The sequence below is a fragment of the Triticum aestivum genome, chromosome 6A (assembly GCF_018294505.1).
Source record: "Triticum aestivum cultivar Chinese Spring chromosome 6A, IWGSC CS RefSeq v2.1, whole genome shotgun sequence".
Classification (NCBI taxonomy): Eukaryota; Viridiplantae; Streptophyta; class Magnoliopsida; order Poales; family Poaceae; genus Triticum; species Triticum aestivum.
Genome location: NC_057809.1, coordinates 31762470 through 31834558, shown reverse-complemented (window position 1 = coordinate 31834558; position 72089 = coordinate 31762470). Strand labels below are relative to the sequence as shown.

The following is a 72089-nucleotide window of genomic DNA, read 5'->3' as shown; positions in this document are numbered from 1 at the left end:
TATTTTGTTTACTCCATGCATGGTATGTCTAATCGATGAGTTATGCATGACTGTGCATGTAACGTGTCCGCAGGTTCCACTGGATTCTGCTAAATATTGAACTTCACACCTCCACAGTTCTAATCATGGACTCTAAGGATTCGGATCCAAAGCGTTGGGCCGACATGAGAAAAATGCTGCAAAAGTAATTATTTTCAATCATTTGAGCTCTATATCGATCGGTCTCTTCATTTCCTAATATCAACTAACTAATAAATCCCTTATTCATTTAATTTTCTTTGCCCTGTAGGGTTTGGAGACGGTTCTCAGAAGAAACTGTCGGTGAATTCAAACATGAGCTAGATTTCAGAAAGTTAGTTAATGTGGATAAGCAGCCATCGGGGACCGATCTATGTGGATACTATGTTTGTGAGAACATCCGGAGACAAACCACTGAGCGGAAGGCATCAGCTAGCGTGCGGAACGCGACGGATAACTTGCGGAGGAGGCTTAGTCCAGAAGCTCGCTTCCGACCAATTCAAGAAGAATTAGCAGGATTTTTCATGAGGGAAGTCATCAATCCTAAAGGACAACACTATACCGAGGACGAAGAAATTTATATGCATACCCGAGATTGGAACTTGTTCGAAGTTGTATATGGTCATCCATCCTAATTGTGTATGGAAACTTGTTCGAAGTTGTATATGGTCACCCGAGATTGAATATATATTATATATTCCTCTTGAATTCTTCTTGTTTGAAATTTCATATGCATGTATATAGAAGCGTAGAATATGTGTACTGAAACTTCATCAAAAATAAAATAAAACACAAAATAAAATATAAAACAAATAAAACACTACAAATTAAAAAGAAACCAGGTTTAGGGGGGCTAAAACCCTAAACCTGCAGAGGAGGCCTTTAGTCCCGGTTGGCCACGAGAGCCGGGACTAAAGGTCCTCGGCCCCGACGGACCACGGGCGCCCACGTGGCGGGCCTTTGGTCCCGGTCAGCCACAAGAACCGGGACTAAAGACTTTTGTCGCGGTCCGTAAGAGCCGCGGCTAAAAGGGGGGTCTTTAGTCGCGCTTATTTAGTCCCGGTTGCACAGCCGGGACTAAAGGCTGTTGCGAACCGGGACTAAAGGGCTTTTTTCTACAAGTGGCCGTGTACCAACAGGAGCAGCTGCATTTTGAGGTTACAATTGGTTCGTTGTAATGTCAGGTCTGATTGCCAAGTGGTGACACAGATGCCGCCACTAATCCGCATGGCCATTCAGTCACTAGTGTCTAATGGAGGAGTGAGTAAGGTTACCGTTTGATTACATTCGTCAGGACTCCGTGGCCCAATGGATAAGGCGCTGGTCTACGAAACCAGAGATTCTGGGTTCGATCCCCAGCGGAGTCGACTTTGTGGAAACCTTCTCTTTTTTGAAGAGCTATTTTTTGGGTTCACCAAAACACGCCGTCCACTGCCCGATATAATACTCGCCTGACCCATAGTTATCCTTATCCTCTATCGCAACCACTCATTCGCTTTGCCTTCTTCATTATCAACCAGGACTATTCTTTCTAAACTTTTTTTCCCACACTAGGCGCCGACCGTTATTGCCAACTCCTACAGTCTTGAGTTAAGTCTGAAATAAACCTTATGATTGTAGAGCTCGACAAAAATAAACCCTCACGTCTAAATCTCTGAAATCTATACCCTAACCTTGCATATCCCGGTCATTTTGAACCTTTTGGCGTTTCTAGGAGAGGATTTGGTGACGTGGCACTCAGGGGCTGGGATTGTTGACTCTGACTAAATTAATGACTGCCACGTTGGCTTGCTCACCTGCGAGTTCTCTTTCTTCAAGAGCTATTTTTGGGGTTAAAATAAGAAATTGTTCTCTCTCAACTTTTTGCCTTCTCACTCTCAGATAAGAAAAGTTTGGTTAAGATAGGTGCAGCGAAGTAGCTTTGCCTTATCAAATATAATCATTTACTAAATATATATGTATGGTGGGTTTGTATTCCTTTTTCATCAGATTGTTGTCAACAAGTGTTCATATGAAGTATGCACTGGAGCGATGGTAACTTGCGTGACACACTTTCAGATAGCAGCATTGATTCACCCATATTGACATTTTTTTTATAAGTTCATTTTCCATACATATCTTCTTTTTTTTTCTTTGGTCTTGTGATGTTGTTGATGTTTAGCCGGAAGGAGTCTGCAAATGTTATTTTAATTATCATGATGATGGAAATGTATTAGTCTTAGTGTGTGGTCTTTCCGTCTTTGTAACTATTTTTTGCACTATTGACTATTAATCATTTATATATTGTGGGCTCCATGGCATGCAAATTGAATTGAGAACTTTATGGTATATTGTTTAAGGGGGGGGGGGGTCTTGTGCCATGCTTATTGGGCTAGGGATATTGTGTTTTTTTCTTTTGTTGCAACACATGAACAATTACCTAGTACAAATAAAATCAGGGGGGCTGACAGCCACACATGACACATGGCACCCCAAAGTAAGGGTAGCACAAGCTTTGAACAATCAGAGCATGCTAGTTGGCCCACCAAATCGCACCGTCCACCACCCGATATAATACTCGTCGGACCCCTAGTTACCATTATCCTCTACCGCAACCACTCATTCGCTTTGCTTTGTCTAAAAATACTCATTCGATTTGCCTTGTCTCAAAAAAAACATTCGCTTTGCCTTCTTCGTCGTCAGCCATGACTATTCTTTCCAAAAAAAATCCCCACACTAGGTGCCGACCTCTGTTGCCAACTCCTATAGTCTCCTACCCCGTTGCAACAAGCCGGCTAGTGCCATCTTGCATGCCCTACAGCCTCTCGAAGCTATTGCAATTCCACGTGAGGAGACGATGTCTGCTGCAAACTCGGGAGACAAGCCACCACATGGGGCGGTGTTGCAAGTTGCAAGATAGCCGGCACACATGGAATAGTGTTGCAAGTAGTAGTGGGTGGGCTGCGAAGCTGGCCGCCCACGAATCAATGCTACAAGCGTTGAGCGCGGATGCTGCAAAGGTGGACGATGATGTGCCAAGGGAAATGGATTGCGCTCCAGCGTCCATGCTATAATGGGCAGGACGAGGTGTTGCAAAGACATCGTACGAGGGTGGCAGGATGCCTGTTGCTCTAAGCGGTGAAGCAAGCAATTGTGGAGATGGTTGGAGACCCAAAAGAGCAGGCAATTACTTACAAAGTCCTAGTACAACAAATCAAAGAAAACAAAGGATCTCCAAGTGAGTACTTCATAAGAAGGTTCACATTGTGCGTTATTAGTCGCCTACTATGTCTAACTATAAAATCATAAGTCAGTTGAGATTACATGAACGTTATGTTGGACGAAAATGATATAAATAATATAATATGGGCAACCATGATACTTGATCCCTCATTGAGAGCTCAAAGCAATACAAGATCAATAAAGAAACAAATTTTGTTGGTAACCTCACTCTCTTAGAGGGAATACATAATGACTAATTATTTCTATGTGGATAAAGTTAAACACAGTATAGACATAGATTACTCTCCTCGTCAAAAGCCTTTGATTTGGTACTGGGACAAGGAGAAAGTGGCAAAGAGGGAGAAGGCCCACTTTGCAGAGGGAGATGTATGTAAATGATTTGCTACATGTCCACTGCCACAGAATTGAGTTTTACTTTGTTTACTACAACATACTAACCATTCATCTCATGAGTGATGTGGATTATGTACTACACAGAGCTGTCCATGCCATCAATGGAGTACGCACAATCTGAAGCCTATTTATTGCATTTTCATACTACAAAACTTATTCTAACTATATTCATCCTTCTATATGCACGGCCGCATATTGCAAAAAAAATACAACTATGCAAGTAATAGAACATAAAATCACTCAAAAATACATGGACGAACATAAGTACTTCAAGCCACTTGTTGATGGTTTAGCTGACATTGAACTCAATACAAACCTGACCAACAGAACACTACTCCGTGTTGTCAAGTGAACAAAGGTAAATTCATATTCACAAATACACAGTTTATCTTGCACATTTGTGTGTGAAATAAAGCACCCCTTATTTCCAATGCAGGATAAAAGGTTCGTTCTGCCCGACATACCAGATTAAGAATTTCAAGTTCTTTAAAAGATATTCTGCTTATCTACTAGTGTGGCTCAACGCATGTTAACCACTCATTCTCCTTTATGTAGAAGCTTTTGTAAGAAAGGTGACAAGTGCACATGACACAAGGGAGCACACGAAAGACATGATGAAGACGAAGGGGAATCTACCAAACATGGCAGTGACACACCTGCCAAGCGACAGTGAGGTCTTCAAGCACTAAATCGTCATCTGCAGAAGAAGATACAACACATATAGATGAGGATGAAACATTAATGCCAATGGGACACTGCGTCGGTCAATCACAAAATAAACCTCTTTATTCATTAAGGAAGATGGGTATTCCTACTATGACCATGGAAAGAGTCACCTTCGTGGTATGTCACACACATCTTTCTATAGTTTGTCAAATGGATAAATCCACATGCTAAGTGCGGGTCTGAAAGAAACACTAGAATGGGTAAACAACCAAGATGATAAAATGCCTTAGGTTAATTTTTCAAACATGCACTTACTATGTGGATTTATCCATGTTAAAAGTATAAAAATAGCAATGCTATATAACTGGATGATAGACAACGATGTGTGCAACATACCACAAGTTGTCTCTTTTCATGATCATAGCAGGAATACTCATCTTCCTTCTTGACAAGTGTTAAGAGTACGGCGCCCTCCTTCTAGCAGCCACATAACAATAAGAGAGATTGATTTCCTGTCTGAGCGGCGCAACGTCCCATAGGCATTAATGTTTGTGGTATCCTCATCAGCTAGATGTGTTGTATCTCTTCTGCATATGGCGAATTAATTTCTGAAGGCCCTCGTGTTGGGGAACGTAGTAATTTCGAAAATTTTCCTACGCACACGCAAGATCATGGTGATGCATAGCAACGAGGGGGAGAGTCTGATCTACGTACCCTTGTAGATCGCAACGGAAGCGTTGACACAACGTAGAGGAAGTAGTCGTACGTCTTCTTCCCGATCCGACCGATCCAGGCACCGTTACTCCGGCACCTCCGAGTTCTTAGCACACGTTCAGCTCGATGACGATCCTCGGGCTCCGATCCAGCAAAGCATCGAGGAAGAGTTCCGTCAGCACGATGGCGTGGTGACGATCTTGATGTACTACCGACGCAGGGCTTCGCCTAAGCTCTACAACGATATGACCGAGGTGGAATTTGGTGGCAGGGGGCACCGCACACGGCTAAGGAACGATCAACAATGATCCACTTGTGTGTCTATGGGGTGCCCCCTGCCCCTGTATATAAAGGATGAAGGAGGAGGAAGCCGGCCAAGGCATAAGGTGCGGCCAGGATGGGAGTCCTACTAGGACTCCAAGTCCTAGTAGGAGTCCATCAAGAGGGGAGGAAGGGAGAAGGAATAGGAGGAGAAGGAGAGGTGGCCGGCCCCCTTTTCCCTAGTCCAATTCGGACCAAAGGGGAGGGGGGGGCGCAGCAGCCTTTTCCTCTTCCCACTAAAGCCCATCAAGGCCCATTACTTCTCCCGTAACTACCCCGGTACCTCCGAAAATACCCGAATCACTCGGAACCTTTCCGATGTCCGAATATAGTCATCCAATATATCGATCTTTACGTCTTGACCATTTCGAGACTCCTCGTCATGTCCCCGATCTCATCCGGGACTCCGAACTCCTTCGATACATCAAAACTCATAAACTCATAATACAACTGTCATCGAAACCTTAAGCGTGCGGACCCTACGGTTCGAGAACAATGTAGACATGACCGAGACACGTCTCCGGTCAATAACCAATAGCGGGACCTGGATGCCCATATTGGCTCCTACATATTCTACGAAGATCTTTATCGGTCAGACCGCATAACAACATACGTTGTTCCCTTTGTCATCGGTATGTTACTTGCCCGAGATTCGATCGTCGGTATCCAATACCTAGTTCAATCTCGTTACTGGCAAGTCTCTTTACTCGTTCCGTAATACATCATCCGCAACTAACATCATTAGTTGCAATGCTTGCAAGGCTTAAGTGATGTGCATTACCGAGAGGGCCCAGAGATACCTCTCCGACAATCGGAGTGACAAATCCTAATCTCGAAATACGCCAACCCAACATCTACCTTTGGAGACACCTATAGTACTCCTTTATAATCACCCAGTTACGTTGTGACGTTTGGTAGCACCCAAAGTGTTCCTCCGGCAAACGGGAGTTGCATAATCTCATAGTCATAGGAACATGTATAAGTCATGAAGAAAGCAATAGCAACATACTAAATGATCGTGTGCTAAGCTAATGGAATGGGTCATGTCAATCAGATCATTCAACTAATGATGTGACCTCGTTAATCAAATAACAATTCTTTTGTCCATGGTTAGGAAACATAACCATCTTTGATTAACGAGCTAGTCAAGTAGAGGCATACTAGTGACACTCTGTTTGTCTATGTATTCACACATGTATTATGTTTCCGGTTAATACAATTCTAGCATGAATAATAAACATTTATCATGATATAAGGAAATAAATAATAACTTTATTATTGCCTCTAGGGCATATTTCCTTCACCTCGTTGCCGCTTGGCAGGTGTTGTTATCATGTTCGCTAGATTCTCTTCCTCTTCATCATGTCTTCTGTGTGGTCCCTTGTGACATGTACACTTGTCACGCTTCCTAGAAAAAGGCTTGTACGTAAAAAAGAACGAGTGTTTAACTTGCAGTGAGCCGCACTAATAGATAAGTAAAGTATCTTTTAAGTAACCTAAAATTTCTTCATATGGTATGTTGCATCTATTATCATGCATGGGAAATAAGGGTGTTCTCTTTCACACAACAATTTGCAAGATAAATTTGTGCATTTGTAAATATGGCTTTACCTCTAAACAAAGTAGAGTTATGTTGGTCAGATTTGTATTGAGTTTAATGTCAGTTAAACCATCAACAAGTGGCTTGAAGTACTTATGTTTGTCCGTGTATTCTTTTTGGGTGATTTTATGCTCTATTAATTGCATAGTTGTACGAATTTATTGTAATACGCGGCCCTACAGAAGGATGAATACAGTTAATACGTGCAATAACTACTTCATTGCTGGCACGCAAAGATATGTGTAGTATATTCTCCACATCACTCATTAGCTGCTCAATAATCTACTTCAAAAAATATAAGATGAATGGTTAATATGTCATAGTAAAGAAATTAAATCTCAATTTTGTGGCAGTGGATATGTAGCAAATCATTTACATACATCTCCCTCCGGAAAGCGAGCCTTCTCCCTCTTTGCCACCTTCTCCTTGTCCTAGAACTAAATCAAAGGCTACTACAGAGGAGAGTAATCTATGTCTATATTGTGCAGAGTGAGGTTACCAATAAGATTTCTTGTTTATTGCTCTTGTAGTGCTTTATGCTCTCAACGAGGTTATAAGGGTCAGGTTTAGGTGGTGTTTGGTTCTCTAGTCCTAGGACTTTTTTTAGTCCCAACTAAAAAGTCCCTAGTCCCTAAAAAGTCCCTCCCTGTTTGTTTCCAGAGACTAAAAAGTCCCTAGTCCCTTTCTAGAGGCTATTAAATGACCATGTTGCCCCTAGTATATAGAAAAATAACAATCAAACAACACCATGGAGTGGCGGGCCAATGGATGCATGGAGGAGCATTGATGGAAAAGTCCCAAAAAATCTCAAAAAGACTCTTCTTGAGAGTCTTCTTCCTTTAGTCCCAAATGCCTAGTTTAGTCCCTAAAAAGTCCCTCATGTTTGGTAAAAAAGTCTCTATGAGAGACTTTTTCTAGTCCCTACACAAAAAAAGTCCCTAAAAACAAACACCCCCTTATCCAATTTATACAAATTATGGTTCATGCAATCTGAACCGACTTCTGACTTTGTAGTTGGGCATAGTACGTGACTAATTGTGCACAATGTGAACCTTCTCATGAAGTGTCCATCTGTAAGTAATTGCTCGCTCTTTTGTTGGAATTCCCCTACAAAATCGATCACATCAAATCACGATGAACACGCGCACGACAAAACTTTTGCCAAAGGCACGTGTCATGCCTCTCTTTTTTCTCTTTTTATTTTCTCCTTTTCTTCTCTGCGATGTTACATTGTACGTCTAGGCTGTGCATATATATATGCAGCAACCCAGACACCGGACTAGGCTAATAACCGACTCAAACAAAAACCCAATCCTACACGTATTTAAAATACTACCTAAACACGCTGGACACATATACTAGCCCTAACCGGACTCCTACTACTTGACGCACTATTAGCACACCAGGAAACCTAATCTAACTAGCCAGAACTACTACTAGCTCTCCTCAGGCGACTAGCTAGCTTAGGACCCAAACTTTTACATAAACCAGATGACTAATCAAGATTACTCTAACATTTTCTCCCTAATCTTGATTCTTTGTCTCTGTGCTTCTTTGATCTTGACTCGTTGACGATTCACCCCTTGTCGACTCCTCAATCTCGCACCACGACAAGTTAAATTGATAGGCTTCATTGATCGAAACGATCTCCCCTCCAATTTTGACTTGGCGAATTTACGGACCATCTCAAATATGCCTTGGACTACCCAGCCTCGCCAGTAACCTGTGGAAAACCCCACTCGATGAACTTGACATCCACCCTAGCGAGATACATGCCGACTCCTTGTGGATCACACCACCCCGTGCACTATACCATGCACTCTAGCCTCATGCAGAGACATGGCCTCATTAAAGAGACTCACCTTCACTGGTTTACCGCCCCCACATAGTTGAACTTGATCCTCTCGTCGAGACACAAAGACGACCTGGATGCGCTTCATCTTCAACGCCTCCTCACAGAGACGAGCACTTGGACATGACGACGATGATGACTGACACGACCGACCAACCGACCGACCATGCAAACCCGCACGACTCCTTGACTCATCTATCTCCCGCGGACGACGTGACGACTTTCCGGCACCGCACCATGGCACCACCGCTCCCGTCAACGATCTTCCACCGCCTTCCCGGCGATAGCCTGCCGTCTCGCTCCTTGTCGCTCCGCCGAACGACGATCGCCAGATCCCTCCTCGTCGTTGCATCACCCAGCAACATCATGGCACGCTCTTCATCGTCGCTGCATCACCCAGCGACCATATCACCCGCCCCGAGGCGCTAATCGGGTCGCGACCCCGGGGCAAGCGCGGCTTCAAATCGACCTAGCTCTTATACCAATTGTTGGAATTTGCCCACAGGATCGATCACATCAAATCACAATGAACACGCACACGATAAAACTTTTGCCAAAGGCACGTGTCATGCCTCTCTTTTTTCTCTTTTTATTTTCTCCTTTTCTTCTCTGCGATGTTACATTGTACGTCTAGGCTGTGCATATATATATGCAGCAACCCAGACACCGGACCAGGCTAATAACCGACTCAAACAGAAACCCAATCCTACACGTATTTAAAATACTACCTAAACACGCTGGACACATATACTAGCCCTAACCGGACTCCTACTACTTGATGCACTATTAGCACACCAGGAAACCTAATCTAACTAGCCAGAACTACTACTAGCTCTCCTCACGCGACTAGCTAGCTTAGGACCCAAACTTTTACATAAACCAGATGACTAATCAAAATTACTCTAACATCTTTCGGGTCATTGTATGCCGCGAACAGTTTGCCTTCTTTCTGTTTTCTTTCAGACTCAATTGTCTTGTGTGCATGCCTTCGTTTAATTTGATATTTACTACAAACTCTGTCTTTATCGTTAACTTTTTTTGTTTTCCTACCAAAATTTGTTTTCTGTTGACAACAAATACCTCAACTTCTGTATTGAAAGCTAGTTACTTTACTGAACGAATTCGAATATTGCATAGATGTAGTAATAACCCCTTAAGATTAGGTTTGCAATCTTTTCCCTCTTATTGCCGTCCAAGACTTCCCAAATAAGGTCATAAATAGCACCTTGATAGCAAACCATGTAGTGTGACAAGTTGTTTATAGCAAAATATATATCATAATAATTAGATAAATTGCAAAAAAGTAAACAAAGGCAAAATGTAGTGTGACAAGTTGTTATTACGTACATGTGGTATTTTTCAATAAAATAATACTCCCTGGAATATAAGTCTTTTTTATAAATTTCAATATGGACTACATACGGAGCAAAATGAGTGAATCTACACTCTAAAATACGTCTATATACATCCGCATGTAGTTCATATTGAAATCTCTAAAAAAAACTTATATTTTGGAACGGAGAGTGTATATACATATCTTCTCTCTAGCCGTTGGCCCTTTATTTACAAAAGCCATGACGGGTGATGCATCCTCACATTAGCGGATGATAGAAAAATTAGAAAGGTCATAACTTTTTTCTTTGGCAGTGAAATTCGATATTGTACTAAAAGAAAATTGGGCTTATATGTACCTATGCTTTCTGCGGCTTCGGTGTGGTAGGAGTGTGTGAATCAGTAATCCCACTTTTCTTCATCGAAGAATTCATGGCAGGTGATGCTTGCTGATAAGAGGCACACCACAACAGATATATGTCAATCATATGGGAAATTTTGAAGAAGAAAAAATATTCAAATCTATGTTCTTATTCCACCCTACATTGCCTAGCTTTAAGTAACGAAAGTTTCATTAATGACGATAATTGGAGACCAAAAAATGGAGTTGCATTGTTCCCTATACATGATACTCCCTCCTTTCCATTTCAAATTACGAAGAGTTTTGTAAACAACAATCAGGGCCGGCTCTATGTCTTTCAGGGCCCTAAGGCGGAGTCACGATATGGGCCTTTAAGACTATCTATAATGTATATAGATGTACATGCACATATGTATCTAATTTCATATGAAAAACTTGTGGTGCTTAAAAGATAAGTTTCATTGCGCATTTCCTGATGCAAAATCACGCGTATTCACGCCGCCATGCCACTGTGCCGTCTTCCTCAAGTGCAAACAGAGGTCGATGCCTGAAACATGAATGCTAATTACATAATGCTTTCAGCAATCAGAGCAAAAGAGATGTGCTAACATGCTAGTTAAAAAAAACTGAAACTACAGGTACGCAGCTTTACTTCAAACTGATACCGCAATAGAGCTTAGCTAGACATACTTCTTTCAGCACATAAAACAGCGACTTGACCATTGGGATGAATTACCACACAGCAGTGCTACAACGAACAGAACTAGTCTTTTCAAATAATGAGGACTAATTAGCAGCTACTACAAACTTAAGAACAGCAAGTACTAATCCATAGATGTTAGCCAAACGTGATTAGTGATTAGTCAGCTAGCAGTACAACCGATTCAGCAAGTCCTAAATCCTGAGTGACAAAAGCATCGCATAAATCGTAGGTCTGGTCTGACCTTGTGTCCCTACGACGGCTGCACTCGTGGTATGTGTAGCAGGATTGAAACGATGCAAACTGGCAAGGGCGATGCAAGGGTAGCAAAGACGCCAGGACGGCAACCGGCAGCCATCCTAGGCAGCGGCGCCGACGGGGAAGCATAGGGCTTGAACCTAGGCAGCGGCGGCGATTGGATATTCATGGGCGACGTCTCCTATCTATCGCGTGTCGACCAAATGCACACCTCTCTCCCTCGCCTAGGTGTTTGCAATGTCATACAAGATGGAGGTGACCACAACATGATCCATGTTGTAATGTGTGACCACAACATGGTCCGTGTTGTGATGATCCGACGGTTACATGGGACAGATTCAACGACTCGCGACCTTGCCAATTTTTGCCAAAGATCAGGCGGTCGACACGTAGCTCGAGCCAAATAATTTCTTCCTGGTGATGAGAAATAAGACTAGATCCTCGGTGGATTGCAAGACTTTCTCAAATAGATAGGAAAGCAAAAGACATGATTGGAATGACAAGCTGTGCTGAATTCTACACGACAAAACACAAGCGGCTGAGATAAAGCATTTGGACGCAAGATAGAAAGGAAAAAAGGGAGGATCTATCAATGTGATTTTCTGCAAGTGTAAAATTTGGACGCTACATGGAAAGTCAAGGCATTCATTAATTGTGAACGAAAATAGTTAAAGATAAAGCTAGAGGATGTAGTTAATATCTTGGGCATGCCTTTAAACAAGGGCACACAAACAAGAGAATTTAGTGTAAAGAAAAAAATAGGCCAAACTGTTAGCAACATATAAAGACCCAAAAGAGCGAGCAATTACTTACAAAAAGCTAGTGCAACAAATCAAAGAAAACAAAGGATCTACAGATGAGCACTTCATGACAAGGTTCACATTGTGTGCAATTAGTCGCCTACTATGTCAAACTATAAAGTCAAAGTCATGCTTTAAGCTCTCAACGAGGTGACAAGTGTTATGTTTGCTGGTTTATATCATCCTCATTCAACATAAAGTTCAGGTAATCTGAACTGACTTGTGACTTTGTAGTTGGACATAGTACGCGACTCATTGCGCACAATGCACTACCGGAATCGCCCCCTATGCCGACGGCCAGGGCCGTCGGCATAGGCCTGAGTCCCGTCGGGATAGGCCTATGCCGACGGCCCCCGTCGGCATAATATGCGTCGGCACAGCCAGGGTTGCCGTCGGCATAGAAAAGCCGTCGGCATATATGATACGCCGACGGGGGCCGTACATCTATGCCGACGGCCCTGGCGGTCGGCAACTATCACGCCTAACGGCGGCCGCCGTCAAGTTTGCCCAATGAATGGTCGCCACGTGGCACCACTATGCTGACGGCCAGGGCCGTCGGCTTAGTCTAAAAACTATGCCGACGGCCTGGCCGTCGACATGGTGGTGCCACGTGGCGACGAGCCGCTGCTCTAGGACCAGGGCTATGCCGACGGCCAGGCCGTCGGCATAGTCCTTCATACAGAGCTCCCAGTAGCTGACACGTGGGCGCCTATGCTGACGGCCAAGCCGTCGGCACAGTTTTAGGCTAAGCCGGCGGCTAGGCCGTCGGCATAGGTGCCACGTGTCAGCTACTGGGAGCTCACGCTAGCCCTATGCCGACGGCCTAGCCGTCGGCATAGTTTGCATTTGCTTTTTTTTCTTTTTTCTGTTTGTTTTCAAATCAATTCAATTCAAATAACAGCACATATCAGTACAGCAGATATATATGATGGGATAGACATATAAAACACAACGGGATATCATCTAGCACCATCACAACAATATATGCATAAGCATCATCACACACAAGTCTCTAAATGAACATCATCACAACCAACATAAGCATAAGCATATAGAGAAGCACACAAGTCATCTAAATGATCATCACCAAACACAAGTCATCTCCAGCATCATCACCACACACAAGGATCATCGAGCACCACGGAGGTCGTCACCGCCAAGACGGCCGAAGCCCAAGTCGTCACTGCTAGCGGCAGCGCTACCGCCAAGACCGCCTCCACCTTCGCCTCCGCCTCCGTGGATCGGAGTGGTCGGGCTCCGTGACTCGGGAGTGCTGTGAAGACCACCGCCAACGGTAGATCCACCTGTTCCCTGGATGTTGAAAAGACACATTAACGGGATATATGACTGTGTTGAAAGGCATGACATGCTTTGGTGAATAGATTGGGGATGAACTAACCGGCGAGGGGCCAGCGTTCTGTGCCACAAACTCCTCAAAGCTCATCAGCACTGGTTGTGCTGGAGGGCATTGTGCTGGAGGGAACTGAGGACACCTGCCGGCCGCCATATCCTGAAAAGCCTGCTGCATCTGGCTATCCCTCTGCACTTGGTGTTCATAAAGCTTCTGATGCAACGCCATGGTCTCCTGGCGTGTGTACTCCAGGTAGGCCTACGGTATGACATGATGGAACTCATAAAACTACTAAATGCGGAAAATAAAGTGAGCAATGAAGATAAGAGAGAAAATACTTACAGATTGTTGCTGCTGAAAGAGGGACTGTGTACTGGTCACTGGCTGGCTCGTGCGCTGGGTCAGGCTCGGGTCGATCCGACGAAGCTGTGTGTAGGAGATACTAGGAGTGATCACAGCATCGAGAACCGCCTCCCGACCGTGCTCCTTGGGCCCCATGCTCACCACCGCCATGTCGTCCAGAGGCGCCGCAATGGGGTCAGGTGTGTCAGGATGCAACTTCAGATACTCTTCGGAGTGGGCCTGCTTCTTCCCCGCGGTATGCTTGCCGTAGTACTGGGGCTCGCCAGGCTTGGAGTCCTTCCGCGTATGGGCGATCTCCCACGCCTGCATGTCTGAGAGCGGCCGCTTCAGTTTCTCCTCCTGCACCACCAAACAGAGGTTAGTCATACATAAGAAAGCGATGGTAAATAGAAGAAGAAGAATGTTTAATGGGGTTAGTCATACATTAACTGCCTTGTGGAGATAGTGGTTTCGGTTTCCCTGAGCATGTACTCCCTCCTTCCCTCGGTTAGCCTTATTTTTGGTTCTCATAGCCACCCAGGCTCCAGCCTCATCACACCAATGATCCACCAATGCTGCCCAGGACTCGTCTTTTCCATAACACCAATTTGGACACACCTACATACATGTAGGTGTGTCCAAATTGGTGTTATGGAAGCATAAAGCATAAAGCATAAAGCACCACAAGGTAATGAAAGCATAATGAAAGCATAATATATGAAAGCATAATGAAAAATCTTTTATACTTACCGCCAAGAACTCGGGCCTCTCCAAGGTAATGCCCATCCTCCGCGCTTCTTCCTTGGTCATCTTCACACCAAGATAGTCGTGGTAGTATGTGGAGATGGCCACATAGCGCACCTCGTACTGCATCTAGCGGGCCTTCTTCTTGCATTGGCGCAGCACGATCTGGTCCGCTCTAGCCCTGTGCTCCGAAAGAACTCGATAGAATTTCTACAATCATGCATGAAAACAAGAATGGAAGAAACCATGAGTTAAATCATTTTCATGAAACTAGAATGGACTTGTTCTTCTAAAGAGAACTCACCCAGAAAGTAGTGATCACGGCCTTGGCATGGGTCTCATGGTCCGCGTGGCGGGCCGCTTCCCAGTGGTCCCAGCTTGTGGCCAAAACCCGACGAGCCGGCTGCCTGACTGGATCCGGACAGTACAACCCCGGCCAGTATAACTTCAGCAAGATGGTGATGAGGCCATTGGGAATATGGACCCCTTTAGAATATATCCAGTTGCTGCAAAAGAATGAACTATTAGCATGTGACAAGCAAAATAAATAACAACCGAAATAAGCATGTGACAAGCAAAATAATGAACCACTTACTCTTTTCCCGTGGGCTCAATGAGCCACTTCTGCTCCTCAGTAGCCGGAACCTGCTTTGGTAGCTTTGCGTTACCACGCAGCCACCCCTTCTTGTCAACCCCCTTCCCGTCACCACCATCATCCCCGCCACCACCCTCCTCCTCGCCTGCCTCCCCCTCCCCAACCTCCTCCCCAACCTCCTCCTCCTCCTCCTCCACCTCCTCCTCCTCCTCCTCCTCCTCCTCCCTAGAGTGTACCTCACTAGAGGAGGGTACCTCACTAGAGGAGGGCCTCGAAGACAACACCCCTAAGTCGGTGAGGGTGCGCTCTTTCTGGCCGCGACCCCCTGTAGTGGCTCTCCCCCCAGCACCTCGTCCTCTAGAGGCTCTCCCCCCGCCCCCTCCTCCTCTAGGGGCACCTCTCCCTCGACTTCCCTGTGAGGAGTCATCGTCAAGTAGCCGAGGGGGAGGATTACATGCTTGACCACTCCGACTAGGCAGGCCGACGACCTTGCGTAGGAAACCCACGCCGTCGGCCTTCCCCTTGCCCATGTTCCACGAACCTGCATTGAAAAGAGAAAAGCAATTAGTAAATTAATGAAATGAAGGAAAAGGCATGATAATAAACACATTAATAAAAATGCATAAAAAGGCATATTCCTAAACTATAGAAAAAAATACTTGAAACGTACATCTGCTAGAACCCATATGAATCATCACTGTTGTAACCTCTTTCTCAGTCCATCTCATCATCACTATCAATCATATCATCTTCGTTGTCCGACGGAGGTGGAGGCTCTTCCTCGTTGTCAGCGTCTTCGTTTAACTTTTCTAGCATAAGTATGTCATTTTCATTGACAATGGTCTCACCATCATTCCGTGCATCGTCGACGTTTGGGTCCACATCATCATCACCCAATGGTCTAGCGTCATCGTTTCTAACCACATTATCATCATCATCATCAGGTTGCTCTTGATAGAACACTCCCTTGTATGTCATGGGGTTAATGTTGTAGTAATCGTCTTCATTCGGGTCTGGTAGCTTACCATGTGGCGACACCTTGAACACAACTTCCCAACCCTTTAGATACACTTTTTGGCATGGGTAAGGCAGATAATATACTTGTGTAGCTTGGGTAGCCGTAGTGAAGAGATCGGCTCCGGCATAGACGATTGATGGTTTAACTTTCACCAAACCAATGGAAGGCGTATGTTTTACCCCCTCCCGCGGATCGAACCATCGGCATTTGAACACAGGCAGACTTAGGGTCTCACGCCCCTGGCGGAATTTAACCTCATATATATTTTGTACCCTTCCGTAGTAGTCTACTGAATTTTGACCGGGGGTGTACACTCCAGTATTTATAGTTTTCGGATCGGGGCGGCTGTTTTGGTGCTCCTCTGTATGGAAGCGATACCCATTCACATCATATTTTTTACATGTCATGACGGCAGGGTCAAAACCCATGGAAACCCATCTCAATTCATCATCCATAGATATGTTCGGATCTTTTCCCTACAAGTAATGAATTGTTGCGTGCATTAGTTCGGTTAACTAATAAATGTTGAAGTAGGTATTTAATAGGGGAGTGTGGAAAATTACTTTCTCCATGAACCAAGCAACAAAATTTTACGTCCAGGGTTTCCATGACGGAGAAGAGTAAGTGCCTCCGCCTCAGTAGGAGGATTCACTCCCGTCCATTCCTCTTGAACGAAATCACTAAAAAAAGATAAGCGGTGTTAGACCGGGACTAAGTGAACATGAAACATGATGATGTGGAAGACATAAAGGAATGGTGTAGTGGTATTACCTCATCCACACTTCCTCAACTTCCTTGATGTTGTGCAAGATATAGAACATGAGGTCCTCCCACTCTTGTCGTGGCATGTTATAAGATTTCGAGGCCCCAGCCCTCCCACCTTGCGCGTTGAATAGATCGAGCCTGGGTTGATACTTGGGCTCTTCTATATTGTATCGAGGCACCTTGTTATGCAGATGGGGAACGTGGTCTGGATAGTATGATGTCCTGAGGTCTGACACCTCCTCTAGGATAACTGCCTCAGCTATGGAAGCTTCAATCTTAGCTTTGTTTCCACATTTCCGTCGGAGATGCTTGTTCTGCCTCTCAGGGCCGTACTGCCAGCGATTTTGCACAGGGCCCCCCAACAATACCTCGTTCGCGAGGTGCAGAATGAGATGTGTCATCGGAGTAAAGAAGCCTGGCGGAAAGATCTTCTCTAGCTTGACTATCAACTCCGGTGCCTTCTTATGCAATTTTTCAATCACCTCTTTACTTACTTCTTTAGCACAGAGCGTGCGGAAGAAATGGCTAAGCTCGGCAAGCACTCGCCAGACATGCTCGGGGACATAGCCTCGAACCATCACCGGCATTATCCGCTCAATCCATACATGGTAGTCATGACTCTTCAGGCCGGTCACTTTGCCCGTTGAAAGATTGACTCCCTTACTTATATTCGATGCATAACCATCGGTGAACTTCAAAATTTGTTTCAGCCAGATAAGTACTTCTTTTTTTCTGGCGGTTTAAGGACAAAGTCAGCATCTGGCTTGAACCAGTTTTTTCGACCGCCTGTGGGAGGCTTCATGTTCAGGCGTGGTCTATCACAAATTCTCTGTTGATCGGCTCTAGCTTTTACGTTATCCTTCGTCTTATCAGGAATGTTGAGGATCGTGTGGAAAAGGGACTCTGCCACATTCTTTTCGGTGTGCATCACATCAATATTGTAAGGAAGTTTGAGGTCCTTGAAATAGGGAAGCTGCGAGAAGGGGGTAATGTGCGTCCAGTTGTGCGTCTCACCATATCCCTCGAAGCCTTTGGCTTTGGCTTTGCCTTTGCCTTTGACTTTAGGCTTGAGAGCTTTTAGCTGAGCAAGAACATCTGCCCCCGAAAATGTTGGAATCTCGGTTACTTCATGAACAACCCGGCCTTTCATGAAGTTCTTCTTGTCTTCCCTGTCTGGATGGTCTGGAGGGAGGAACTGTCGATGCAGGTCAAAGGCTACATACTTGCCACCCTTACTCAGCCAAATCATTCGCAGAGCCTGCATGCACACTGGGCATGGCATCTTACCACTTGTACACCATCCGCAGAATAGAGCATAGCCGGGAAAGTCATGCATGCAATAGTGCAACCAAACTTTCATCAAGAAATTTCTCTGCAGATCCCGGTCGTATGTCAACCTCGGAAAGTACCAAGAATGGTGCAAAGCATCCACAAGCGGCTGCATAAACACACCCAATTGCTTCCCCGGGTAGTCAGGCCCCGGAATGATGAGCGACAAGAACATGGTCTTCCGTTGCATTAGGGCACCGGGAGGAAGATTGAGCGGAATTACAAACACAGGCCAGCAGCTGTATGGATTGGACGACATACCATATGGATTCAACCCATCACCTGATATGGCTATTCTGACATTCCCAGCCTCGGCTGCTTCCTCGGGGTATTCTTCATCGAATGACTTACATGCTTCCCCTCCCGATGGATGTACGATTTTTTTGGATTGTACCTTATACCTTCCTTGTGCCACTTCATCATTTTGGCAGACTCCTTCGTAATGAAAAGGCGCTGCAGTCTTTTTATAAAATCGAGATACCGAAGAACCTTAACGGGGATGGTTAGCTGCTTTTTCTCACCATCCTCACCGACCACCTCAATGTACCGAGATGAACCGCACTTCCTACAGTACTTGTCATCCGCATACTCGTGCCTAAACAAAAGGCAATTCTTCGGGCAAACATCTATTTTCTCATAATCCATAGAGAGTGCCGTCATGATTTTCTTTGTATCGTACATGCTTTTCGGCAGTTCATGACCCTCAGGGAGGCTGTTAGCCCATACTCCCAGGAATCCTTCGAAGCATTTCTGGCTACAGCCGTACTTAGCCTTGACTGCAATCAGTTGCGAGATGGCATCCAGCTGAGATATTTTCGCACCCGCATAAAGAGGTTTCTTCGACGAGGCCAAGACCTCCAAGAAGGCCTTTGCGGTTGCCTCCGGCTCCTCCGGTTCATTCGCTGAAGGTGTCGCATTTGCCGTTTCTGCAACAATGACATCATCTAGCATGTCCCTGACCCCGTCGTCCTCATATCCATCGATGCGTTGTCGCATCACCTCCTCTCTACCACGGTCCTGCTCGGCTATGTTTATCGGCGGCATGTCAAAGTTTGGCATATATCCGTGCGTGCGAAGGTGCTCACTCATGTCCGTCTGATTTCTACGGTGACGTCTGGCACATCTCGCACAGGGGCATGGTGGGATAATTCTCATTGGACGACGGAATATCTCCTTCAAATACACATCGGTTTTCGCGATCCACTCTGATGTTACTCGATTCCGACGGATAAAACCACTGTACATCCACTGATTATCTGCCATCCTCTGCTTTTTTGCAACCCACACAACATAATTAAGGATTCACTTAAATTAATCACATCAAATTTTCATTTTCTACCACGTTTAATCCACCTACATCTCTAATAGGTAAAGATGGGTCCTAATCCCACCCGAGGATGTGTAGATTGAGTACGTTCTCCATTCTACCCCGTTCCGAGACAAAATTTCGGCAGCACCTCCCCGCTGTTCTCTAGATACACGTCTCGGCAAATAGCCGAGAGAATGTGCTCCGGAGAACAATGGGGAGGCGCCACCGAAATCCTGTCTCAGAATGGGGTAGAACATGGAGAACATACCCAATCTACACATCCTCGGGCTGTCCATGGAAAACGCTGGACAATCCGAAAGAGCTGCGGTGATAAATATGCAATTGAATGCATATTTATCGATGCAACCCTTTCGGACAGGAGACGCCTAGGTTACGTCAGTTGACTTGAGAATGAAATCTAGTGATATGAAAAATTGGAGGAGATGGACTTGTAGCTCACCCTCGGCTGTAGAGGAAGTAGTCGAACAGCAGAGGGATGCTCAGGGGGACCAACGCGCCGGACAACGGTCACTGTTGGAAATATGCCCTAGAGGCAATAATAAATTGGTTATTATTATATTTCCTTGTTCATGATAATCGTTTATTATCCATGCTAGAATTGTATTGATAGGAAACTCAGATACATGTGTGGATACATAGACAACACCATGTCCCTAGTAACCCTCTAGTTGACTAGCTCGTTGATCAATAGATGGTTACGGTTTCCTGACCATGGACATCGGATGTCGTTGATGACGGGATCACATCATTAGGAGAATGATGTGATGGACAAGACCCAATCCTAAGCATAGCACAAGATCGTGTAGTTCGTATGCTAAAGCTTTTCTAATGTCAAGTATCATTTCCTTAGACCATGAGATTGTGCAACTCCCGGATACCGTAGGAGTGCTTTGGGTGTGCCAAACGTCACAACGTAACTGGGTGGCTATAAAGGTACACTACGGGTATCTCCGAAAGTGTCTGTTGGGTTGGCACGAATCGAGACTGGGAATTTGTCACTCCGTGTAAACGGAGAGGTATCTCTGGGCCCAATCGGTAGGACATCATCATAATGTGCACAGTGTGATCAAGGAGTTGATCACGGGATGATGTGTTACGGAACGAGTAGAGAGACTTGCCGATAACGAGATTGAACAAGGTATCGGGATACCGACGATCAAATCTCGGGCAAGTATCGTACCGCTAGACAAAGGGAATTGTATACGGGATTGATTAAGTCCTTGACATCGTGGTTCATCCGATGAGATCATCGTGGAACATGTGGGAGCCAACATGGGTATCCAGATCCCGCTGTTGGTTATTGACCAGAGAACGTCTCGGTCATGTCTGCATGGTTCCCGAACCCGTAGGGTCTACACACTTAAGGTTCGCTGACGCTAGGGTTATAAAGGAAGTTTGTATGTGGTTACCGAATGTTGTTCGGAGTCCCGGATGAGATCCCGGACGTCACGAGGAGTTCCGGAATGGTCCGGAGGTAAAGAATTATATATAGGAAGTGCTATTTCGGCCATCGGGACAAGTTTCGGGGTCACCGGTATTGTACCGGGACCACCGAAAGGGTCCCGGGGGTCCACCGGGTGGGGCCACCTGCCCCGGGGGCCACATGGGCTGTAGGGGGTGCGCCTTGGCCTATATGGGCCAAGGGCACCAGCCCCAAGAGGCCCATGCGCCAAGAGAAGAGGGAAAGGAAGAGTCCTAAAGGGGGAAGGCACCTCCGAGGTGCCTTGGGGAGGAGGGACTCCTCCCTTGGCCGCACCCTTCCTTGGAGGAAGGGCCAAGGCTGCGCCCCCCCCCCCCCTCTCCCTTGGCCCTATATATAGTGGGGGGAAGGGAGGGCAGCCCCAATCTAAGGCCTGGCGCCTCCCTCTCCCTCCCGTGACACATCTCCCTCCTTGTCTCTTGCGGTGCTTGGCGAAGCCCTGTTGGAGTACCACGCTCCTCCACCACCACCACGCCGTTGTGCTGCTGCTGGATGGAGTCTTCCTCAACCTCTCCCTCTCTCCTTGCTGGATCAAGGCATGGGAGACGTCACCGGGCTGTACGTGTGTTGAACGCGGAGGTGCCGTCCGTTCGACACTAGGATCATCGGTGATTTGGATCACGACGAGTACGACTCCATCAACCCCGTTCTCTTGAACGCTTCCGCTTAGCGATCTACAAGGGTATGTAGATGCACTCTCCTTCCCCTCGTTGCTGGTCTCTCCATAGATAGATCTTGGTGACACGTAGGAAAATTTTGAATTTCTGCTACGTTCCCCAACAGTGGCATCATGAGCTAGGTCTATGCATAGTTACTATGCATGAGTAGAACACAAAGTAGTTGTGGCCATTGATTTTGTTCAATATGCTTACCGTTACTAGTCCAATCTTGATTCTGCGGCATTGTGGGATGAAGCGGCCCGGACCAACCTTACACATACGCTTACATGAGACCGGTTCCACCGACTAACATGCACCAATTGCATAAGGTGGCTGGCGGGTGTCTGTCTCTCCCACTTTAGTCGGATCGGATTCGATGAAAAGGGTCCTTATGAAGGGTAAATAGCAATTGGCATATCACGTTGTGGTCTTTGCGTAGGTAAGAAACGTTCTTGCTAGAAACCCATAGCAGCCACGTAAAACATGCAAACAACAATTAGAGGACGTCTAACTTGTTTTTGCAGGGTATGCTATGTGATGTGATATGGCCAAAAGGATGTAATGAATGATATATGTGATGTATGAGATTGATCATGTTCTTGTAATAGGAATCACGACTTGCATGTCGATGAGTATGACAACCGGCAGGAGCCATAGGAGTTGTCTTAATTTATTTATGACCTGCGTGTCAACATAAACGTCGTGTAATTACTTTACTTTATTGCTAACCGTTAGCTGTAGTAGTAGAAGTAATCATTGGCGAGACAACTTCATGAAGACACGATGATGGAGATCATGATGATGGAGATCATGTGTCATGCCGGTGACAAGATGATCATAGAGCCCCGAAGATGGAGATCAAAAGGAGCAATATGATATTGGCCATATCATGTCACTATTTGATTGCATGTGATGTTTATCATGTTTATACATCTTGTTTACTTAGAACGACGGTAGTAAATAAGATGATCCCTCATTAAAATTTCAAGAAAGTGTTCCCCCTAACTATGCACCGTTGCGACAGTTCGTTGTTTCGAAGCACCACGTGATGATCGGGTGTGATAGATTCTAACGTTCACATACAACGGGTGTAAGACAGATTTACACACGCGAAACACTTAGGTTGACTTGACGAGCCTAGCATGTGTACAGACATGGCCTCGGAACACAGAAGACCGAAAGGTCGAGCATGAGTCGTATAGAAGATACGATCAACATGAAGATGTTCACTGACATTGACTAGTCCGTCTCACGTGATGATCGGACACGGCCTAGTTGACTCGGATCATGTAATCACTTAGATGACTAGAGGGATGTCTATCTGAGTGGGAGTTCATAAGATGAACTTAATTATCCTGAACATAGTCAAAAGGTCTTCGCAAATTATGTCGTAGCTCACGCTTCAGTTCTACTGTTTAGATATGTTCCTAGAGAAAAATTAGTTGAAAGTTGATAGTAGCAATTATGCGGACTAGGTCCGTAAACTGAGGATTGTCCTCATTGCTTCATAGAAGGCTTATGTCCTTAATGCACCGCTCAGTGTGTTGAACCTCGAACGTTGTCTGTGGATGTTGCAAACATCTGACATACACATTTTGATAACTACGTGATAGTTCAGTTAAACGGTTTAGAGTTGAGGCACCGAAGACGTTTTGAAACGTCGCGAAACATATGAGATGTTTCGAAGGCTGAAATTGGGATTTCAGGCTCGTGCCCACGTCAAGAGGTATAAGACCTCCGACGATTTTCTTAGCCTGCAAACTAAGGGAGGAAAGCTCAATTGTTGAGCTTGTGCTCAGATTGTCTGAGTACAACAATCGCTTGAATCAAGTGGGAGTTGATCTTCCAGATGAAATAGTGATAGTTCTCCGAAGTCATTACCACCAAGCTGCTAGAGCTTCGTGATGAACTATAATATATCAGAGACATATATGATGATCCTTGAGATATTCGCGATGTTTGACACCACAAAAGTAGAAATCAAGAAGGAGCATCAATTGTTGATGGTTGGTGAAACCACTAGTTTCAAGAAGGGCAAGGGCAAGAAGGGATACTTCATGAAACGGCAATTCAGCTGCTGCTCTAGTGAAGAAACCCAAGGTTGAACCCAAACCCGAGACTAAGTGCTTCTGTAATAAGGGGAACAGCCACTGGAGCAGAATTACCCTAGATACTTGGTAGATGAGAAGGCTTGTAAGGTCGATAGAAGTATATTGGATATACATTGTGTTGATGTGTACTTTACTAGTACTCCTAGTAGCACCAGGGCATTAGATATCGGTTCGGTTGCTAAGTGTTAGTAACTCGAAATAAAAGCTACGGAATAAACGGAGACTAGCTAAAGGTGAGCTGACGATATGTGTTGGAAATGTTTCCAATGTGGATATGATCAAATATCTTACGCTCCCTCTACCATCGAGATTGGTGTTTGCGTTGAGCATAGACATGATTGGATTATGTCTATCGCAATACGGTTATTCATTTAAGGAGAATAATGGCTACTCTATTTATTTGAACAATACCTTCAATGGTCTTACACCTAAAATGAATGGTTTATTGAATCTCGATCGTAGTGATACACATGTTCATGCCAAAAGATATAGGATAGTAATGATAGTACCACCTACTTGTGGCATTGCCAGTTAAGTCATATCGGTATAAAACGCATGAAGAAGCTCCATGTTGATGGATCTTTGGGCTCACTCGTTTTGAAAAGTTTGAGACATGCGAACCATGTCTATTGGTGTGTATGCATGAAGAAACTCCATGCAAATGGACCGTTTGGACTCACTTGATTTTGAATCACTTGAGACATGCAAATCATACCACATGGGCAAGATGACTGAAAGCCTCATTTTCAGTAAAATGGAACAAGAAAGCAACTTGTTGGAAGTAATACATTTTGATGTGTGCAGTCCAATGAGTGCTGAGGCATGTAGTGGATATCGTTATGTTCTTACTTCACAGATGATTTGAGTAGATGTTGAGTATATTTACTTGATGAATCACGAGTCTGAATTATTGAAAGGTTAGTAATTTCAGGGTGAAGTTGAAAGATCGTCGTGACAAGAGGATAAAAGATCTATGATATGATCATAGAGATGAATATCTGAATTACGAGTTTGGCACAGAATTAAGACATTGTGGAAACTGTTTCACAACTAATACAGCTTGGAACACCATAGTGTGATGGTGTGTCCGAACATCATAACTGCACCCTATTGGATATGATGCATACCATGATGTCTCTTATCGAATTACCACGATAGTTGATGGGTTAGGCATTAGAGACAACCACATTCACTTTAAATAGGGTACCACGTAATTCCGATGAGATGACAGCGTATGAACTATGGTTTAGAGAAACCTAAGCTGTCATTTCTTAAAAGTTTGGGGCTGCGATGCTTATGTGAAAAAGTTTCAGGCTGATAAGCTCGAACCCAAAGCGGATAAATGCATCTTCATAGGACACCCAAAATAGTTGGGCATACCTCCTGTCTCAGATCCGAAAGCAATAAGGGATTGTTTCTATAATCGGGTCCTTTCTCGAGGAAAAGTTTCTCTCGAAAGAATTGAGTGGGAGGATGGTGGAGACTTGATAAGGTTATTGAACCGTCTCTTCAACTAGTGTGTGGCAGGGCACAGGAAGTTGTTCCTGTGGCACCTACACCAATTGAAGTGGAAGCTTATGATAGTGATCATGAAACTTCAGATCAAGTCACTACCAAACCTCGTAGGATGACAAGGATGCGTACTACTTCAGAGTGGTACGTAATCCTGTCTTGGAAGTCATGTTGCTAGACAACAATGAACCTACGAGCTATGGAGAAGCGATGGTGGGCCCGGATTCTGATAAATGGCTCGAGGCCATAAATATCCGAGAGAGGATCCATGTATGAAAACAAAGTGTAGACTTTGGCAGAACAGCTCGATGGTCGTAAGGCTGTTGAGTACAGATGGATTTTAAAAGGAAGACGGACAATGATGGTAAATGTCACCATTAAAAAGGCTCGACTTGTCATTAAGAAGTTTCCCGACAAGTTCAAGGAGTTGACTACGGTGAGACTTTCTCACTCGTAGCGATGCTAAGAGTCTGTTGGAATTATATTAGCGATTACTGCATTATTTATGAAATCTTGCAGATAGGATGTCAAAACATTGTTTCCTCGGCGATTTTCTTGAGGAAAGGTTGTATGTGATACAACCGGATGGTTTTGTCAATCCTGAAAGATGCTAATAAATATGCAAAGCCCCAGCAATCCTTCTGAGGACTGGAGTAAGCATCTCGGAATTGGAATGTATGCTTTGATGAGATGATCAAAGATTTTGGGTTTATACAAAGTTTATGAGAAACTTGTATTTCCAAAGAAGTGAGTGGGAGCACTATAGAATTTCTGATGAATATATGTTGTTGATCAGAAATGATGTAGAATTTCTGGAAAGCATGCAGAGTTATTTGAAAAGTGTTTTTCAATAGAAAGCCTGGATTAAGCTACTTGAACATTGAGCATCAAGATCTATAAGGATAGATCAAAACGCTTAATGGTACTTTCAAATGAGCACATACCTTGACATGATCTTGAAGGTGTTCAAGATGGATCAGTCAAAGAAGGAGTTCTTGCCTGAGTTGTAAGGTATGAAGTTAAGACTTAAAGCTCGACCACGGCAGAAGAAAGAGGAAGGACGAAGGTCGTCCCCTATGCTTAGACATAGGCTCCATAGTATGCTATGCTATGTACCGCACCTGATGTGTGCCTTGCCACATGTCTGGCCAGAGGGTACAAAGGTGATCTACGAGTAGATCACCAGATAGCTGTCAAAATTATCCTTAGAGGAATAAGGATATGTTTCTCGGTTATGGAGGTGATAAAGAGTTCGACGTAAAGAGTTACATTGATGCAAGCTTAACACCTATCCGGATAGCTCTGAGTAGAGATACCGGATACGTATAATGGAGCAACGATTTGGAATAGCTCCAAGTAGAACAGTTATTTGAAATGGCTCCAAATATAGCGTAGAGATTTGTGAAGTACATACGGATCTGAATGTTGCAGACCCGTTGACTAAAACCTCTCTCACAAGCAACATGATCAAACCTAGAACTCATTGAGTGTTAATCACATAGTGATGTGAACTAGACTACTGACTCTAGTAAACTCTTGGGTGTTGGTCACATGGCGATGTGACCTGTGAGTGTTAATCACATGGCGATGTGAACTAGATTATTGACTCTAGTGCAAGTGCGAGACTGTTGGAAATATGCCCTAGAGGCAATAATAAATTGGTTATTATTATATTTCCTTGTTCATGATAATCTTTTATTATCCATGCTAGAATTGTATTGATAGGAAACTCAGATACATGTGTGGATACATAGACAACACCATGTCCCTAGTAAGCCTCTAGTTGACTAGCTCGTTGATCAATAGATGGTTACGGTTTCCTGACCATGGACATCGGATGTCGTTGATGACGATATCACATCATTAGGAGAATGATGTGATGGACAAGACCCAATCCTAAGCATAGCACCAGATCGTGTAGTTCGTATGCTAAAGCTTTTCTAATGTCAAGTATCATTTCCTTAGACCATGAGATTGTGCAACTCCCGGATACCGTAGGAGTGCTTTGGGTGTGCCAAACGTCACAACATAACTGGGTGGCTATAAAGGTACACTACGGGTATCTCCGAAAGTGTCTGTTGGGTTGGCACGAATCGAGACTGGGAATTTGTCACTCCGTGTAAACGGAGAGGTATCTCTGGGCCCACTCGGTAGGACATCATCATAATGTGCACAATGTGATCAAGGAGTTGATCACGGGATGATGTGTTACGGAACGAGTAAAGAGACTTGCCGATAACGAGATTGAACAAGGTATCGGGATACCGACGATCGAATCTCGGGCAAGTATCATACCGCTAGACAAAGGGAATTGTATACGGGATTGATTAAGTCCTTGACATCGTGGTTCATCCGATGAGATCATCGTGGAACATGTGGGATCCAACATGGGTATCTAGATCCCGCTGTTGGTTATTGACCGGAGAACATCTCGGTCATGTCTGCATGGTTCCTGAACCCGTAGGGTCTACACACTTAAGGTTCGATGACGCTAGGGTTATAAAGGAAGTTTGTATGTGGTTACCGAATGCTGTTCGGAGTCCCGGATGAGATCCCAGACGTCACGAGGAGTTCCGGAATGGTCCGGAGGTAAAGAATTATATATAGGAAGTGCTATTTCGGCCATCGGGACAAGTTTCGGGGTCACCGGTATTGTACCGGGACCACCGGAAGGGTCCCGGGGGTCCACCGGGTGGGGCCACCTGCCCTGGGGGTCCACATGGGCTGTAGGGGGTGCGCCTTGGCCTATATGGGCCAAGGGCACCAGCCCCAAGAGGCCCATGCGCCAAGAGAAGAGGGAAAGGAAGAGTCCTAAAGGGGGAAGGCACCTCCGAGGTGCCTTGGGGAGGAGGGACTCCTCCCTTGGCCGCACCCTTCCTTGGAGGAAGGGCCAAGGCTGCCCCCCGCCCTCTCCCTTGGCCCTATATATAGTGGGGGGAAGGGAGGGCAGCCCCAATCTAAGGCCTGGCGCCTCCCTCTCCCTCCCGTGACACATCTCCCTCCTCGTCTCTTGCGGTGCTTGGTGAAGCCCTGCTGGAGTACCACGCTCCTCCACCACCACCACGCCGTTGTGCTGCTGCTGGATGGAGTCTTCCTCAACCTCTCCCTCTCTCCTTGTTGGATCAAGGCATGGGAGACGTCACCGGGCTGTACGTGTGTTGAACGCGGAGGTGTCGTCCGTTCGACACTAGGATCATCGGTGATTTGGATCACGACGAGTACGACTCCATCAACCCCGTTCTCTTGAACGCTTCCGCTTAGCGATCTACAAGGGTATGTAGATGCACTCTCCTTCCCCTCGTTGCTGGTCTCTCCATAGATAGATCTTGGTGACACGTAGGAAAATTTTGAATTTCTGCTACGTTCCCCAACAGTCACTCCAATGAAATGCAAAACCACAAAGCCTGCAAATTCCATCGCGACAAAAAATTAGAACATCACAACTCATAGAGCATATTTAAAACATTTAAACATGCATTCATTTATTTTTGCATCATGTAGGCAAAAAAACTAACAACATTAACAATATATTCATCATCGTCATCACATATTCATTATCACCTATTCGTCTAACAAAATTTTTTACTACCTATATTCATCATTGTCATCACATATTCATCATCGCCATCACATATTCATCATCGTCACCAATTTGTTTTTCAAGGTATGCAACATATAGCATCTCATCTAACCAAATTTTTTTACTACCTATCTCACTATCTATCTAACTATCTACCTATCTAACTATCTATCTAACTATGTATCTAACTATCTAAATTACTAAAAACACTAAAAACTTCAAAAAAATCACCTTCGAGAGGGCCGGCCGGAGTTGGGGCGGGGAGGCGTGGGGTAGGGGCGGGGCAGCCAGCGCAGGGTCGGGGTGGGGCGGCCGGCGCAAGGTCGGGGCAGGGAGCCGCGGGGTCGGGGCGGGCGGCCGGAGTGGGGGCAGGGAGGCATGGGGTCGGGGCGAGGCGGCCGGAGTTGGGGCGGGGAGGCGCGGGGTCGGGGCGGCCGGAGTCGGGGCGGCGCGGCGCGGGGTTGGTGCCGCCGACCGGCGCGGGGTCGGGGAGGGGCGGCGCGGAGTCGGGGCGAGGCGGTGCGGGCGGCGGCGGGCTCGGGGCGGCGCGGCGCGGGGTTGGGGCGGGGAGGCACGGGCGGCGGCGGGCTCGGGGCCGGGAGTGGCGTGCTCAGGGCGGGCGGCGGAGGTGGTGTGGGGGCGAACCGCAAGGGGATAAGGCCGGCCCTATGCCGACGGCCTGGCCGTCGGCATAGGCCCGCCACTTTGCCACGTCATCGATCCGTGGACATGTGTGTTTCCTATGCTGAAGGCTATGCCGTAGGCATAGATGGCAACTGCTTTTAAAAAAAAATAGTCCCACCTCGCCGAGGGAAAAGCAATTTGACCTGTTTAAATAGTTCACTAATCCATACGTTATAAGCTCCGGTATTCATTAGACTTACATGAAGAAAATGGACAGTTGCTGTGAAATTTTCAGTGCTCGGGCACCGGGTGTGCCCGGGTAGCCGGCCCGGTGCCCGAGCACTAAAAGGTTCACAGCAATTGTACATTTTCAATGATGAATACCGAAGTTTTTAATCAATTCAATTATTACATTTTTAGATTCTTAGTTTACCGTCTGTATGGGACCCGGCACCTGGAGGGGGGAAACGGACGCGTGGGGTCTACACGGAGGGGATCTTGCTATGGGTCTGGCCCGGATGTTGCTCCAAAGTGTTCCTATGGGCTGACCTACCACAACCGGCTGGATAGGTCCACTGCTCAAAGCCCGTCCATGCAAAGTCAAAGGGCTAGATCCCGTGGTCAAACGCTACAGGGTTAGGCGAGACGGGGGCCCTGGGGGTAGCAATGCCACCCGAGCATCGCACCGGGCCCTGATACATGCGGGGTGGTGTGGTGGCATGTCCGAAGAGGCGGCACGCATCTTCGGGGGTGCCCCTCTCACGAACGGTGATGCCACGGTATTAGACGTTCTGCGGTAACGATGCCATCGCCGTCCGTGAGGGGGGGGCACGCCCCGAAGACGCGTCCCGCCTCTTCGGACATGCCACCACACCACCCCGCATGTATGAGGGCCCGGTGCGACGCTTCGGTGGCATTGCTACCCCCCAGTGCCCCCGTCCCGCCTAACCCTGTAGCGTTTGACCACGGGATCTACCCCTTTGACTTTGCACGGACGGGCTTTGACCAGTGGACCTCCCCACCCGGTTGTGTTAGGTCAGCCCATATGAACACTTTGGAGCAACATCCGGGCCAGACCCACAGCAAGATCCCCTCCGTGTAGACCCCACGCGTCCATTTCCCCCCTCCAGGTGCCGGCGGCGGCGCCGTCCGTGAGGGGGGCACACCCCGGACACGCGTGCCGAGCATTTGCAACCGCCACAACACTTCCAGACTTGTGAGAGGCCGCCAGCGCAAGATTTGGCGGCATGCTAGCCCCCGGAGGCCGCCGGCCACAGCCGTAGACGCGCGAAGGGCAATCCGCGTAGAGGGAATTTTTCGGATACTTCTCCATCACCAAAAATTATGAAAAAATACCATCGTTCCTATAGCACATGTGCCCACGTCGTGCAAAAAAACTCATGATTTTATCGTGCTCCGAGTATTTAGTAATATTGACGCCGCATCGTTATCGCAGAACGTCTACTACCGTGTGGACCTCCCCACCCAGTTGTGTTAGGTCAGCCCATATGAACACTTTGGAGCAACATCCGGGCCAGACCCATAGCAAGATCCCCTCCGTGTAGACCCCACGCGTCCGTTTCCCCCCTCCAGGTGCCGGCGGCGGCGCCGTCCGTGAGGGGGGCACACCCCGGACATGCGTGCCGGGCGTTTGCAACCGCCACAACACTTCCAGACTTGTGAGAGGCTGCCAGCGCAAGATTTGGCGGCATGCTAGCCCCCGGAGGCCGCCGGCCACAGCCTTAGACGCGCGAAGGGCAATCCGCGTAGAGGGAATTTTTCGGATACTTCTCCATCACCAAAAATTATGAAAAAATACCATCGTTCCTATAGCACATGTGCCCACGTCGTGCAAAAAACTCATGATTTTATCGCGCTCCAAGTATTTAGTAATATTGATGCCGCATCGTTACCGCAGAACGTCTACTACCGTGTCATCATCGTCCGTGAGGGGGGGCACGCACCGGAGACGCGTCCCGCCTCTTCGGACATGCCACCACACCACCCCGCATGTATAAGGGCCCGGTGCGACGCTCCGGTGGCATTGCTACCCCCCCCCCCCGGTGCCCCCGTCCCGCCTAACCCTGTAGCGTTTGACCACAGGATCTACCCCTTTGACTTTGCATGGACGGGCTTTGACCAGTGGACCTCCCCACCCGGTTGTGTTAGGTCAGCCCATATGAACACTTTGGAGCAACATCCAAGCCAGACCCACAGCAAGATCCCCTCCGTGTAGACCCCACGCGTCCGTTTCCCCCCTCCAGGTGCCGGCGGCGCCGCCGTCCGTGAGGGGGGCACACCCCGGACACGCGTGTCGGGCGTTTGCAACCGCCAAACACTTCCAGACTTGTGAGAGGCCGCCGGCGCAAGATTTGGCGGCATGCTAGCCCCCGGAGGCCGCCGGCCACAGCCGTAGACGCGCGAAGGGCAATCCGCGTAGAGGGAATTTTTCGGATACTTCTCCATCACCAAAAATTATGAAAAAATACCATCGTTCCTATAGCACATGTGCCCATGTCGTGCAAAAAAACTCATGATTTTATCGTCCTCCGAGTATTTAGTAATATTGACGCTGCATCGTTACCGCAGAACATCTACTACCGTGTCATCGCCGTCCGTGAGGGGGGCCACGCCCCGGAGACGCGTCCCGCCTCTTCGGACATGCCACCACACCACCCCGCATGTATGAGGGCCCGGTGCGACGCTCCGGTGGCATTGCTACCCCCCCCCCCCAGTGCCCCCGTCCCGCCTAACCCTGTAGCGTTTGAGCACGGGATCTACCCCTTTGACTTTGCACGGACAGGCTTTGACCAGTGGACCTCCCCACCCGGTTGTGTTAGGTCAGCCCATATGAACACTTTGGAGCAACATCCGGGCCAGACCCACAGCAAGATCCCCTCCGTGTAGACCCCACGCGTCCGTTTCCCCCCTCCAGGTGCCGGCGGCGGCGCCGTCCGTGAGGGGGGCACACCCCGGACATGCGTGCCGGGCGTTTGCAACCGCCACAACACTTCCAGACTTGTGAAAGGCCGCCGGCGCAAGATTTGGCGGCATGCTAGCCCCCGGAGGCCGCCGGCCACAGCCTTAGACGCGCGAAGGGCAATCCGCGTAGAGGGAATTTTTCGGATACTTCTCCATCACCAAAAATTATGAAAAAATACCATCGTTCCTGTAGCACATGTGCCCACGTCGTGCAAAAAACTCATGATTTTATCGCGCTCCAAGTATTTAGTAATATTGATGCCGCATCGTTACCGCAGAACGTCTACTACCGTGTCATCGTCATCCGTGAGGGGGGGCACGCACCGGAGACGCGTCCCGCCTCCTCGGACATGCCACCACACCACCCCGCATGTATGAGGGCCCGGTGCGACGCTCCGGTGGCATTGCTACCCCCCCCCCCCCCCGGTGCCCCCGTCCCGCCTAACCCTGTAGCGTTTGACCACAGGATCTACCCCTTTGACTTTGCATGGACGGGCTTTGACCAGTGGACCTCCCCACCCGGTTGTGTTAGGTCAGCCCATATGAACACTTTGGAGCAACATCCGGGCCAGACCCACAGCAAGATGCCCTCCGTGTAGACCCCACGCGTCCGTTTCCCCCCTCCAGGTGCCGGCGGCGCCGCCGTCCGTGAGGGGGGCACACCCCGGACACGCGTATCCCGCGTTTGCAACCGCCAAACACTTCCAGACTTGTGAGAGGCCGCCGGCGCAAGATTTGGCGGCATGCTAGCCCCCGGAGGCCGCCGGCCACAGCCGTAGACGCGCGAAGGGCAATCCGCGTAGAGGGAATTTTTCGGATACTTCTGCATCACCAAAAATTATGAAAAAATACCATCATTCCTATAGCACATGTGCCCATGTCGTGCAAAAAAACTCATGATTTTATCGTGCTCTGAGTATTTAGTAATATTGACGCCGCATCGTTACCGCAGAACGTCTACTACCGTGTCATCGCCGTCCGTGAGGGGGGCCACGCACCGGAGACGCGTCCCGCCTCTTCGGACATGCCACCACACCACCCCGCATGTATGAGGGCCCGGTGCGACGCTGCGGTGGCATTGCTCCCCCCCCCCCCCCAATGCCCCTGTCCGGCCTAACCCTGTAGCGTTTGACCACGGGATCTACCCCTTTGACTTTGCACGGACGGGCTTTGACCAGTGGACCTCCCCACCCGGTTGTGTTAGGTCAGCCCATATGAACACTTTGGAGCAACATCCGGGCCAGACCCACAGTAAGATCCCCTCCGTGTAGACCCCACGCGTCCGTTTCCCCCCTCCAGGTGCCGGCGGCGGCGCCGTCCGTGAGGGGGCACACCCCGAACACGCGTGCCGGGCGTTTGCAACCGCCACAACACTTCGAGACTTGTGAGAGGCCGCCGGCCCAAGATTTGTCGGCATGCTAGCCCCCGGAGGCCGCCGGCCACAGCCGTAGACGCGCGAAGGGCAATCCGCGTAGAGGGAATTTTTCGGATACTTCTCCATCACCAAAAATTATGAAAAAAATACCATCGTTCCTATAGCACATGTGCCCGCGTCGTGCAAAAAAACTCATGATTTTATCGCTCTCCGAGAATTTAGTAATATTGACGCCGCATCGTTACCGCAGAACGTCTACTACCGTGTCATCGCCGTCCGTGAGGGGGGCCACGCACCGGAGACGCGTCCCGCCTCTTCGAACATGCCACCACACCACCCCGCATGTATGAGGGCCCGGTGCGACGCTCCGGTGGCATTGCTACCCCCCTAGTGCCCCCGTCCCGCCTAACCCTGTAGCGTTTGACCACGGGATCTACCCCTTTGACTTTGCACGGACGGGCTTTGACCAGTGGACCTCCCCACCTGGTTGTGTTAGGTCAGCCCATATGAACACTTTGGAGCAACATCCGGGCCAGACCCACAGCAAGATCCCCTCCGTGTAGACCCCACGCGTCCGTTTCCCCCCTCCAGGTGCTGGCAGCGGCGCCGTCCGTGAGGGGGGCACACCCCGGAGCCCCAAGACGGGCGTCTACGCATGCATGAACACTTTCACATATGCATCGGGACCCGTGCAATGTTTCGGTGACATAGGTACACCCCGAATGCCCCCACCAACTAGAATTCCTTCCGTGTCGACCATTTCCCCCCTCCGTGACACGGCGATAGCAACGTTCGTAACGGGGGGCAATCGATATACCATCGGGTATGTTTTTTTAGATAAGGCATAATTATCTTATGCAAAAGAAAAAACTAAAATAAAGTAAAAATAACAAAACAAAGTAAAAATAAAAAAATAAAATAAAATACACGTATGCCGACGGCAAGGCCATCGGCATATCTGTGCACACACGCAGGTTGTTCCACGGATCGATGACGTGGCGTGGCACACGGATCGATGACGTGGCGAAGGGGCCTATGCCGACGGCTGTGCCGTCGGCATATCTCTGCCACAGATAAAATAAAAAATTAAGTAAAGTAAACATATGCCGATGGCAAGGCCGTCGGCATATCTGTGCACACACGGATCGATGACGTGGTGTGGCACACGGATCGTTGACGTGGCAGAGGGGCCTATGCCGACGGCTATGCCGTAGGCATACCTCGGCCACAGATATGCCGACGGCCGCCGTTAACGCCCGTCGGCGTAGGATAAACGCCGTCAAGTGGTCAGCACTGACCGGGGAGGTGGGCGCGGGCTATGCCGACGGGCCCCGTAGGCGTATCTCGGGCGGTCCCGGTGGCCTCGTCTATGCCGACGGCCCTGTCGGCATAGATGGATGTATGCCGACGGCTTTTCTACACCTACGGCTTATCCTTGGCCATCGGCATAGGTCCGGCGATGCCGACGGGGGCCGTCGGCATAGATTTGGCCGTCGGCAACCCCGGTTTTTCTGGTAGTGATGTGGACCTTCTCATGAAGTGTTCCTCTGTATATTCTTTATTTTCTTTGATTTGTTGCACCAGGACTTTTTAAGTAATTGCTCGCTCTCTTGGGTATTTGTATGCCGCGAACAGTACGGCTTGTTTCTGTTTTCTTTCCGACTTGATCGTCTTCTCTGCATGCCTTCGCTTAATTTCAGGTCCTCTCCTTCTGAAGGCACGTCCATGATATTAACTACATCCTCTATATTTATCTTCAACTGTTTTCTCTCGACAACGAATGACTCAACTTCCGTACTGTCTGGTGACCAATTTGAATATCGCATAGATGTAGTAACCCCTTGAGAATAGAGTTTGCAATCTTTTCCCTCTAGCCATCCAAGACTTTCCAAATAAGGTCATAAATAGCACCTTGATAGCAGACCATTGTTTTCTGTACGTAAATCTAAACTATCTAAACTACTAATAAAAGAGCAAACATAAACTCCTCTAAAACCACACAGCAAACTATACACAAGATAATCAGAGCCCTCGGATCAAATCAAGTTAAACATATCCTACTGTCCATATTAAGCAAATGGTCTATCGTCCAGATCAACGGCTCACGTCAAATGTTCTGCCGAGCAGACGTCCCGGTCTGCCAATAGTCTGCTTCCCCCGATCCGCGCAGCCTCGCCCATAACACATGATTTGCGGATCGGCTGCACGCTTGCCGCCACCATCTTCGCTGCCTCCTCGAGATGATGCCGCCCCATCTCCCCCCACCCCGTTGCTACGAAAGTCCCAATCGACCCCGTCTCTCTTCTGAGAAAGCCGCCACCGCTCGCCGCCCCGCCCTCAAATTCCTCTCCACTCCATATCGCGTTCCCCTGCCCATGCCGGATGGATCCAGAGGAGGAGTTTGCCTGCCGTCCCGTGGCTTGAGTCACCCATGTGAGAGAGATAGATAGGAGAGAAGGAGGAGCGCGGAGGAGGCGGTGTGCGGGATCTGCATGGTGGATTTGTTCAAGGGGAGCGACGCCATGAAGCTGGAAGGGTCCTGCAAGGGTGAGCTCGCTCTAGCCCAAACAGGCTGCACCCTCAAATGGTTCGGCATCAAGGGCACCAGGATTTGCGAGGTGCCCCCTAACCTCCCCATCACCCTCCTCTTACAACTGCTCATCAGGACGCCGCCCTGCCAAGGCTTCTTCCATGGGTGCCGCGGGAGCACGCGTGGACACAGCCACCTCGCGCCCCAGTGGCTTGACGCCACGCCCCTGGATGCCAGCACTGCCCTGCCCCTCAGCAGCTTCACAACAACAAGTGAATTAGGGATTAGCGACTGAAGATTTTATCTCTGCAATTTTAAGGACATAATGCATGATTAGAACACAAGTTTGGGTATAACTTTGATGATACACATTAGTAAATTTGGGGATCATTCTGTTGATTTCATATTATGCCTATTAATTATAGGACCAGTAACACATGTTTCTTTTGCCTGAGTATGTTAATTTAATTATAGAAATATTACTCTCATTAGTTTTTGCATTGCATATCATTTATTTCTGAAGATTGAATAGTACCCTGCAGTCAGAAATAAGGGTTGTTGTGACTTACTGAAAAATATGCCATCTCCCCTGTATTTCTACACTAGCGACTTGTATATTTTCTTTTGTACTCTACTCAAGTTTGGCTCCTGCCTCCTTTACTCAAGCTACACTTGTGATTCATCTCCTTTGCCAGACTGCTACTTGGTACCAGCTCTACTTGTTTGTGTTTACATTGCCGTTTATGGCACCAAGGCCTGCACCTCAAGACCAGACACTCATAACTTGTGTGTAGCTTGTAGGGTTCAGGATTTGATTTTTTTTTCCAGTTTCTTTTCTATGGACAGTGTATGGCACCTGGAAGATGATTCTGTGAACTTTATGTGACATGCTATTTTTCCTGAGTGATGCATAAGCAAGAAAACCTAGCTAGGTCATCTTAATATAATAGGAAATAGGACATGCCTGGTTGTTTCTTAATTCTTAACTTTGTTTATTTGGCACATGGAAGGACATAGAGTGACACTTTATAGATGTACATTTGCTATTCTTAATGTCTTCAGTTGAAAAATAAATGTGATATTCCTTGTGTTGGCACCGTGCAAGTTACATGTCAATAGAATTGAATCACAGAGAGATGCATCATTAGGTGAAATTTTTAATGAGTGACAGACAAAATACAAGGGGCAAAACTGAAGCAAGAATACCACTAACCTGCATGATCTGAACGGCATGTGGAATACCAAAAGGTCTTTTCCTACCATGCGGCCCAGTTTGGAACTTGATGAATTCGTAAATTCCTGCAGCAAGACAACAACTACCTTGTTTCCAATGATCCATTGAAAGGCATAGACACGCTTTGATTTTTCTTTCCGGTATAGTTCTGAATTTTATTTTACTTCTTTTTCAGGGAAATAGTTCAGATTGTGTTTTTATGATTGATTAATCAACAACTCCATTGTTCGTTCTGACCCATTGCAAGGGATATATGTTGATATTTTTTTCAGTTTGTTCCACGACTGTTTCGTTCAGATTATGTCTCTTTTTTTCACAAATAATATGGACAGTGTGTGGCATTTAGTTGATAGCTGTGTCCAATTTACAGAAGTTGCTACGTAAGATGATAGTTGTCTGAAAACAGATCCTGTACACGTGAAGTCCAGCATGGTTCAGTGAAGACCCCCTTTATCTAACCTGAGCAAAGAGTACGACAGACACAATTTTTTACCACATCAGTTGTACAGATCAAAACAGAAAATGCTACCAAACTGCTCCGCTACATCCGCTGCCGCCTCCTCTTGTGCACCAAAACCTTCACTATCGCCTTCTCATTGCCCATCGGACAAATCTCCTTCTCAAAGCCATTCGCTTCCGCTACCAATAGCCTCTTGATTGACATAACTACCACCGATTGCCTGCCTCATCTGTCATCAATGGTTGTACATACTCTGGTGTAGTGTTGAGGTGGGGAACTGGACACCATTGGGAGAGGCTGTTGGTGTTGGAGTCAGCTAGGTCTCCAGAAAACAGAGGTTGAGGAGCCTCCAGAAATGCATGCAACAATTGTCATGAACCGGCTGAAAAGAGGAGGCAAACAGAACACAGACAAAATGACACTACTAGAGAAAGTGGCAAAAGGGAGAGGGGGGTCATCCGCAGGTTCAAGATTACATCAGTGCGAAGTACACTCGATCGAAGGCCTAAAGGTCTTAATTCCCTCGCGGCCCTGTGGGCTAGGACTTGGCCCAGTTCATGAGAACACCATGAGAGCAGTCTAAGGAGCAGCGGGCGCTTTCATTTAACTCAGGTGGGGGGCGCATTGCCGGAGGGCGGAGGACCGAACAATTTGGTGCATATATAAGATGTATCGGATGTTCATGATTCTCAAATCACTGTGAAAGTGCATAGCTATCTCAGTTTTACTGTTTTGTAATTTGTCAAAACGTGCGTTGTACGTGGATGATTACTAGTATCACAATAATTATCCGGCTAGAGAGGAGGCAATGTAGTGCGACAAGTTATTATTACCTACTGTGTACGTGTGTTGTTTGAATAAAATAATATATACATATCTTCTCTCTAGCCGTTGTCGCTTTATTTAAAGAAGCCACGATGGTGGCGGGTGATGCACCCTAACATTAGCAGAGGACAAAAGAATATTAGAAATTTCATATATATTTTTTGGGCAACGAAATTCCATATCGTACTAGACTCTTTTGGGGGCTTGTATGTACCTGTGCTTTCCACGGCTTCGGTGTGCTAGGAGTGTGTGAATCAGTAATCCCACTTTTCTTCCTCAAAAAATTCGTGCCAGGTGATGCTTGCTCATAAGAGGCACACCACAACAGATACATGTCAATCATATGGGAAAAATTGTAGGAAAAAAAGGGTCAAATATATGTTCTTATTCCATCCTACATGGCCTAGCTTTAATTAATACTCTCTCCGTTCATTTATCTAAGATGCATTTTTTTCCAGCTCGATAACCAAGGCAGCAATTTTTGGAGCATCTGGGACAATACTACCCCTGGTACTACTTGGCCGCTACTACTTGGCCGCTGCATGCAGATTTGGTGTTGGAATCCACTGATTTGGTTTAGCGTTGGAAATCAATTAGGTGCGCCTCCACTGATTTGGCCGCTGCATGCAGATACGCTGCCGGCCTTGCATGGCACATGCAATCCCCATATCCCAAGAAATCAGCGATGCAAATAACTGTGTTGCCTCCTATAGGAAAAGGAGCTCGCGCGGCAAACAGTAAAAGGGAGGGAAGTCACTTGGCGCCAACAGAATGAAGATTTTAAAATATGTTCTCGAGTACAAAATGAGTCAACTCCGTCTGGTTTTCTTCATTTCCCCCTTCTTCCAGTACGTGGCCAACAGAAAGCATGGTTGATCTAGACTTGCATCCAGCACCTAATTGGGATTCAATTGAGGAGAATGAACACAGGGCTTGTGATCTTGGATACGACTATGACTGGCTAGCTTCCGACGACTCCGACGACGGTATGTTCTTGTGCAATCTCACCTTTTTGCAGTAATAGCGGGATAATTTTTTCATTGCGGGCTCCATGTAGAAGTAGAGCATTCCCTTCATGACGGCAATGGTGGCGAGCATGATCGACTTCATGCCAGCAAAGAAGCCGACGATGAGGCGGACCTCCTTGAACACACGCGAGCTGCTTCTGCGGAGCACGGGCGACTTGACGTACACACGCCGGCGGAAGACGCGGGGCGCGGCCAAGGCGCAGGCGGGCGCGGACGCGGGCTTCACAGGTACGTACTGTATGTATTCCATACTCCTTGAACCAGATTATGTACTCCGGGGTAGTACTTGACCCGTTGTGTCACCATCTCTGCTCAGGTCGATCGCCGAGGCGCTGGTGGGCGAGGCCACGCAGAGGATGGAATACAGTGCAAGCCGCCGGTGAATCCATCGGAGAAGTGGTGGCCGGTGTCCTTTTGCACGATGGTTTCCTAACTAAGGATAGGAGCATTTAATTTCCAACGAATGCATTCATGGGTTGGCTTGATTTTAGCGTGAGGGGGCTAGCTTCTATGTACGTGATGGTGGAGGGGTAGAAGAGGGATTATATAAGATTACAGCAAATACACCTTACATTATGGAAATTTTGTAAAAAAAAATGCACCTAACATAAAGGAACGGAGGGAGTAAAAGCTTGGTTAATGACGATTATTGGAGGCCAAAAAAAAGGGGTTGCGTTGTTCCCTATACACGATAGACCTACATGTCCTAGCTTAATTAAGAAGGGTTTAGTGAACAATAACAGGGCAATAGAGTTTAGATAGACATAATTCTTTCAGCAAATAAAACAATGACTTGACCAATTGGATGAATTTAAAGTGTTCAACACTAGATCAATTACCACACCAGCAGTGCCACAAAACTAGTCTTTTCAAATAATGAGGACTAATTAGCAGCTACTACAAACTTAAAACCACCACGTACTAATCCATAGATGTTAGCCAAACGTGATTAGCGATTCGTCAGCTAGCAGTACAACCGATTCAGCAAATCCCAACACCCACAAGCTAGCAGTACAACCGATTCAGCTACCGAGTGACAAAAGCATGGCATAAATCGTAGGTCTGACCTTGTGTCCCCTACGACGGCTGCACTCGTGGTATGTGTAGCAGGACTGAAACGACGCAAACCGGCAAGGGCGATGCAAGGGTAGCAAAGACGCCGTCAGGACGGCGACCGGCAGCGATCCTAGGCAGCGGCGCCGACGGGGAAGCATAGGGCTTGAACCTAGGCAGCGGCGGCGATCGGATCATCGTGAGCGGCGGCTCCTATTTATCGTGTAGGTCGACAGTTGTCGACTAAACACGCACCTCTCTCTTCGCTACCTGAATTTGGGCCGGCCAAAGTAGGGCAGGCTCCCTCTTTTTGTTTTGTGAATATTCTACAACATTCCTAGACAGTTTTTTTTCCTTTCGTTCTTTTACGTTTTCTCTTTTCTTTTTTATTTTTTATTTTTCTTTTCTTCATGTTCATTTTATCTTTTCTTTTTATTTTTCATTATAATTTATTTTATTTTATTGTTTCCTTTTTATTTTTCATTTTGTGAACACCTTTCAAACTCATGCACATTTTTTGAACCGCAATTTTACTTTTGAAATCATGCATATTTTCTAAATTCACGAAGATTTTTTAATTGTGCAGATTTCTAAAAATCGTGATATTTTTTAAATGATGAAAAAAATTAAAAATTTGTGGCATCTTTTGAAATCGTGAACATTCTGTGAAGTCATGAAAAAATTGCAATTTCCTGGACTTTTGTTTTGAAAAGGTGAACATTTCTACAAATTCGTTCAAAAAATGAAAGTTGTGAACATTTTTTCGAGACATATGAAGATTTTTTGATTTCGCAAACATTTTTTCAAAGTCGGGATCATTTTTTTGAATCTATGAACTTTTTGTAAAATTCAAGAACATGTTTCAAGTTTTAACTTTTTTTAAATCCGGAAACATTTTTTTATTTCGTGAATTACTCTTGAAATTCAGAAAAAAAATCCTGTACATTTTTTTGAAGAATCAAAAAGCAAAAACAGAAAAGATAAACAAATAAGGGAAATTGATAAAGAAACCCAGGGCTCCCGGCCCCTCACTGGGCAGGCCCAAAGTGCGCGTGGGGGTAAGAGGGTACACGGTTGCTTGCTATATCGAATACTGGTCAGCCTATGGGCCTTCTATGCAGAAATAAGAGCTCTGAGGCCCCCTCCAGGCTTGGGCACCCCTCCCGCCTAGGCCCTAAGCTGGCCCTGTGTCATTAAAGTTTTCTTTATGTATGGAAATAACAGGGTTGTTACTCCATCAAAGTTCAAGGGTGTGTTTGGTTTATGCCCAAGGTTGCCCCATCAAAGCAATGGCTAGCTAAAATTTTGATTGAGGTTTTCGTTGCCCATGATTTGGCCAATATTGGCAAGAAAAAATGAACTAGAGTTGGCTAGAGTTCATTGGCATGCCAAAAATTTGGCAACAATCCAAACAAAGACTAATCTTTAGGTCATGAGCAAAATTTTGGTAGGGTGCACTTTGGCCACAATCCAAACACACCTGAAGTAACACGGCAGTGGTGTCGGCAGATGAATACAGAGCGTTATTGCTAGGGTTTGCTATCGGACATATAGTATGCAAATTTCAGTTTCGACAGCCGTGTATATATAAACATCGTCCGGATGTTCTTCTTTTCCTTAACGTTTAATGCCATCTACAACATATAAAACCGTATCTTTCTTTTTTTGGCGAATGGTACAAAACCATATCTGTTTCTAAAACATATCTCCATTTAAGTCATTTGGACCGACAACTAATAGTGTGAGTCTTCCGGGTCCACTTCGAGTAATCACGACCCACATGTATAAATATGGGTCTTGGGGATATTGTATTGTTAAATCATACAGTATGATTTTCCTTAGACATGGACCCTTTAATTTTACTATGTAGTATTATGCTAACATGGTACCATAGTCGAATTATGCAATTAACTTGTTTAAAATAAATTTATGTACAAAAATCTGGGTTTGATTTTTTTTTATTAAGTTTTAAGTAATTTGCTAGATGGAGAAAAGTTTAAACATTTAAAAAGTATAAAGAAAAGAGATAGGAGGCACATTTTGGACTTTTAGGATAGAGGATCAGTTAGAGATGTGCCTCCTTTGATCGTTTATGTTTATGCGCCTCCTTTGATCGTTTCAGGCTGACATCTCAGCATTATTAAGGCAATAATAGAAATCCTTGGATACATAACTTTTTATATTATGATAGTATAAAAAAACATTTTACATTTCGGGACGGAGGGAGTACATGGGTAGCTGTAAAGCAAACCCAGACACCATCAGCCTGATGTTTGCAACTTGAGGTCCCCCGGTTCATGTCTTTTTTTCCATCTGAATTTGGCTCATATGTATGTTGTGACCAAGAAATCAGTTGCTTCTTCCCGCATAAAGAAAAGGAGAATAAACCAGTTGCTTCTTGCCATCACTCAGATTTTAAATCGTTGGGTTAGGTAGTCTAGAATCCATGTTCAGCCGAACAAATCAGTTGCTGCGTGTCATCGCAATTCAGAAAGACACATCAGATATTCAGATGGTCAATATCTATTTTGAAAAGGCCAAAAGAAATCAGCAGCTTGCCATCATCACAATTCGAATGTCCGGTCAGCATATTAAGTGTCGAGAGTATGCGATTTGGTTCGAATCCAGGGTACACTGAAGCAAACACGATTGTATTTGGGGGCAGAGAAATGCAGAGCAACTGATTGCAGAACTTGAAACATCAACGGGGAATTGGAGAACGCACAGGTAAGATCTGACTACTGCGCATCGACAGAGCAACTTATTGAGAGGAAATCAGTATGCATTCAGCTCATGCTATGCATTTTAAGCAAAAGAAATCAACTGCTCCTAATCGATTCAAAAAGTTGGGGTAGGTAGTAAAAAATCTATGTTCAGCCAAGCAAACCAGCTTACACTTGTTACGGTTGATTTAGGTAGGCATCTATTTTCGAAACGAGCACAAAAAGGGCAGCTGCTTCCCATGACAGTACAAATTGCTCACCAGATCCGAAATGGGCAGCACATGTCTTATCTGAAACTTGGTTCAACTGACGGGGTACAGAAAATGTTCAGGACAAGCCGTGGAATCGGAGAAAACGCAAGCTACAAAAATGCAGCGACGGTTTGAATCAACCGTACACTGAAGCCCACACGGTTGATTTTGGGAGGCAGCAAATTACAGAGCGAGAGACACAAATCAACATCAACAGAGTGAGAGATTGCAGAAGAATTCAAGGGTAAACTAGTAATTCAGGGGTAAATTACAGAGTGGGAAATTAGTAATTTCTAACTGCTCACACAAATCAGCATCAACAGAGTGAGAGATTGGAGAAGAATTCAAGGGTAAGCTGCTTCAATTTCAATTCCATCTCAGAACTACATCCAAACAACAGTCAAGGCCAAGACATACAGCAGCGAGATGCGGCCATTACACCGAAGCCCATGAACACTACACAGCCGCGCACAAATCTGGTGGTGGGGGGATCGATTCGCGCGGCCTAGCCGCCGAACCCGTAGAGAGTGCGTCCCTGGCGCTTGAGGGCGTAGACGACGTCCATGGCGGTGACGGTCTTGCGGCGGGCGTGCTCCGTGTAGGTGACGGCGTCGCGGATGACGTTCTCCAGGAAGATCTTGAGCACGCCGCGGGTCTCCTCGTAGATGAGCCCCGAGATGCGCTTCACGCCGCCCCGCCGCGCCAGCCGCCGGATCGCCGGCTTGGTGATGCCCTGGATGTTGTCGCGGAGCACCTTCCGGTGGCGCTTGGCGCCGCCCTTGCCCAGCCCCTTCCCTCCCTTGCCGCGGCCGGACATCCTCGACGATTCCCTCTCCGGCGAGCTTGGCTTTGTTGCTGGTGGTGGTGGTTGTTGCGGCGGTGGTGGTGTGGGGGATTGATGTGGCGTGTGGGGGATTTATAGCTGCGAGGTCTCCGGGGAGGAGATGGGAGCGATCCGCGTGATCCGGCCTGTGAACCGTCCGATGGAGATGGATGGCTGAGAGTGGATGAGGAGGGGTGGCGCGGATCGGTGACGTGGGCGGGAGCGGCAGCGTGGGCGGGAGAGGTGTGTTTTCTCAGGATGTACTACATGTGTGTTTTCGCACGAATTGACCTGGACGTGTTCAGGGCTTTGGAGCGGTTTCTAGCCCGTTAACAGCTGAATCCGATAGCTTTCACGTGCACTGTCACTCGGGTTTTGTCTTTTTTTTGTCTTTTTTGTTCATTTTATGAAAATATGCACTTCTAAAAACTTGTGTGTGCAAACAATTTTTTTTCTAAATCACAAACATTTTTTAAAATCCATGTTGAATACCAGAATCAAGTAGATAAAAACAAATACAACATATATGCATCGGATTTTTAAATGAACAAAAGAATATATATTCTATCCCGCAAAAAAATCAATTTTTTTTAATGTCCATACACACAACACAAGTATCAAAAGTTGAATGCGCCGGTCTCCAAGAATACATATTTGGAGAGGCAGAAAACGCTTACCTCGTCCTGATATGCGCGCAGGTCACGCTTGGGGCGGCGAAGGTGGAACTCCGGTGAGATGTAGGGAGACATTGGGGAGGGGTAGGGAGCTCGATGGTCGAAGTACAAGGAGGCGTGCACTCGGATCTGCCCGCTTTAGAGCCAGCGGGGGTGACGGACGTGGTGAGTGGCGTCAGAAACCTAGAAAAGGGTCATGCATCGCCTCTATCTCTCTCACACACACAAGTAGAGAGGGGAGGAGAAATAACGTGTGGAGGAGAACATGTCGATGGAGAAAACCGAGGGAGCAGGGTGGCATTTCTGGTGTAATAACACAGAGAACTTGGGTAAGTTGCGGGTTAAGAATCAACAGTCACTGCTTCAGGCTTGGGTTGCATGCTAGTTCAATTTTTATATTTGATTCCGGAGAATCGGATGTAAGAAGTATGGGTATTTGTTTGAGATTCAAGTATCTTGAGGCATCAAATCCATGAATAGCCCAGACAAAGGGGAGTGGAGTTTCTCAATCAGAGCTCAAATGAGCTCGGGTGAATAGTAAAAAAAAAACAGATTATTTTTTTGTTTATGGGAGTGTAGTTACAATGCAGTGCCACAATGTGACACCAACTCTCACTCTCGACCTCCACCTAGACCCATCCATGCAGAGCACGTACCCATATCAAAGCAAAAAGGGTTGCTGATGTGTGTGCGCGCGTGTGTGCATGTGTTTTTATATAAAAATACGAACATTTTGAAAACTTAGGGACTTCTTAAATTTCGCAAAACATTCCTCAGAGCTGCAAACATTTTCAAAACTACAAACATTTTCAGAACTCATGAATTTGCAATATTTTGTGAGTATTTTTAGAAAACATGAACTTTTTATTATTTCACCAACTTTTAAAAAAGTAACACAAAAATAATATATTTTTTCCCTGGCGCCCATGCAACAGAGGAACGAGCACACAAAAAACACAAACGAGTCAAGAGGCAGTTTGAGTAGCGGTTGGGCGAACTTAAATGGTCGTCGTATAGTGTATGCTATAGAGGCATCTTGGCACCTTAAGCCCTAAATAGGAGCTCCTGAGTTTTGGGATCAAAAAAATTAAACACGAGAGCAGTTCCCAGTGTTCCCTACGAGGCCTAAGTGAAAGCGAGGTCCCATTGTTTGGGCTACGAAATCGTGAGAATCCCTATGGCTGTGAATTCCTTGAAAGGAGTTGTGGTTGTTGATTTCCAGGAATCGAAAGAAGGTTTGTTTGGTTACCTTGTTGCTCAACAGTTGTAGGAGTTATTTGGGTTATGAATTGAGTGTGATTTTTATACGATAATTGAGGGCAAATTAGTTGTTCGGACTTGGTAAAGTGAGAATGGGCACGGGTCTAATGAGGCTACTATGACATATTTACTAATGGGCGGGGGGCTCTCTCGGAAATTTAATTGCGCTTATATCCATCACTGTAGATTTTTTGTGCCCACGGGGAAACTGGTGGGTCAAATATCTTACCCAGCGCACAAGATTGCGATGAAGATGGGATAACATTACCCATACCCATTATCTACCTTACCCATGAATGCCTTACATGTGGGCCTTAAAAAAGGTGGACGCGGGTAATTCCGACCATACCTACCCAAATTTCTACCAATCCTGTCCCTTTGACCCAAAAATCCAAAAGAAATGGCTAATCTAGCCACAACATATTGTTTATTATGTTGAAATGTTGTTTTTTCTACATAAATGCTACTGAAGGTTGTTGTTGATTGCATGTATGGGCTTCCCCATGGGGATAGAAAACCCAACAAGGATGGGGAATGGGAAAGTTGTTATCCTCATGGGCGGGTATGGGGACGGGGATGCGACGGGATGGTTGTCGCGGGGACGGGGATGTGAGTCCAATACCCGCCTGGGTAATCCCCATTGTCAGCCCTGATCTAAGAATGAGTGTGGGCAATTTTTTTAACCATATACAACATTCTTTTTTAGAAAATGGCGTTATGGTGAAAACATACCATCCAAAATATGCATATGAAACATAACATTCAAAATATGCACCAACCATCGTAGTCTTACATGAAAAACATATCATCAAAAAATGTTCACCGGCCGCCATAGTTTCATCAAGCAATACGTGTCCGAGCTAAATATGGCGGATCTCGGGTAGGGGGTCCCGACCTGGTAGCCTTGGCACGGTAGTAATAGGAAACACGGTATTTACTCAAGTTCGGGCTCTCTCAAAGAGATATTACCCTACTTCTGCTTTGATTGTATTATTGTGGATGGGGTAAAAAATACAGGTGATCTACCGTGAGATCGTATGTGAATGAGTTTCTCCCTCTACGGTCCATGCACCTCGGTTTATACATATCTCGGGGTTGCCTAGGGTTACACATAAATCGGTTGTATCTTGGGGCAAACGTGTTGGATACTACCCCTAAACTTTGGAGTGTGCGCCAAGTCTTTTGGTCATTCCTTCTTGGCGTACTTGGCCGAGATGGGCGAGGCCCACTAGTTGATGAGCTTTGGGGGGGGGGGGGGGGGGGCGACACACCGAGCACACCCTAATCCAGGACTCTGTCAGTAGGCACTGAACCGGTCTTCAAACCGAGGATGCTCGTCGGTCCCTCTGAGCCTCTCTCAATCTTTAGTTTTGGCCCTGCAAGTTGGTTCAACCTTACACAAATCCTGAAAATAACACCCTCATCGGCTATCGAGTGAAGCGCACCTCGGGCAAGGTCCGAGGACTCACCCTTACTTTAGCTTGTGACGTATTCCCCGACCCTAATTTTTAACGGAATTTTTGTACTCTCAGGACTGGCGCGATTTCACTGCAGGAGACGGGTCATCGTCTCCGCGACCCGAGGGCCCAGTGGACGCCATCCTTGCCGTCCTGCTGACCCTGACCATGGATAATTCCGCGGCTCTGGCCAATGCCAAGCAAACCAAAACCTCCAAGGGTGCGGCCACGCGCTGCAGCGCTTCCGTGCTTCCAGTCCTCAACCACGAAATGTTCGGATGATTGATCCAACACCGGTGAGGGGCAGGAAGGCGACAGCCTTCCTTTGCATGCCGGGGGCGGAGGGACGAGCGGTGCTGAATTCTACACGACAAAACACAGAGTCGTTGCGAACAAACAATTGGAGATGTAAAGAAAAGAAATGGAGTTTTAAAAAGAAAAAATGTTACTTGATTTTAAAAAGTACAAGGAGATGGATGCACCGGAACTTCCGAAGAATTATTTCATGAGTTTATTTTTGCAGCCTCATTTCATGAGTTTAAAACTCGAGCCTAGTTTTTCATGAAAACTTTAGCGAACGTTCCTATACTGTGAAAATCCTTTGGTGCAAGCATCCATTTCCCCCATACATGGTGCCAATGCTTTTGCACGGTCAAAATAATCGTCTCCCTCTCCCGCTTGGTTGCGTGCCGCTGCAAAGTCATTGGAACCTAAGCAAGCTGCTAAGTTCGCTTCTTCGTTCCGACGCATAGAATCTGCTCCGGGTAATTCCACCGGCTCCAAGAGAGCTTCGAATCGCTTTTCTCCTACGTTAGGGAATTAGAGATGATCTTATATATGCATCAAGGATCCGTCCACGGCAAGCTTCATTGCAGCAAGAGGTCGACCTCCTCCTTTCGCTCCGGCAGCGACGCATGCATGCACGGCGATGCCGACGTGGGCGGTCATGGCGTTCCTGCTCTCTGTCATTGCGGCGGCGTCGCAGCTGCAGCCCGTGGCGCGCGCGGCGGCTCCAGGGACCCCAGGCGCCGGCGTTACGCTGCAGGAAGATCAGCACCAGGTGCGCGCGCTACCAGCTGCTGGTTGGTTTTCTTAACCGTTTCTCCTCCTTGCTTGCGACTTTTAGATCCTGTTTGGTAATCACCCATTCTTGAAATCCGCGGAGCCGGAAGTGAAGTTGTGGAATGGAGCGATACGGAACAGCGTCTTACTGCCAAAAAATAATGATCTTACTTTATAGTATGTCTATAAAGTAATTTCCAAATGTAATAAAAAGATGCATACTGGTTTCCCAGCAGACATCAAAACCAGATGTGTGAATTTAGCACGGTTCCTTGAGGTCGTCGGATATGTGGTACTCCTACAATTTTTTCGTGTGCAGATAATGTGACATAATGTAAGGGTTTGCATGATACAACAGATGGTGGTGGACAACGGCATTGTGCAGGTGGCAGTGTCCAAGCCGCAGGGCCAGATCATCGCCGTCCGTTATGTCGACGACACTAACCTCCTCTACTTCAACAACGATGAGATATCAGGCGGGTATGTCTATCATGTCTGGATTTTTAATGTTTATTTTTCTTATTTTTTAGGTACATGAACATTTTGCTAAATTCATGAACTTCTTTTAAGATTTATGAATATTTTTAAAATATCCACGGATTTTTTAAACTAATAGAACAATTTTAAAATTTGATGAACATTTCTTAAAATATCCACCAACATTTTTGAAAACTAATGAAAACCTTTTTAAGATTCAAGAACTTTTTCATAAATCCGCAAACACTTTTTTATATTCTCTAACATGTTTTTACAGATTGTTTTCAAAACCCAACATTTTTTAAAAGCCATATGGCTTACATTCAAAGATTAAAAAAACAAAATCACCAATATTTGTTTCAACTCATGACCATTTTAAAAAATCATAAGTATTTTAAAAGTTTGTGAACTTCTTCTTGAAAACTTGTGAATATTTTAATATTCGTGAAAACTTTTTGTTGTTGTAATAATACCATTTTAGATATGTGAAAAAATATAGTAGACATTTTTTAGAGCTCCATGTGGTGGAGACCTCGCCGTTGTCGTCCTTTCTGCCACAGGGACGGGAGGACGCCTTCGCTATGCCGTCCTAGAAAAGCGTTGTGGGGTCTTCTAATGAGTTGCGAGGTCCCTTAAAAACATAAACAGTGTATAGGTCCCCTTAAAACGAATTTATGATGTCGCAAGGCATCGAACGAACAGATCCCGTAAACCCATACCGTAAAAACTTTTTTCTTCCTTTTCACCTCACGCTTCTTCTTCGCTGGTATGCACACATGGACGAACTCGAACTCCGGCCAGCCAGAGCGGCACTGCTCCGGCCCGCTGCGTGCTCCGGCAATGCTCCGGTCGGCCGCTGCCGAGCTCCTCCGCCTACTCGCTGTCTGCGCGCGGCGTCACCAGGCCCCTGCTCCAGCGTTGACCGGTTTTACAGGATCCTCAACAAACGGCTCAAATCCTCCACATATGACGGATGGGTGCTCTAATATACGGGAACCTGTAAAAAATAACGGGCATGCTATTTTACAGGATCTATTCAGTGCGTTTTTTTCAAACATGTACCTTATATGTGAAGGTTTGACCGTTTTTATCGGATCTGCTAGAGATGCTCTTACCACTATCTAAGTGGCCTATGTGCAGTTATATAATTCATGGTAATTTGAATCGTGATTTTGTATCTGAAAATTTGCAGGTACTGGGATGTAGTTTGGAACTTTCCAGGATCGGGATATCCCAGGGGCATGAACGACATGTACATATCCTCAGTGCCTCACTGTTAATAATTTTGTAGGCAAAATTTACACCTTGTCTCTTGGTGAGATAAAATTTACACCTTGCTTAATGGAAGGGAGGAACTATCTGACTTTGCGCTTTCAGGTTGGATGGTACCGAGTTCAGGGTGGTATCTGCCACCGAGGAGCAAGTGGAGCTCTCTTTCATGAGAACCTACGACCCATCACGCCTCAACAGCATCCCGCTCACCGTCGACAAGAGGTGCGCGCACCACTCCATCTTCATGGACGCCATGATTTCAAAGTTGATCTTGATGTCCATCATGCATGAATCATGATCAGGCTGGTGATGCTGAGAGGCGGCTCCGGGTTCTACTGCTACGCCATCTTCGAGCACGCCGGCGGCTGGCCGGCCGTCGACGTCTCCGAGGCCCGGCTCGTCTTCAAGCTCGACCCCACGACGTTCAACTACATGGCCGTCTCGGACGGGATCCAGAGGTACATGCCGGGGGCGGCGGACCGGGACGCGCCCCGGGCCGTGCCGCTCGCGTACAAGGAGGCCGTGCTGCTCGTGCACCCGTCGGAGCCGCAGTTTGCTGGGGAGGTGGACGACAAGTACCAGTACTCGATGGACAACAAGGACAACCGCGTCCACGGATGGATCGCCGGTGCCGGTGGTGGTGGCGGCCCGGTGACCGTGGGGTTCTGGGTGGTCACCCCCAGCAACGAGTTCAAGAGCGGCGGCCCCCTCAAGCGCGAGCTCACCTCCCACATCGGCCCCACCTCGTTGACTGTGAGTGCTCGTTCTTTCTTCCAGGAAGACACAAACGTACCCAGCTGGTTCATGTCATCATGTGAAATGGCAGATGTTCATGGGGACTCATTACATCGGGAAGGATATGGTGGCGAAGATCGAGGCCGGCGAGCACTGGAAGAAGGTCATGGGGCCGGTGTTCATCTACCTCAACTCCAACCCACAGCGGGGAGGCTTCCAGGCGCTGTGGGAGGACGCCAAGGCGCAGGCGGAGGTCGAGGCGAGCCAATGGCCGTACAGCTTCCCGTTGTCGCCGGACTTCCACAGGGCAGGCGAGAGGGGCTCCGTCACCGGTCGGTTGCTGGTCAGAGACAGGTACACGACCGGCGGCGAGGACGTGCCCGCCCGGCTGGCCTATGTCGGCCTCGCCGCTCCGGGGCAGCCCGGCTCCTGGGCGACGGAGAGCAAGGTACATAGGCACGCAAAGAACCCACCGAAACTCGATGAGAAATTTTTGGATATGCTCATCCTTGTTGCCGACTTGCCATGGATTCAGGGTTACCAGTTCTGGACGAGGGCGTCGGCGACCGGCGGCAGCTTCGCCATCGGCAACGTCCGGGCAGGAGAGTACAACCTCTACGCCTGGGTCCCCGGGGTCCTCGGCGACTACATGCGCACGGATCCGGTAACGGTGGTGCCCGGCGTCGCCGTTGCCCTCGGCGACCTCGTGTTCGAGCCGCCGCGATCGGGGCCGACGCTGTGGGACATCGGCGTGCCAGACCGGAGCGCCGCCGAGTTCTTCGTCCCCGATCCCAACCCCAGGTATCTCAGCAAGCTCTTCGTCGCCAGGGACAAGTACAGGCAGTACGGGCTGTGGGAGCGGTACGCCGAGCTGTACCCCGCCGGCGACCCCGTCTTCACCATCGGCGTGAGCAACCCCTTCAAGGACTGGTTCTTCGCGCATGTCACAAGGTGCCATTGATACTTAATAACTGAAACCTGAGCTGCCATGTTCCCTCTGTACCAGACAAAACAGTCGGTAACTTTTGATGGTGCAGGAAGACGGGCAACGGCGAGAACGTGCCGACGACGCGGCGGATCCGGTTCAACCTGCCCCGCGTCGCCGGCGGCGGCACCTACACGCTGCGCATCGCGCTCGCGGCGGCGCACATGTCCAAGCTGAAGGTGCAGGTGAACGGGGCGACGGGGAAGGGGCCGGCCGGGGGAGTGTTCTTGACGCCCGAGTTCGGGGACGACAACGCGATCGCGAGGCACGGCGAGCACGGCAGGTGGTGGAGCTTCGAGTTCCCGATTGACGGGCGGCTGCTGGTGCAAGGGGAGAACACCATCGGCGTCACGCAGCCGAGGGCGTCCAGCGTGTTCGTGGGGGTCATGTACGATTACGTCCGGCTGGAAGGGCCGCCCGGTTGGGATTCTGGCGTCACAAGTAGTGCTGGCCTAGGAAAAATCTTGCCTCTCGGTTTGCTATGTGGGCTTGTCGTGCTACCAACATTGATATTTCTGCTAAGCAAGTGATACAGTCCATGGTTAAAAGTCTTTTGTTTTTTGTCGCGCAATAATACTACAACGAAATGGAAAGCAAAATGTTTAGACCAGCGCTAGCGGTCAGCCAACCGATCTGAGAGAGTTGTCTGGTGCGGGGAACACGAGCCATTGGATTGATCCCTAGCTCGTCCCACCTCCCTCGCATACCACGAAAAAACAATAAGGAGATCGCCTTGCGCCTTGCCCTACTCTTGCGCCCTACAACTCCCTCGCTCCCACCGCGCTCGCGCAAGGAAACCATGAGCCTCCGGCACTGTTCCACCCCGGCGATTAGCTTGCAGCACCGGCGTTGAGCTTTGCAGCAGCGTTGGTGTCTCTTACAGCTCAGCGCGCCTCGCTCCGAGCACCATGCCCCTCTTGCAGTAGTGCCGACCATCGTTGCAGCAGCTTGCCTCACTGCTCGGAGCAACATGCGTCCTGCCACCCTTGTATGATGTCTTTGCAACACATCGTCCCGCCCATTGTAGCATGGGCACGTGGAGCGCAAGCCATTACCCTTGTAACATCGTTGTCCACCTTTGCAGCATCCGCGCTCGACGGTTGTAGCATTGATTCGTGGGCGACCAGCTTTGCGGTCCGTCGACTGCTTGCAACGCTGTTTCATGGGTGCCGTCTGTCTTGCAAATTGCAACACTGCCCCATGTGGTGGCTTGTCTCCCGAGTTTGTAGCATACATCGTCTCCTCATGTGGACTTGCAGTAGCTTTGAGAGGTCGCAGGTCATGCAAGATAGCATTAGTCGGCTTGTCGCAATGGGGCATGAGACTGTAGGAGTTGGCAATAGCGGTCGACGCCTACTATGGGGAAAAAGTTTGGAAAGACTAGTCATGGTTGACGACGAAGAAGGCAAAGCGAATGAGTGGTTGCGATACAGGATAAGGGTAACTACGGGTCGGGCGAGTATTATATCTCGGGCGGTGGACGGTGTGATTTGGTGGGCCCAACTTGCGTGCTCTGATTGTTCAAAGCTTCTGTTCAAAACAATGAATATGCGATATTATGAAGACATAGGTTCTCAATTCAACTTGCATGCCATCGAGCCTATAGTCTAAACAGTTAAGTTCAATAGTGCCAAAAAAATACTAAACAGTATAACTCAACCACCTATGAGCCACCACAGCGTTTTGGCGTCGTCAGCCATCAGATCAACCTACAGTAACAAACCAGATCGAGTCGTCGTCCCACCCAGCGCAACAGGTCATTTTCACCACGTCGCAATCGATTCAGCACACATGTAGTCGGGCTGCTGCTTCACAGGCCGAGCTAGGGATCGATATAGTTGACTAGAGGGGGGGAGGGGGGGTGAATAGGCAACTAACAATTTTTAGCTTTTCTTTATCAATTTAAACTTTGCATCAAAGTAGGTTGTCTAGATATGCAACTAGGTGAGCAACCTATATGATGCACCAAGAACAAGTATACAAGCAAGCAAGGGATACAACACAAATAAGCTTGCACAAGTAAAGGCACAAGATAACCAAGAGTGGAGCCGGTGAAGACGAGGATGTGTTACCGAAGTTCCTTCCTTTTGAAGGGAAGTACGTCTCCGTTGGAGCGGTGTGGAGGCACAATGCTTCCCAAGAAGCCACTAGGGCCACTGTATTCTCCTCACGCCCTCACACAATGCGAGATACCGTGATTCCACTATTGGTGCCTTTGGAGGTGGCGACCGGACCTTTACAAACAAGGTTGGGGCTATCTCCACAATTTAATTGGAGGCTCCCAACGATACCACAAAGCTTCACCACAATGGAATATGGCTTCGCGGTGACCTCAACCGTCTAGGGTGCTCAAACACCCAAGAGTAACAAGATCCGCAAGGGGTGAGTGGGGGAATCAAATTTCTCTTGGTGGAAGTGTAGATCTAGGCCTTCTCAAACAATCCCTAGAGAATCAACAAGTTTGATTGGCTAGGGAGAGAGATCGGGCGAAAATGGAGCTTGGAGCAATAATGGAGCTTGGGGATGGAAGAGATGGTCAACTCGGAGAAGAAGACACCCCTTATATAGTGGAAGAACAAATCCAACCGTTATCCACCAACTCAGCCCGCGTGGCACGGTACTACCGTGCCGGGGATGCGATACTCCCGCAAGGGCACACGGTACTACCGCAGAGCCCCGCGGTACTACCGCCCGAGCAGCAGAAACCAGAACAGCCTTGAAGCTGTGAGGCAGAGGGCGGTAGAACCGCTGGCGCGGTACTATCACTCCCCCTTGCGGTACTACCGCAAGGCAGGGATGGTCCAGATTTTGGGAAGACACAGACATATAAAAATACATCCGTGGCCACTTCCGCTGAGATGGGATCTATGCAAAAATCCGACACGGTAGTATTGCAAGCCAGGAGCGGACTACCGCGCGGGGTGCGGATGTAAAAAATCACATCCGCTCCTACTGCCGTGCCAGCTGCTGAGCCTGGCCAGAGCGCACGATACTACCGCGCACTTGGTGCGATACTACCGCGTAGGGCGCGGATGTAAAAAATTACATCCGCCCCTACTACCGCAATAGCAGCAGCGCGTGGCCTAAGGCCACAGTACTACCGCTCCAAGGAAGCGGTACTACTGTGGGCACTTACGGTACTACCGCGCCAGAGGCCTATACTACCGCAAGGGCTTGCGGTACTACCGCTCCTAGGAGCAGTACTACCGCATGCCCCAGATCAGCAAACACGACATTTTTGCATAGACAAGAAAAGACGGAGGATGCTCCAAAGTGCCAAAGGAAAGACGGTGCAAAGTAGAAGACGTGTACGTGATGATTCCAACCAAACCTTTCCAAAGTGGACCCCCTCTTAATAGTACGGCTTTCCTACGACTCAAATCCACCGAAAAGAAACGTAGAGAAACACCGTCTTCAATAGTCTTTGAGGGGCACTAAAATGTCTTGTGCCTAGTGATGAAATGTCTGAAATACTCAATGCATATTATTAGTCCGCAAAAGCATTGTCATCAATCACCAAAACAACTATGCCCTTACAATCTCCCTCTTTTTGGTGGATTGATGACAATATGAGATTTTCATAAAAGGAGATAACATAGAACATAGGCAAACCTCGTACCTCTAAAATATAGACGGGCTCCCCCTAGATGTGTGCTATCTAGATGAGTGTTTTGGACTGCACGACACACATACTAGGATCAACACTGCCCCTATATTTTATAGACAAGGCATATCCACTAAGCAAGATAGTACATATGAGCATAATATAAATAGCAGAAGATAGCATAAGCTCAATAAGGTACGATAGAGTGCATATGTCTTACACCATATGATAGAAGGGTCTCACAAGCGCAAACCAACCAAAGCAAACAAGGTCCAATGACAAAGCAAACAAAGCAAACAAAAATACGACTCACAACTCGCAAATCCTACACTCTCTCCCCCTTTGGCATCGAGGCACCAAAAAGGCAGAGAGGACACCTACAACACAAGTGGTGGCTCAAGCGGAGTAATCACTCGCACGCTCCTCGTCAGACTCGGCAGTTGGGATGGTCTCCTCCGTGTCCTTCTCAGAATCAGTCCACTTGTAGCCCTGCTTTGCCATCCAGGCTGCTCTGGCATGATGACCCTGTCAGATCCGTTGGATATATGCTCGCCAAACGTCCTCAAGATCCGCTTGTCGCGGCGTCGACTCTCCTTCTGAGCAACATGAGACCGGTACTGCCCCTTGGCCTGCATGTAGAATAGAGCCTTCATCTTGGTTCTTCAGCTTCTTAGCCCAAGAGGGCTCAGAAGATGAAGGCGAGTAGCCAGCAGAGCTGTCTTCATCAGCGTCCTCCTCCTCAATCTCATCTGCATCCACATCCATCTGAGCGGCTGCTGCCTCAGCATGGGTAGTAGTGTTGGCCCACTGGGGCTTGACACAAAGCCTAATGGGCTCATGACGAATCCAGTCAGGGGCAAGAAACTCATCATTGGGATAGAGCTTCTCACAAGTCCTCGTGATCAACAGAAATAGGTAAGGTCCATAGATGGGTACCTTACGGGTGAACACCGCAAACCAAAGCTCGCATCACATGATATGTGAGACATCAAGTGGTTGAGTCTGAGAGAGACGCGCCTCCTCACAGATGAGCATCATATCCACAAGATAGGCATGCACTTTGTCCTTGTCACCAATGCGGAGAAAAATAGAGTTGTGGAAGACGCGATACATGATGTCGAGGAAGGGGTTCAGCACCCACGCCTTCTTGCCACCGGGAAGCAACTTCTCAACATAGTAGGGCTGAAACTTGTTATTGTTGGCTGACTCGGGATTGGCATGAGGGCGTACACCCACGGGTGTGTTGAGCCCCTCATCAGGAACCTGAAGCAAATCCATGAAGTCCTTCCATGTAGCAGTCATCCGCTGTCCGTTGGTCATCCAGGTCATCTTCCGTTCCTCATCAGTATGGAAGTGGACCGAGGCAAAGAACTGGGCCACAATCTTAGGGTCATAATCCAAATGGAATGAGATCACGTGCTCAATGCCAAACTGCTCCACGAGGTACAGAGCCTCACCAAAGTAAGTACGGTGCCTATCATCCCTCATGTGATGCATGTCAATCCAGTGCACGTCCACATAGATGTTCTGCTTGGCCTTGATCACATCCACATAAGTGAGATACTGCTGCTTGGTCCAGAACAGATCATTCTCGCTGAAGTGGCATGAGGATTCACATAGGGGTTGATCTTTCTTCGAGAGGCAAACTCAGGAAGTGGTATCTCATCCATGCCCTTGGTGGGCTCCTTGAGCTTGGTGGCGGTGGTCTTGGTCCTGCGTTGGGGGGCATTGGAGTCCTCTGGTGCTTCGTCTTGGTTGCGCAGATGCTTGGAGCCCGTGTCACGACTGGGATTGGAACAGCGAGAAGGAGCACCGGAGCCACCACCTAAGACACAAAACACAAAAAGACGCACGAGAAGCGAGAAGGGTCAATGCAAAGACCACAGCAAAATAGGTGAAACAAGTAGAACTCGCACTTGGTAATTGCCACTTGGAAGATTTGACTACAACGGTAGTACCGCATGGCTACGCGACACTAAAATTTTAGTGCTGCTCCTAGCCACGGTAGTACCGCGCCGGGGTGGCACAGTAATACCGTGTCTCGGAGCGGTAGTAAAATTTTAGTTCTGCGCCTCGCGCGGTAGTACCGCTCCTGAAGGAGCGGTAGTACCGTACACGCGGTAGTACCGCACCAGAGATGCGGCAGTACCGCACGGTGTCAGATCCGAAACCTCAACTGGATCCGAGCACAACCGTGACAGCAAAGCGGTACTACGGTTGATCAAATCTACCACGGGACAACACAACAAGTACCATCTCTACGCATTACTCCTCTCCTACATCCTACTCTTGCATAGATTTAGCCTAAAATCTCAAGAACAACATGCATCTCCCCAAAACCTAGAAACGAAAGAACGAAGCAAAGAGAGAGGGATTTGGGGAGAAACCTTGTTCCATGGCAAGAGGAAGTGGTGGGGAATGATCCCACCGGACGGAATGCGAGGAGAGCGGACGGGGACGGAGATCCGGTGAGGGTCTCCGGCGCCGTTCTTGGGCAGGAGAGAGAGAAACGGCGTGGGGAGGTGGAGTGAATGGGTATGGGGGGAGTTGGAACTACCCCTGCCCGCTCTTAACCCCCAAGCGCTCTCGACTGCGTGGTAGTACCGCGTGTCATCGTGGTAGTACCGCCTAGGCGGAAGTACCGCACTAAGGGCGGTAGTACCGCTCCCCCAGGCAGCAGTAAAAAATTACTGCCGTGTTGGGTGCGGTAGTACAGTGCGCAGCTCCTGCGGTAGTACCGTGTGCCCAAGAAAATACAGGTTTCAAATAGAGAAGACCAAAGGGCCGTTTCAAAGAAACCTTCAAGCGAATGGATGCACCAAAACACAGAAACACGAGAAAACACACACAAGCACGACACAAGGAAAGAGAGACAAGAGACAACAAGGACTAAACAAGCAACCCAACCTCTCCAACGAGAGGGCGGTGGCCGGAGCCACCTATGTTTGAGTCAATTGGTATGGCACCGCGAAGAATTATCCTTGGGCCCATGACCAAAACTTGTCTTTGAAGCACAAGTACCATCAGCAATGGCTAATGTGAAAGAGTTGATCAATTTATGCATAATGGGGGAAGGAAGAGTTCATTGAGAGAACAACACTCCCCCTATGTCCATGCCTACACCTAAACAAGATAACAAGCTAAGTATGGTGGGGTGTGCAAGGGTTCAATCAACATTGCTCGAATCAATGATATTTAGCTCATGCCTTAACACGCGAAATCTTGCTTCATCCAAGGGCTTCATGAAGATATCTGCAAGGTTATCAAGAGTGTTGACATAGTTGAGCTCGATCTCCCCTCGCCTAATATGATCCCGGATGAAGTGATACCGAATCTCAATATGCTTCGTCTTGAAGTGTTGCACCGGGTTGAGAGAAATCTTGATGGCACTTTCATTGTCACACCAAAGAGGCACTTTGTCACAAATGACACCGTAATCCTTTAAAGTTTGCCCCATCCATAGAAGTTGTGCACAACAACTACCGGCAGCCACATACTCCTGAAAGTGCTAGTGATCGACTAGAGGGGGGGGGGGTGGGTGAATAGGCGATTTTTATGAAAGTCTTCTTGACATGGAAGTTTCGAAGACAAACGATAGAAATAAACCTATTACCATGCAGCGAAAGGTAGACTACACTAAGCAAGCCATAGTCAAATATTCAATGAAGTGAAAGCACAATGACTAATAGCAGCTAAGCAGTTTAGATCAGATAAGAAGATAGTGTGAAGCCAATCAGAACAAGCAGTCACTCAGTGAAGACAAAAGATAATGCAATCATACAATGACTTCACCAGGACCAACCGTAAGTAAAGGAGAGGGAAGGATGAAACCAGTGACTCGTTGAAGAAAATGATTTGTTGGACTAGTTCCAGTTGCTGTGACAACTGTACGTCCGGTTAGGGAGGCTGAGATTCAACTCAGAAGACCGCGTCTTCACCTTATTCCCCTTGAGCTAAGGACACCAGTCCTCGCCCAATCACTCTGGTAAGTCTTCAAGGTAGACTCCCAAACCTTCACAGACTTCGTTCACCGGCGATCCACAATGACTCTTGGATGCTCAGAATGCGACGCCTAACCGGTTGGAGGATTCACAGTCCTTAAGTGTAATAAGTCTTCAGATCACACAAACATGAAGACTTCAGTGATGCCTAACACTCTTTGGCTCTGGGTGGTTAGGGCTTTATCCTCGCAAGGAATTCTCTCTCAAAGGCTTCGAGGTGGGTTGCTCTCAAATGACAAAAGCCGTATACTAACTCTGAGCAGCCAACCGTTTATGGTTGTAGGGGGTGGGCTATTTATAGCCACTAGGCAACCCGACCTGATTTGTCTAAAATGACCCTTGGTCACTAAGGAACTGACACGTGTTTCAACGGTCAGATTTTAAACACACACGACAACTTTACTTGGGCTACAAGCAAAGTTGACTTATCCAGCTCTGGATATGATTTGCTCTCATTGTCTTCACTCGAAGACATAGGATTTTGGTTAAGCATCACTTCAGTCATTCTGACTGGTTCTCTTGGATCCCACTTAACAGTACGGTGGTTCCTATGACTCAACAAAGAAAAACACAGAACGACAAAACTGCTAAGTCTTCGCGCTCCATAGTCTTCACGCGATGTCCTCTCTTGTCATAGTCTTCAATGTGAATGTCTTCACATACCACCTTTGACTTCAATGTCTTCATACATTTTTAGGGGTCATCTTTGGTAGGAAAACTGAATCAATGAGGGACTTCTACCTATTTTATCCTGCAATTCTCACAAACACATTAGTCCCTCAACCAGGTTTGTCGTCAATACTCCAAAACCAACTAGGGGTGGCACTAGATGCACTTACAATCTCCCCCTTTTTGATGATTGATGACAAACTGGTTGAAGTTTTCAACGGGGAATAAAATATGTAAAATTGTAAAGGATAGGGTATTGTCTTCATAAGTTGCAAGGGCTCCCCCTGAAGATGTGCATATAAGTAATTTGCTTTAGGAATGCAAATGCACATGGCAGGTTGTACTTGTGGAGATCCTCTTCAACCTATGATGACAATTCATTATGCAAGATATGATGTAACAAAGATAATGACATGCATAATGAAAAATGGACGTCTGCAAAATGATCTAAGTGCGGAATTTATCGTCGCACATGCGGAATTTGTCATCGCATCACAGAAAAACAAATAAGTAGTAGACGACCATCGAGTTTGAGTGTTACAACTCAAAGAACCAAATGTATCAAAACGCGAGAGTTGTAAACACTAGGCAAAATATAAAACCACCGCCCATATGGACCCGCTTGAAGACTATCAAACTCATATGCTTCTACCCCTTTTGTCAGTAAGGACCAAAAATGTTTGAAAACATAGAGCACCTACTCGTTCCCATGAGTAGTTGGTGAAGCAGCAGGGTCGTCGGAGTTGGTTGGCGGTGCAGACGAACTCGGTGCAGTGGTGATTCATGCTGAAGGTGGTGAAGTAGCATCGTCTTCATCATCGATGACACGTGCATTCACTGTTGCAGCAGAGGAGGAGAACTCAGAGTCTTCAAGAGATGGAGTACGCCGCAACAAGGTCCTTCTTGGAGGTGTTGAGTCAAACTTGAAGCGTTCAGAGAAACCATCATCTTGAAGATCATCTTCAGAACACATAAGCGTCAGCCCTTTCCATGTACGCCGACAAGTTTCATGGGCAACAAAGGCATTCTTGGTGGCAAGGTTGCGAATCCTGTTTACGTCCACCAAGAGGCTTTGCATTTGGCGCTTCAGCCAGTCATGATGCTTATCCTGTTTCTGATGAAGGGCAACCAGAAGCTCTCGGTCATTGAGAACACGAGATCGCTTCTTGGGCCGTTGTGCAATGGTGCTTTCAGTGGCTTCAGTGAGGGCACGATGAGGTGCATGGGTAGTACCAGTCAGAGGATCAACACGAGTGACTGCTGGGTCACCTTCAATGTGTTGTGAGAAACTTTGCTTATCAGCATTCTGAAGACTAAGGGGCTCCTTGGCAGGCTCTGGATAGATGGCTTCAACTGACATATCGACGTCAGGCAGAAAAATCCGATGATTGCGAGCAGAGGTGTTGTGGAATTAACACGTCAGATGTCCTTAGTGTGAGGACTTAGTCGCGATGCCAACGCATCTATGTGGTAGCTTGAGAGGGGTTGAGCGGAATCGAGAGACGCAACACAAGACAAGGGTTTAGACAGCTTCGGGCCCCGGGAAACATCATCTGGTAACAACCCTACATGCTGTTTGAGGCTAGATCTCATTATCATCACGAGGGAGTCGCCGTAAACCGGCTCTCCTCTAGTTGTGTCTAGCCCTAGAGATTGTTTCTTGCTTGTCCCCCTTTGAGGAGCCCTGCCCCTCCTTATATATGTTGAAGGGGCGGGTTACATGTGGAGTCCAACTCGGACTTTAACTTAAACTATTTTGACTTCCCTTCCTGGTCTACTTAACGTCTGCCGGTTTAACATTGTCTGCCGGTTTAACACCAACCGGTTTACCGTCTGTCTTAGCCATCTGTCTTGACTCTCTGTCTTAACTCTCCGCCGGTTTACCATCCGCCAGTTTACCAAGTCCCAGCCGGTTTACAACTCCAGCCGGGTCATACCGCGGGGTATATCCCCGACATTAGCCCCCAGTTTAATTTGGATTTATCCATGTTAAACTGATCTTGATTATCCTTAAGTCCTTGTCACTTCCTTCTTCTATAAAATCCGAGTCAATAGACCAGCTTCATAATCAATTTGCTGACATCGGTTTGTCATAGTGAAACATTGTGAAGAATAACTCCTTTGACTTCAGCTCCCAATGCTTAACAAAAATATTGGCCTTTGAAATACTCATTTGATCTTCAGCTGGTTTAAAAATGTAGAACTTGCCGGTTTAAGACTTGAACTTGCCGGTTTATCATTGCCGGTTTACAAATATTGATGGCACCAGGTCATAATTGTAGTTAACATGAAGCTTGAAAATATACCTCTTATATGCCTATCACTTGTAGCCCCCAAGTCTTAAGAAGGTAGCATAGCAACAACTTAAGACTTGCTTCAATATGAATATCACAATCTTGAAGAAATCCAGGTTGTTCATCAATCACTAGTCAGAATTGAGTATTCTACATATGTAGCCCCCAAGTGCAGGGTTCTCATGCTTGCGGCAACCTGGGACTTGAAATTGCCTTATTCTCATAAAAACTTCAACCAGTGTAGCCCCCAAGGGCCGGGTCATTATGCAATAATGAGCAGGGACTTTGTAAATATAATCTTGTAAACTTTGATCATCAACGTGTAGCCCCCAAGGGTCGGCTCAGTAAGATAATATTGAGCTGGGACTTTGATATATTCTTCAATGAAAATAACATCATGTGATGTAACCCCCATCATGGGGCTTGAATTCACGTCCACAAGGTTAAGAGCCTTGTGCTTTACCAACTGAGCAGTGGACCCTTCAATGTAATGGATAAAAGCTTTGTACCTTAAATTGTTGACAGAGGCAATTGGTAGCCCCCAAGGGCCGGCTCATTACCATGTGATGAGTCGGGTCTTCAATAAGGTGAGCAAAAAAATGACTTTGCATTAGCCCCCAAGTGTCATGGTGCATGTTTGCAGCGACATGAGACTTGTGTATTTAATGTAATTTCAACTGAAATAATGTAGCTCCCAAGTGCCGGGTCGTAAGCCTGTAGCAACTCGGGACTATTCCTTCAATTGTAGATTAAATCATATCTATCGATAATATGATAGCCATTTGCGCTAAAGCGACTTTGAAAACCTTAATCATAATACTGGTTATTAATAACCATAATAAAAATCCAGCCATGTTGGCTATTTGAATAATATACCCAATGATTTACAAGCGCATAATTCCAGTGGCGCAATCCAAATATATACTGGCGGCTTATAGTCCAAAGCCAGGCCGGGTCAATGAACACCGGATTATAAGTGAGTATGTACTGACAACTTGTAGTTGAAAGTCGAGCCGGGTTAACGAACACCGGGTTAATTTGATGACTGATAGTCATGCCGGGTCAATAGACACCGGTTCAACCTAAAATTTATTAAAAGAGAAAAATCTTGACAAAGGCAAATAAAACAGTGTAGTCGAGGCTTTTCAAGGGCTGCCAGGCCCAAATTCGAGGCTTTTCATGGGCTGCCAGGCCGCTGAGTTAAACCATTTGACAAAGCCTTTTAAGATGGGCCTCCAACTAACCAATCCTCGTTTTAACTTTGACAAGTTCAGGGTCTCAATGAGAGTAACTGTCAAACGTTCGGCGGGTCATGCCAGGATTACGTGGATAGGAGTGGCTTACTTGATGAAGGCAGGTTAACCCGGGATTTTAGGTGAATACACCAGGCTTCCAAGCCATGGGTCGATACCCAATTACAAGGGTCCTTTCAAGCTCTTTGTTACTTTACACAAAGAGCCCCCAAGTAACTTTGTGAGCTGTGCTCAATGGGTGCCTATGTTTGAGCTGTGCATAGCAACAATACTCTCTTTGGCCCCTTGGGTGTGAAGCTCCCGAGCTTTGTTGTGGCGTGATAGCCGGATTAATGGACAGAACTTCCGCTTTGTCAGCTGAAGCCCCCATGTAATCAATAATATGATAAGCCAATAAGGCGGGATACCCATGTTTGAACCGTACATCATGGCAACAGGTCCTCTTCAGCAACTTTTAACTTTTTGCAAGAGATAAATTCTTCTTGAACCGGGATTTTAAACCGGATATTGAGAGCTTCAAAGCTTTGTGGGAGACATCTTTCCCTTGAACCGAATTTTAAACCGAAATCCTCATTTTCAGCCGGAAATTTTCTGACGGCCTTTAAACTCGAACTTGCGAGAAGTTAATTCCTTTTTGAACCGGAAATTCTTAAACCGGATTTGAGAGCTTCAAAGCTTGGGAGATAAATTTCCCTTGAACCGGATTTTAAACCGGGATCTTTCTCTTTAAGCCGGAAATTTTCTGACGGCCTTTAAATTTGCACCAATACGGCGGTTTAGGGTCCTGCATTAGATAGATTTGCAAGCCAGAGTAATTGTTCTTTTTAAAGAAAGAAATATATAATATATAAAAATATACTGGATGGATTTCACCTGATATGTCAGGCCAGCTAATATCCACTGCGGTGTTGATGATCACCATGGTGAAGCTGAAATCAATCACGACTGAGCAGCCGCAGGAGTGAAAAAATGATCCGGCCGCGGCATTTTAAGCCAGCGCGGACGGGTGAGTCAATCGCAGGCGCGGTAAGCCACGCGAACGGCGAGTTAATCACCGGCGCGGTCCCGCCGAGTTGATGTAGATTGAGCTGCACGGCGGCGACTTGCGCACACCCATTCAACAATAAGCAGGCGTGGATGCTGGTGCATGATGATGCTAACGCATATTCCATAGGCACAGCATGGCACCACCTTCATAATGAATCATTATCCTGCGTATAAAAATATACGGACAAAGTAATTGTTCTTTGACAAAAACAATATATACTAATAAAATAGACTTTTGATTAATATCACCTGATTTATCCGGATGATAAATGGACCGTGCACGGAGCACCTTTGGTAACATTGTGGTCTATCCAATGTAAACATAGTACCCCGACGACCAGCAATCTCTTCATTTAGGAGTGTTCAATACTGTTATCCTCATGCAAGAGATAATTTTTGTAACCGTGCTGCTGGAACCTGTATCCACGCCAATTTCCAGAACTGTTTTCCAAAAGTTTTCAGTCATTTTGAATTCTTTTCTGTAATTGCATCCTTAGCAGACTCCTCCGACGCTCCATCCTGCTCAACATTGGACAGGTCCCCAGCACCGAAATATAGCGACCTCCACGCCTAGAGGCATATCTGAATCATCTAATTTCTCAGCAAGCGGCTAATTAAAGTCAGCATCATCAAATTCATATTGAGAGTCATCACTATTGTCTTCAGTCATGTGTACTTATACTGGGTCCGATTCAACCGTTGAATGAATTCCAAGCCACCGCTCCCGTCATCTACTAATACGAGCCCCCCTGCGCTCGGGCAAAACGGTGGAGGTGACTTGGCGCATCGGCGGCTCCGGAAGCAGTACATCAGCGACTCAGGAATCAGCCAGACGGCGGGAACAGGCGTGGTGATCCGGCGGTCGGGCGCGGTTGTGGCGGTTTATTGGAAACTCATTGCCGGCTGAGAAGTCAGAGTCAGCGGCGGAGCCAAACCAGTCACGGACCTTCGGCGCCTCTCCTTGCTGGGGGGGTCTTGATACTGCTGCTCCCTGCGCGCCGGTTCACCACTGATATCAGCCGATGCTATCCACGCCGGCGCGCCGGTTCACCACTGATATCAGCCGATGCTGTCCACGCGTGCCGGCTTACCGCCCGTACCCGCACCCTTGCAGATTGGCGAGCGACTTTAACTGTGGCAGCGACTGTACCATAGCAGACGACAGGAGCGGAGGTCGCGGCTGGCGGCACTGGGCGCAGCGATGCCCACAGTAGTGTGGATTACCTTATCTTCATAAATTGATTGGCTTGATTCTCATAAGTACGGGTTGAATTGGCTCACACCCCATACGCATGAGTTGAATCGGACTCAACATCGTCTTCCCTTCTTTCTAAATTCAGACGGCTATTAGGATCCCTCGTCGCTAGCGTCTGTTTATCCTTTGAAGAAGCATCATCGTCAGGCTGTACTGTCTTACTAATTCTCTTCAGTTTTGAATTCCTCTTACCGTGCACCATATTGACGGTGAATTGGGGGCGCGACGATTCAGAATCGTGCACGGCGGTTTGGTGCGCCGCGAACTCGTGCGGTGAGATGGAGGCGCGACCGGTTTAGAACTGTCGGTGTTGAATACAGGAGACGAACAACTTGTCCGCGAGAAGGAGGGGCAAGGCCAATCTGCACAGCGGCTCTGACATCCGATGAGTGGCGACGGGCGACTCAGTGGTGGCTGACAGCTGTGAGGGCGGGTCATGCGGGACGGCGGCTCAAGGCGGAGCGGCCCGGATGAGGCGAAGGCGGCGCAGGGCCAGCCACAGCGGAACAGGCAGCTCGTCGAGGCAAGCGCTGTGGAGGCGGACTGACACGAGCCATAACGGAGGCTCGTTGGCAACGGAAACGGAAGCGAGCGGCGGCTCGACGGGTCTGCTGCTGAGGCGGCGTGAGGCTGGGGACTCGCCGGAGTTCAGCGGAGACGAGCTTGCTTGAAAGCGGTGGTTTGGAAACAACTCAAAGCCGGGGCGGCTCGCGGAAGCTGTTCAAGGCGCCGCTAGGGACGACACGGAAACCGGCCGGCGTACCAGAGACGGCGAGCATAAGACGGCGCGGGCACCCGCGGGCCTCAAAGCACAGAGGCAAGGTGCGGTCGCTTTTGTGGATGCTGCGGCAAAAACAAGTGCGAGGCCATGGCGGTTTAACACGAGGCCACGAGCGTGGCCGTTGCCACAGCGGAGGCCATGCAAGGCGGAGGCCGCGGCGGGTCTGATAAGGCGAAGGTGTGGTCCGGTTGGAGACGGAGGTGGCGAGGCCGGTTCGGTGACACCGCTTGGCGGCGGAGAAGCGAAGCAAAGTGGCAGCTGGAGGTGATTTGGTGGTGGCGAACCGACTCACAGGCAGCGGGGCAAGTCCGTGGTGACCCGGCAGCGGCTTGAGCAGAGATGAACCAGCGACGGCGACTCGGCCAGGCTGGAGTACAGCGGCGGTTTAGAAGCAAACAGCGGGTGGAGCCACGACAATTTAGAAACCAAACCATACTGGATCTGACGGGTGATTTTTTGAGGCGGTACTGAAGCGACAATGGCTCGACGGCGCAGTGGCGGAGACTGCATGGCCGGTTTAACACTGCGCAATCGCGTCCACGGAGACACCAGAATGGCGGGCTTAAGGCAGAGCAACAACAAATGGCGATTTGCAGCAGAAAGGTAGCAAGCGAGCCACAGTGGACGTCGCAGCGGCAGCTCACAGTGGCGGGTCGCTCTGAGGTGTCAACAGGCCGGCTTCCCGGTGGAGGCGACGACGGTTTATGGCCAATGGATTAGTAGCTCCGAGGCGAATCCGGGTCATGGCAATGGCCCGGGGTAAAAATCTGTTGTAGCTCGGTGACGGCGCCGGGTTATCGGTGCGGCAACTTAGTGGCGATACAAAGCCAGAGGCCGACGAGGCAGTTCGTAGCAGGGGCGTGACTCGGCGGCGGTTTGGCTCGGTCGGACGGAGCGTGGCCATGGGAGACGCTGGCGCTGAAGAACAAGGCAAATCCACCGCGATCTGGCGGCAGTGAATCCATGTCCGAGGTGAGTCGGGGCGGCGTTGGTGACAACGCAGCCGGCTCGACGACCGGTGGCTCGACGCCCGGGCGTTTGACGGGGGCGACTCACGAGCAGAGGGGAACCGCAGCGGTGGGTCACCGAGGCTGCAGCCGGTTCGGGGTTGCAGCAGCTCATAATCCGGCCATAGCAGAGGCGGACTCGGTCAGACGACGACGAAGGCTCAGAGGTGGGAGCAAGGCTGTGACCGGGAGGCAGCGGCTTGACGAGGCTGGCTACGGCAAGAGCGGCAGCATGGCCGGCTACAGCAAGAGCGGTAGTGGAGGTGCCCCGACGAGGCGGCTCAGCGAGACGAGGCTGCAGACGCGCGAACCACCAGACGGATCGCTGGTGGTTTCCGCGTTGCTGTAGGTGTTCTGCTTCAGACAAGGAACAAGGACACTGTAGGTTGGTTGCCTCAATGACCGGTCCAACGTGGTAACTTTTTTCCCAATTCTGGAATTAATTCTTGCAACAAGCGTCGGTGTTGGAGTATAGCAGCCAGTGCGCCCTAGCGGTTCAACGGTACGGGCGAACCGGTAATGAGGCAGTAAACCGGCCAGGCGAAATACAATGAGGCGAGTCTGGCTTGTAGTGCGGCAGCGAAGGCAGATCACAGGGACAGCCGGCAAGCAAGCGTCCACCGTCGGGCGGACACAAACCAGCTTCTGGGCTGGCGAGTCTTGCATGCGTTTTCATCTGACGGCTCAGTGCATTCTGTTGTCCGATATACTGGTCATCCGAATCATCCCTGGGACTTGATCTTCTTTTTCCTTTATTTTGTTATGATCCTGTCACACTGTTTTACTTTCAACAGTAGGCCATACAGACAAGCACACATGGGCTGGGATTTCCACCGGGACTTGATACTTGTGATCCCACGTAGCGAAGGGAACCGGCAATTTAATATTCCAAATAGTAGGTTTGCTCCTTGGTAATCAATCTAGTAACCATGTAGGTAGGTCTTAGGTTGTCCAATAGTAGTATTCGGACATGATTTTCTTTACAGGTATAATAACTGCCATGCATGTGGAAAGTGCTCGATCAATGGGGTTGCAGGAGAACATACAGCAGAACAGATCGTGGTGCGTAAGACTCGTGGTAACCCAGATTTTTTCCCCTGAGGTCAGGCTTGGCGACTTTGCTGGCGCAAACCAACGCAAACCCTAGCTTCTCCGAATCTCAACCTTGTATATGTTGTTCCAAAGCTAATCATAATCCGGATCATAAACGATAAATTTACCGGCTTACTGCGTGACTGCTCCATGCCGATCCGATCAAGTGCGAGTTATCCCACGCCGGGTTATCCCATACCGGGTTATCCCACGCCGCCGCCCGCTTATTCATCCAATCTTACCACGACTTTCTTGATCCCTGAAGAGCTCCCTTCAAGAACTCAACACCACCGTGCGCGAGCCCCACGATGGGCGTCAACTGTCGTGGAATTAACACGTCAGATGTCCTTAGTGTGAGGACTTAGTCGCGAGGCCAACGCATCTATGTGGTAGCTTGAGAGGGGTTGAGCAGAATCGAGAGACGCAACACAAGACAAGGGTTTAGACAGCTTCGGGCCCCAGGAAACATCATCCGGTAACAACCCTACATGCTGTTTGAGGCTAGATCTCATTATCAGCACGAGGGAGTCGCCGTAAACCGGCTCTCCTCTAGTTGTGTCTAGCCCTAGAGATTGTTTCTTGCTTGTCCCCCTTTGAGGAGCCCTGCCCCTCCTTATATATGTTGAAGGGGCGGGTTACATGTGGAGTCCAACTCAGACTTTAACTTAAACTATTTTGACTTCCCTTCCTGGTCTTCTTAACGTCTGCCGGTTTAACATTGTGTGCCGGTTTAACATTGTCTGCCGGTTTAACACCAGCCGGTTTACCGTCTGTCTTAGCCATCTGTCTTGACTCTCTGTCTTAACTCTCCGCCGGTTTACCAAGTCCCAGCCGGTTTACAACTCCATCCGGGTCATACCGTGGGGTACATCCCCAACAAGAGGGCTGATAGGTGACAGCTGAGTGTAGTTTGATCAGACGCATAATCCTTGGAGCGTAAAATTTCAAGCCAAAGAGATCAGATCCTGATGCAGCAAGTTGGTGGATGAAGAAGTCTTGTGCATTGAAGTTTTTGCCGTGAAGAATATGGAAGACCAAAGTCTTCATTGCACCTTCCAGCTTTGCATGTGGAGAATGTCCTTTGATGGGCCAGAGAGTTCGCCTTATGATGTGATAGATAGTGCGTGGCATATACTCAAGGTCTTCAACAAAGAACTCCTTAGGATATTCAACATCTAGAGGCAAAGGCTTCATCATGCTAAGCATCTGACTCATGTTGGGTTCAGGCTTATGAAAAATGCTTTCCATAGCAGCACTGTGAAGCTGACAACCAGGTTCATAAAGATCTCCTGGAGTGGGCAGGCCAGTGAGCTCAATGATATCAAAGGCTTTGGCTTCGTGATGGACATTGCCTGTCATCCACTCAAGGACCCAAGTCTTCGGATCCCTGTTGTAGCCACGAATATGAAGAGTGGAATAGAATTGGAGCAGCAATTCTTCGTTCCAGTGCTCCTTGCCAGTGATGAACTCCAACAAGCCAGATTCTCAGAAGCAATCCAGCGCTTCTTCCAAACAGGGCAGACCAGTTATGGCTTCAGTGTCAAGACGCATATGGGGAAAATGCGACCTTGATTGTACAAGATGCATGAGTAATAACTGCGCTGTTGATAGCTCCAGAACCGATCAGAAGATATTCTTGTCTTAGAGTAGGGGTTCTTGGCGCTATTGAAGAAGGTGTTGTGTGCTTTGAAGCCATTGATATTGAATGATCCGGGTGCAGATGCAGTGCCTGGAAACCTAGGCAGCCTTGGCATTGGCTTCTGAACCTGAGGCCTGCGCTCGACGTGATAGTCAAATTGGGGACCAGCAGCAGGTGGAGGAACAAGAAGAGGCCATTTGACAGTGATGAGCTGACCATAGTTGTATGCTTGCTCAATAGTATGTGGCCTTGGTGGCGGAACAGGAGCAGTGGCATCAACAGAGGCGTCAGGCTGCACATCTGTTGCAGGTGCATCATTGGCTTCATTGGCTTCTGGCACAGTGTTAGGTGCAGGCTCCACACTGTCTTAGGCCATGACCACGTCATTGGCTTCAGTGGTGTTAGTGGTGGCAGCCTCAGGATTCTCAACCTCCACTTGAGGAGCTGGAGGGTCGGGCACTGACACGTTCACTTTAGGAACAACTTCTTCAGTGATGGGGGAAGTAGGGACACGTTCTTCTTCTTGTTTCTCTTCGGCTGATGCAGCCGAATTGTCTTCAGCAA

General features: G+C 47.8%; 2 protein-coding genes and 1 non-coding gene across 3 annotated transcripts; 2 read left to right on the top strand and 1 right to left on the bottom strand.

The window, feature by feature from the left end:
• The first annotated feature begins 1312 nt into the window (after positions 1-1312).
• On the top strand, positions 1313-1385 carry TRNAR-ACG (transfer RNA arginine (anticodon ACG)). Its single transcript has one exon. It is a non-coding gene; the product is annotated as a tRNA-Arg (tRNA).
• A 43096-nt stretch (positions 1386-44481) lies between these two features.
• Positions 44482-45017, bottom strand: LOC123131820 (histone H4). The gene has a single exon (XM_044551503.1). It carries the CDS (start codon positions 44953-44955, stop codon positions 44644-44646), a length of 312 nt encoding a protein of 103 aa, XP_044407438.1. The 5' UTR covers positions 44956-45017; the 3' UTR covers positions 44482-44643.
• A 4221-nt stretch (positions 45018-49238) lies between these two features.
• LOC123129375 (probable rhamnogalacturonate lyase C) lies at positions 49239-53413 on the top strand. Its single transcript, XM_044549566.1, has 8 exons — positions 49239-49412; positions 49773-49894; positions 51084-51143; positions 51269-51385; positions 51466-51916; positions 51990-52346; positions 52434-52849; positions 52936-53413. The coding sequence occupies exons 1-8, from the start codon at positions 49281-49283 to the stop codon at positions 53411-53413; spliced, it is 2133 nt and encodes a 710-aa protein (XP_044405501.1). The 5' UTR covers positions 49239-49280.
• Positions 53414-72089: the final 18676 nt, after the last annotated feature.

Bases quoted from the DNA above. Each gene is read 5' to 3' on its own strand.
- LOC123131820 (XM_044551503.1), bottom strand. From the start codon at position 44,955: ATGTCCGGCCGCGGCAAGGGAGGGAAGGGGCTGGGCAAGGGCGGCGCC.
- LOC123129375 (XM_044549566.1), top strand. From the start codon at position 49,281: ATGCCGACGTGGGCGGTCATGGCGTTCCTGCTCTCTGTCATTGCGGCG. The intron at 51,144-51,268 runs GTACATATCCTC...TTGCGCTTTCAG, and splicing joins CCCAGGGGCATGAACGACAT to GTTGGATGGTACCGAGTTCA. The intron at 51,917-51,989 runs GTGAGTGCTCGT...GTGAAATGGCAG, and splicing joins TCGGCCCCACCTCGTTGACT to ATGTTCATGGGGACTCATTA.